The following is a 72,089-nucleotide window of genomic DNA, read 5'->3' as shown; positions in this document are numbered from 1 at the left end:
TTGGAAGCCAACAGAGGAAGCAATGCTTGCTGTGTACCTTGAAAGCACCATGAATGATGATATCATACTGTGGGGCTTCCTGACTGGAAATGGACAATTAGCAAGGCTGCCCACACGCTGGAAATTAATTATCCACTTGAGGGAAAATTGCGTGCAGCTGGCTGACCCATTTTTTTGTGGGTCAGAACCCCACATTCAGGGAATCTGACCATTTCCCACACAATCTACAAAATCGGGCCCTTGGTCTTTCCGTATGTTTCTCAGTTTCTCTCTCTGGAAAGATGGAAATTATTGGCTCTAAGACTAACTTCATTCAGAGTCAAATAATTAATCAAATTTATCTACAATTGAACAATTTACAGAGGCAAAAATAATTAGTAATAGTATATAGCAGACAATATTGTTAAGCATAATATAGTGTACTGAATACTGTACTACAACTGATTCTCCTTCAGTAGAAAACAGCCTTATGTGGTCTCCTGACAGAAACAGCCCAATAAGAGTTACACCGGCAATGTTCTTCAGTTCCATGGAGTTGTTCATCATGAGAATAATGTAAGCCATTTGGTAAGGACCTAATTCTGAATGAAGAAGAATATCACTGATCTGATTTCATTTTAAGGAGACTTTTCCCGTTGAGGGTAGGGTTACCTATCAAACCTGATTAGGTCAAATACCAAAGTAACAATGCAGTTTTTCCCTGTAACAAAACATAGAGGCCTAGAAATTGGGTCCTGTAGCATCCATTTTTCAAGTGCAATGCAGCCTCATGAGCCCTCAAAATGGTGGGCAGGGAGCACTCGCACATTCCGACTGGAAGTCTGCAGCCCGCCATAGAATCATAGAAAGTTACAACACGGAAGGAAGCCATTTTGGCTCATCGTGTCCACGCCGGCCAACAAAGAGCTATCCAGCCTAACCCCACTTCCCATCTCTTGGTCCATAGCCCTGCAGGTTACAGCATCCCAAGTGCACATCCAAATACTTTTTAAATGTGGTTAGGGTTCCTCCCTCTACCACCCTTTCAGGCAATGAGTTCCAGACCCCCACAACCCTCTGGGTGAAGAAATTTCCCCTCAAATCCCCTCTAAATCTTCCACTAATTACTTTAAATCTGTGCCCCCTGGTTTTTGACCCCTCTGCTAAGGGAAATAGGTCCTGTCTATCCACTTTATCTATGCCCCTCATAATTTTATACACCTCAATAAGGTCACCCCTCAGCCTCCTCTGTTCCAAGGAAAACAGACCCAGCCTATCCAGTCTTTCCTCATAGCTAAGATCCTCTACTCCCAGCAGCATCCTTGTAAATCTCCCCTGTACTCTCTCTAGTGCAATCACATCTTTCCTGTAATGTGGTGACCAGAACTGCACGCAGTACTCTAGCTTAGGCCTAACTAGTGTTTTATACAGTTGAAGCATAACCCCTCTGCTCTTGTATTCTATGGTGTGGAGATGCCAGTGTTGGACTGGGGTGGACAAATGTAAGAAATCACACAACACCAGGTTATAGTCCAACAGCTTTATTTGAAATCACAAGCTTTCGGAGCACTGCTCCTTCACCTGACGAAGGAGCAGCGCTCCGAAAGATGTGATTTCAAATAAAGCTGTTGGACTATAACCTGGTGTTGTGTGGTTTCTTACACTTGTATTCTATGCCACAGCTAATAAAGCCAAGCATTCCGTATGCCTTCTTAACCACCTTTTCTAACTGACCTGCTACCTTCAGGGATCTGTGGACATGCAGTCCAAGGTGCCTTTATTCCTCTACGCTACTCAGTGTCCTACAATTTAATGTGTATTCCCTTTCCTTGTTGGGTAAGGACAAACAAGAGGCAGCCTTTACCCATGCCTAAAGCAGGCATTAGTCCCTTTACATATGCAAATAAGTGGTCTAACACTTGCTCCCTATTACAACATTGGTTTGCCCTGAAACACTTAGCGCCAGTGAAGGATGCACTCGGGGAAATCAACCTTAAAGATTGCCTGCAAAAAAGGTAGGTTATTTACATGTCGAGCACCATCCCGATCGCCACCCCTCCCGGCCCCCCCAACCTAGAGATCCCCGATCACTCGCAACATCGCCCCCCCTTCCCCGCCCCTCCCCCCCCCCCGTCCCCGCAGGCCACCAATTTCACATCACCCCAGCCCTGACCTCCAGGGCCCCGATCCCCGATCACTCGCGCCCCACCCCGGCCATCGACTTCACCCCCACCCATCCCGTCCCTGACCTCCAGCGTCCCAATTTCACCCCCACTGATCCCATCCCTGACCTCCAGGCTCCCAATTTCACCCCACCCCAGCCCCGACCTCCAGGGTCCCAATTTCACACCACCCCAGACCCGACCTCCAGGGCCCCGATCCCCGATCACTCGCGCCCCCACCCCGGCCATCAACTTCACCCCCACCCATCCCGTCCCTGACCTCCAGGGCTCCAATTTCACCCCACCCCAGCCCCGACCTCCAGGAACCTCGAACCCTGATCACTCGCCCCCCCCACCTACCCTGGCCACCGATTTCACGGCCCCTCCCTCTCCCTGCCCCCCCCAGCCACCAATCGCTCCCCTCTCTGAGGCTCGCAATCCCATCCCTGTTCACCGATCACTTACCTGTTGGCTGTTGTAGCGGGAGCATCAGCCTGGACTTCCAGCGTTTGCCTACATGGCCTCCTCCCGCAGCTCCATCTCTATATCAATGAAGTCTGAGGCCTGGTTCAAAATGCCTTTATTTAATTGATTCCTGATTAAAAATAAACTACCTATTTCCAGTTCTGTTGCTACAATTTAAAGTCTGGAGAAGAATAGCCTCCATTTGAAAACTTGCTTTAACAGTTTACCAAGACAAAAGCAATATAATCCCTGCTTGGAAAGGTCCATTGCTTAGGCTCAGGATGTCGCAAGGCAGGTAATTTTACAAATCCATTAATGGTCAGAAAATCATAATTTCCAACGTTCAGTACCAAAAACCTCCCCGCAGGCAAGGCAGAATGATAAAATTACCCCCTAAGCTTGGGTGATCACTCTTCATTTTACTTCATTGTATTTGACCTGATTCATGCAAATATTCAGCTCCTGTTATTTTTAACATGTCCAAAATATTTACAGTGGAGTCGTATATTCAAAATGTGTCATTTAAATATTATTCTGTGAGGTGGTTTGAGGTCAAACTTGATGAATTGTTCACCATTTTAAATTTACATCTGAAAAGGGATGTTACCACCGTAGAGAGCTTCCCTATTCTGGCAGTTTTACTTCCCTCACAAAGCTCACTGAAAATAAAATCTCAGATGACAGTTTGGAGTGCGTACGGTTGTAGCGTCAAATCGCAGTAGATTTTATGTGTTCAAATCTTTGCAGTGCACTTTTATTTCCTTTTCATTAAAACGCCGAAGGGAAAAATAATTAGTGAATGATATAATTGCAACCAATCGTTACATTGCATATGCTATCAATTTAAACCTGGCTAAATACTTTACGAGAGAAAAACTGGGCTTGTCTTGTTTTTGTGTGTTTCTCCAAGGGATGGCAGGGCTAAGAAATGAAACATGCTTTCTAGCTTTGTCAACACGGTCAGCATCAAGTATTCCCAGGTCAGATGAAGGGCAAGATGTGGAGTAAAGCTTATTTTTCTTTACCGTAATAATGTGCTTTAACTGTATCTTTAGAAGAGCTTCAGTACTGCACCAAAGTGCACTTTCCACTTTCCACACCACTTAATGACATCTGAAGATATGTTTCCCTTGCCAATGATCTCCTCATTGACTCCTTGCTCTCCAAGCACTAGTGGCAATCTATAACCTACCAAGTGGATATTCTTCAGGGATGATCTTGATAGTGAGTATCAGTAGACTAATGAACCATGATGTGTGTGTGTGTGTGTGAGGGGATAAGGCATTGTAGGTAGGCCAATCCTGTGCTCACCTAACACCCACTCATTTGCACTGCTAAATGGGGACATTGGATGCCGAGCCGAAGCAGAAACTTTGGCTGATTTGACCATCCTTTTGTCAGGGCCACAAACTGTAGCACCCCTACCACCACCCCCTGCTGGGATCAGCTAACTCATCACAGGTCAGTGTTTGAACTTGAGATCTTCCTAGTCTCAGCCATTCACTTCCTAAACTTGTTGACCTTTAAGGGAGCCCTGTGAGTCTGAGGCTTGCCATTTCAGTGTGAAGTTGTCGGTAGTTTTGTACTTTACACTTAAACTCATTTCATGCAGGACAATTGCAGCCAATTGAGAGTGTAGGATTACATCAACCCTGTCTGGGTTCAATAAAGCCCGAAGGGAAAGCACAGTTCATAAAACCACGGAACTACCCAGTTTCTCAAGCTGAGACGAGGGCCTTGATTTTTAATCCTGGGCAGAAAGGCAGTAAAGCAAGCAGTGGGCCCATCTTGGAACCACAGCAGGCAGTGCCAGCCGATTTTAACCATAACAGCCGGGAAGTCATTCGGAAGCAGCTGCCCCACAATTAAAATCCCAGAGGGAATGGTCCCCAGTAATAAGGTAACTGGAAAGGTGAGGCAGGGGGTGGGGGGGGAAATCCAGTCGGGGGGGAATCCCGGAGCACGGGAGGCCCAAGGTTTCCTGTTGGGGCCCAGAGGAACACTCCATCTCCTCATGGCCCACAACAAAACTAAAAGAGAACTAACTTGCCTTACTGGGCCTCTTGAGGCTCTGGGGTCTGTTCCCGGCATGTTTGGCCCCACCAAGCACCCTCGCTCAGGCCTCAGGTTAAAGTTGCAGATCGAGCTGTGATGAAATATGCCATTCATCAGGCACTGTATTCCCTGTGTTTAGTTTAGTTTCAGTTTCATTTCCTTACCTGTATTGTATTGTGTGTAGGGCTCCACCCATACCTGGCCCCTACTTAAGCAAGCCCCAGCGTGTCTCACAGCAGTACAGCAGATCTCTGGATGAGAGACACTTCTCCAATGTGTATTACTTTCTGAGTTAATAAAAGCCTTGCTTTGCTCCGTTAACGTCGAGTTTCGGATTCATTGAGGCACATCAATTTTATTAACTCAATTTTCAACGCAATGGACCAACTCTTGAAACCCGAACGTTTGGATTTGGACCCGCATGCTTCGGACACATCGGCACGATTCGGACACTGGTTTAAGTGTATGGAATTCTTCCTGGACAATTCCGCAGCCATCACAGGCGCTATGGACGCTGAGAGTATGAAACTCGGAATCCTGCGGAATTGGGTAAGCCACCGGGTTTACCCCCTCATCCAAGACGCCGACACGTACCCGGCCGCCTGCGACATCCTAAAGGCGCATTACCAGCAGCCTACGAACAAGGTGTACGCTAGGCATCTGCTCGCTACTCGCACACAGCGACCTGGGGAATCGCTGGATGAGTTCCTAGTCACCCTGAAAACGCTTGGCAAAGACTGCAAGTGCCAAGATGTAAAAGCCGCAGTGTACACTGACGAGCTTGTTCGTGATGCCTTTATCGCAGGCCTCAGCTCCACTTACATCCGGCACAGACTACTGGAAAAAACGGGATTGGACCTAAAACAGGCTGTGGACACAGTGCGATCCCTGGATGTGGCCCAGAGAAACACGGATGCCTACTCTTCGGCCCGCGCCGCCCACGCCGCCACGTGTGCATCTTGGAAGGCATCTTCCCCGCCCGGCAGCCCGACTCCGTCGGGGCCCCGCTCTCCCCCCAGAAGCCCTACGACAGCCGCGATGCGTCGGGGCCCCAACTGCTACTTCTGCGGGCAGCCGAAGCACATCAGAAACCTGTGCCCGGCGAAAGGCACCACCTGCTTTAAGTGCGGTAAGAAGGGGCACTTCGGGAAGGTGTGCAGAGGGAACCCCGCTGGAAAACCCGCCACCGCCGCGTGTGCGCCGTGGGAGCGGCCATCTTGGACACCATCTTGCCCGACCTCGTGGGGTCCGCCATCTTGTGAGCAGACAGCGTGGACACCATCTTTTCTCGATCAGGGCCATACAGTGGCATCGGTCACAGTGGACCAGACCAGACCGCACCCGCTATCCAAATCAATGGTGGACATCGAGGTAAACGGGTGCGGGGTTAAATGTTTAATTGACAGTGGAAACACGGAGAGTTTTATCCACCCTGAACTAGCACAACAACTCTCTCTAACGGTGGTCCCTGCTCGGGGCACCATCTCTATGGCTGATAAAACCCAGACATCGACCATTATGGGTTACTGCGTGGTACAATTGTCCATTAACGGAACTGTATATGATAATTTTAAATTACTAATCATGAAGAATCTATGTGCGAGCATGATCTTGGGCCTGGATTTCCAGTGCCACCACCAAAGCATCACGCTCAATTACGGTGGATCCCAGCCGCCCCTCACAGTGTGCGGTCTGGCTACCCTGAAGGTAAAGCCGCCTTCGCTATTCGCGAACCTTACTCCCAACTGCCGGCCAATAGCGACCAAAAGCAGGAGGTACAGCTGGGAGGACAGGCGGTTTATCGCGACCGAGGTAGACAGGCTCCTGAAGGAGCGCATTATCGAACACAGCAACAGCCCGTGGCGCGCCCAAGTGGTGGTGGTGAGGGGTAGCGAGAAGAAGCGGATGGTGATAGATTATAGCCAGACGGTTAATCTATACACCCAGCTAGACGCCTACCCGCTACCCCGCATATCCGAGATGGTGAACCAAATCGCCCAATAACGGGTGTTCTCCACCATCAGCCTTAAGTCAGCGTGCCACCAGCTCCCTATCAGACCAGAGGACCGCCCGTACACCGCCTTCGAGGTGAACGGACGCCTCTGCCAATTCCTCAGAGTCCCCTTTGGGGTGACGAATGGGGTCTCGGTCTTCCAGAGGGAGATGGACCGCATGGTCGATGACCACCACTTGCAGGCAACCTTCCCCTACCTCGACAACGTCACCATCTGCGGTCACAACCAGCAGGATCACGACTCGAACCTCGAGAGGTTCCTGAAAACCGCATAAAAACTCAACCTCACTTACAACAAGGACAAGTGCGTTTTCAACACCACGCGCCTCTGCATACTAGGCAGCGTGGTGGAGAATGGGGAAATCGGACCAGACCCCGACCGACTGCGCCCCCTACGGGAGCTGCCCCTGCCCAACACTCCCAAAGCCCTGAAAAGGTGCCTGGGGTTATTTTCTTATTATGCCCAATGGGTCCCCAACTACTCCGACAAAGCCCGCCCCCTCTTGAAAGCATCCTCTTTTCCGCTCTCTGCTGAGGCCCACGCCGCCTTCAAAAGCATTAAGCGGGATATTGAGCGGGCCATGCTACAGGCAGTGGACGAGAACACTCCCTTTCAAGTGGAAAGTGATGCGTCTGACTTTGCCTTGGCGGCCACCCTCAACCAGGCGGGGCGGCCCATAGCTTTCTTCTCGAGGACCCTCCAAGGGCCCGAGATCAGACACTCCTCCGTGGAAAAGGAGGCCCAAGCCATCGTGGAGGCAGTGCGCCACTGGCGGCACTACCTAGCCGGCAAACGCTTCACCCTACTTACCGACCAGCGGTCGGTAGCATTTATGTTCAATAATAAACAGAGGGGGAAGATTAAAAATGATAAGATTCTTAGGTGGCGGATCGAGCTCTCCACCTTCGAGTGTGACATCATTTACCGGCCAGGGGCCCTTAACGAATCCCCCGACGCCCTCTCACGAGGGATGTGTGCCAGCGCCACCGGGGATCGGCTACAGACCCTCCACAATGACCTCTGCCACCCAGGGGTCACACGGCTGTTCCACTTCATAAAGTCCCGCAACTTACCCTACTCGATTGAGGAAGTTCGGTCTCTGACCAGGAACTGCCGCACTTGCGCTGAGTGCAAGCCTCGGTTCTACCGCCCAGATAGAGCCCACTTAATCAAAGCTACACGGCCCTTTGAGAGGCTCAGCTTAGATTTCAAGGGCCCCCTCCCGTCAGTCGACCGCAATGTTTACTTCCTGAACATTGTGGACGAATACTCCCTTTTCCCATTCGCCTTCCCCTGCCCAGACATGACCAGCACCACGGTCATTAAATGCCTCAACAGCCTGTTCTGCCTGTTCGGTATGCCGAGCTACATCCATACGGATAGGGGGGCGTCCTTCATGAGCGAAGAGCTACGCCAGTACATGCTGTCCAGGGGGATCGCCACGAGCCGTACCACCAGCTACAACCCCCAGGGTAACGGCCAGGTGGAGCGAGAGAACGGGACAGTATGGAAAGCAGTCACTCTAGCTCTAAGGACCAAGGGCCTCCCTATCTCCCGCTGGCAGGAAGTCCTCCCAGATGTGCTCCATTCGATACGGTCACTATTGTGTACTGCCACTAATGCCACGCCTCATGAACGAATGTTTGTCTTTCCCCGGAAATCCACCTCAGGCATATCCATGCCGTCATGGCTCTCCACCCCAGGTCCGGTATTTGTACGAAGGCATGTGAGGGGCCACAAGACGGACCCCCTCGTGGAGTCAGTGCACCTACTCCACGCCAACCCCCAATACGCGTATGTCCGGCACGCCGACGGAAGGGAGGACACCGTGTCCATAAAAGACGTCGCCCCAGCTGGAAACGACAACAACCACGACAACAACAGCAACAACGATCACAGCAATTCTTACCCACCCACTATCCTTTCACCACCCCCGGAAGAACATCGACCAACGGTGCCCCCACCAACTACCCCTTCAACAACCCTGGCGGCGCCCCCGGCAGAGACCCAGGAGGCCACCGGGGACACCCAGCCAACACCCGTGGCACCACAACAGCTACGTCAGTCACAGAGGACTATCAAACCCCCGAACAGACTAAATCTGTAGAAGGGGTGAATGTGATGAAATATGCCATTCATCAGGCACTGTATTCCCTGTGTTTAGTTTAGTTTCAGTTTCATTTCCTTACCTGTATTGTATTGTGTGTAGGGCTCCGCCCATACCTGGCCCCTATTAAGCAAGCCCCAGCGTGTCTCACAGCAGTACAGCAGATCTCTGGATGAGAGACACTTCTCCAATGTGTATTACTTTCTGAGTTAATAAAAGCCTTGCTTTGCTTCGTTAACGCCGAGTCTCGGATTCATTGAGGCACATCACGAGCCTCAATGACATCATCGGAGCCCAAGTTGCATATTTATAAAGGACCCCACCAGCTTCAGTCGGTTCAGTCAATTTAAAATTGCAGTTGGTCCGATCAGGTGGGAAAGGAGCAGATAAGTCCCCCCGCTCCATATTAACTGCACCCCCACCCACCAGCCCCCCAGCACCCCCAAACATTTCCAACTTGATTTTCGCCTTTTCCTTATTTTTCTCAACAAAAAAGATAGAGTTTGTATGGCTGTATCTACACCAAGCATCAAAGCAACGTATATGTGGAAATTTTGAAATTAAAGGCACTTCAGAACAGTTTTATAAAAGATTTGCTGCCAATGGTGAACAAGTTAAATTTGAAAGTATTTTACATGCAGAGTAAAACAAGTAGTATTGTGGTGCTACTTAGATGTGAAATATTTGCAGCAATAACTAATAGGATTCTCATATAACAACTGCAGACACTGAAATGGATAAGACTGAAATCATTTTGATCTTTTAGTAAGTAATGGAAATTGAATATTGGGACTTGAAAATAACTCTCATACATTGAAAAGATTGTGAACTTCAGAAAAGTGGATGATTTTCATAAATTTTTAACCTTAAAATCTCTGCAGGATGAGATAGCTTATCATAAGCTTAATAGTGCAAGAGTCATTTGTTATCAGGTCTCAAAGCCGTCACTGTTCGCATTTTCACATTACATTTATGCAAGGAAAGTTGTGATTGATATTTTTCAAACAGACAATTTAATGTGTTTTGCTTCAATACAGTGACTTCATAAAATATGTAGGATATAGAAATCATGACTTTGTTATCAACTGTTCCAATTTAGTGGTGAACCCTGCTAGGGGTTTAAATGTACTCAGGGCTAAAAATTTGGCTCCATAGCACCTGATTTTTTGGCGCTACGGGTGCCATTCTGTGACGAACATGGTGTCCATGCCATGCACGCACACTTCTAGTGCGTACCGTGCTGGACGCCATCTTGGTGAGGGCGGTAGGGGATGCGTTAGGAGCGTGCACCAGAAGTATGTCGCGTGGGCAGATCGTGACGTCATGCCAGCGATGCCATTTTTGTCCTCCACGCTGGAGCTAATACCCTGTCTTAACCTCGCAAAGCTGAACATATGTTCAGCAGCAGCAAGGACCCCTCACCAGTGATATTTAAAGGGTTAAGCAACCATTCTAAGGTTAGTTGCTGATTAGTTTCTACTGGCTCTATGTAAGTTTGTGGAAGTGTTTGGAGGTTTCTAGAGTTGTTTAAAGTTGGTGAGGTGACAAGGGAGTGGTGCTGCAAGTGGAGAAGACCTTGGTTCTGACTTCAAGGGTTCTGGTCAGACCACTTGCTCCCAGTCATGAGTGCTGTAGTAGTCATCCCCCTTGGCTTGTAGCATGACAGGGAGATGGAGCAGAGGCAGCAAAGAAAAGGACAAGCTGTTCGCAGAGGGAGGAGGAGGAGGGGGAGAAGGGCTCTCAGCAGGAGGCCTTACTCACCTAGGGTCTTCCGAGAGCAATTCTCTTACCTCAGCCTGAGACAGGAGCAGTGTGTGAGGCGTCTGTGCTTTACAGAGGAGGTGCTCACAGAACTCTGCCACCTCTTGCAACCAGACCTGCAGCCTCACACCAGGGCAAGGGCAGTGCTGCCAGTGGCTGTGAAGGTGACTGTGACCCTGCAATTCCTCGGGTCAGGATCTTTCCAAGCTGGAGCAGGCGACATCTGTAACATCTCCCAGTTCGCCGTCCACTGCTGAATAAGAGAGGTGACAGATGCTCTTTATGCCAGGAGAGGGGACTTCATTGTCTTCTCTCTGACCAGAGACAAGCAAGCGGAGCAGGCACGTGGCTTTGCCAGGATAGCGGGCTTTCACATGGTTCAGGGTGCCATCGACTGCATGCACGTGGCTTTGCAGATGCTGCATCTAAATGCTGAGATGTACCATGTAGGGGGTGGTGTGGTTGGCGTGTGCGCCCAGTCAGTTATGCCCCTGACTGTTGGTGAGCGGTTCGAATCACTCCCACGCCCGTGGGTTCTAGACACCGGACTTAGGTACAGGCGGCGATACAGAAAAGACTCGAATAGACAGGTGGTTTGGATGTAAGAAAGCCAAGATTTTACTGAAATAGAAATTAACACAGTCTTACGAGAAGTTACTAGTATAAAATTACATGCAAATACAAATAACTATAATACTTATACAGGGAATGGGGAACACACGGCACATCGAGGGAAAACAAACTATCTTAACAACCCCCTTATCCTTATCCCACCCTGTAGTGTCCGTGTGTAGATAAAGACACTGAAGACAGGAGTTGGTTCATAGGTATTTACTAAGCAAGTCTGGGGGGGGGGTTTCTAAAGGATATACACAATACACAGGCTTATATAGCCCAAGTGGCAATTACCGGCATTACGCACACCTGGGGCTCTTAAAGGCACATACACCACAATTCCTCCCCTTCTAGCTAACTAGTACATCATATTTTAAGTAATTATTAATTACATGTTATATGCAAAATAATATACATTGCTGTATTAATTAATTATAAGTTAGTCTCTCAGGAGGCTTCCTGACTCGGTCCGGATAACGCCTCGGGGGTGTAGTAGTTTCTGGTGGTGTAGTAGGTTCTTCTGGCAAGGCTGATTCGGCTTGAAGGCCAGTGTCGGGTTCATCGGGCTCCAGTATCACCGGACCGGAGGTAGATATGGGTATCTCTACTTCATCGTTAGATGTATAGAGTGGTGGTGTAGGTTGTCCCTTTTCGGATGACTTGATGATTTGGTCAGCATGGCGCCTTATTATGCTGTCTCCGATGTCCACGGTATATATCAGTGGTCCTAATCATGTGCAGATAGTTCCAGGCTGCCATTTCTCGGTACGGTAGTCCCGGGCCAAAACCGGTTGGCCTATCTGGAAGGCCCTAGTTGGCCTTTCATTCATGCCCTGAAACTGCTGGTTCTCCACGTCCCTTCGGATGTTGGGCTTGACCAAATCCAGCCAGCATCTTAGGTTTCTATTGTAGAACATCATGGCGGGAGTTTGGTTAGTAACCATATGCGTTGCATTCCTATATGCAAATAAGAAGTTATCCACCTTGTGCTGAAGTTTTATGTCTTCATTACCCATGGCCTTGATGGCCTTCTTGAAGGTCTGGACAAACCTTTCAGCCAATCCATTGGTGGCGGGATGGTATGGGGCGGACGTGTAGTGCTTTACCCCATTGTTCTTTAAGAACTTTCTGAATTCTTCGGACATAAATTGCGGTCCATTATCAGAACATATCTGCTCCGGCAGCCCAATCCTGGCAAATATGGTCCTTAATACTGTGATGGTTTTTTCCGTGGTGGTGGAGGACATCTTTATTACCTCCGGCCACTTGGAGTGTGCATCAACTGCGATTAAGAACATTGAGTCCATAAATGGACCAGCAAAGTCGATGTGCACCCTTTGCCAGGCAGATGAGGGCCAGTCCCATGGATGTAGAGGGGCCTGTGGCGGAGCATTTTGGACCTTCTGGCATCCTAGGCAGCTCTTGGTCATGTCTTCGATGTCTCCATCGATACCTGGCCACCATACAAACGCCCTAGCTAGGTTCTTCATTTTCACTCCACCCAGATGCCCCTCGTGAAGCTCCTTTAGCACTTTATCCTGGAGTTTGGTTGGAATCACCACTCTGGATCCACACATCAAGGTTCCTCGGCACACTGACAGCTGTTCTCTTCTTTGAGAGAATGCTGGCAACAGTGGTTCGCCATGTGCTGGCCATCCCTTCACTGTTAAATCGTAGACCCGTGAGAGAGTAGGGTCATTTCTTGTCTCCCTTTCAATGGCAGAATTTGTCACCGGTAGACATTCCACTATGGTAGAGTGGAATATCTCTACTGGGTCTACTGTAGGTGCCTCTTCTATCGTTGGCAACGGTAGGCATGATAAACCGTCAGCATTCCCATGCTGTTTTGACCCTTTGTATTCAATGTTGTATTGGTGTGCCCCTAAAAAAAGGGACCACCTCTGTAGTCTTTGTGCCGTCATAATGGGGACACCTTTTTTAGGGTTGAATATGGAGATGAGGGGTTGATGGTCAGTCAGCAAGGTAAATTTTTGTCCGTGTAGGTAATGGTTGAATTTCTTCACTCCCCATACCAGGCTGAGTGCTTCCCTGTCTACCTGGGCATAGTTACGCTCAGCTGAGTTCAATGAGCGTGACGCAAAAGCTATCGGCCGTTCCGAGCCATCAGGGAATCTATGGGACAATACCGCTCCTATGCCGTAAGGGGATGCATCGCACGCCAGTCTGATTGGTAGTAATGGGTTGTAATGAGCCAAAATTTTCTCGGATGTGATTAAGTCTTTACATTTATGGAAGGCACGTTTACAGTCTTCGTTCCATTTCCAAATCACTCCTGTCTGTAGAAGATCATTAAGAGGGTGTAGAATAGTTGATAAGTTCGGTAAAAATTTATGATAGTAATTTATTAATCCTAGGAATGACCTTAATTGTGAAACATTTTCAGGTGCTGGGGCTTTTATAACTGCTTCAATTTTTTCAGGTGACTTATGCAACCCTTCCTTATTAATTATGTGGCCACAATATGATGTCTGATTTTGGAAAAATTCGCACTTGGGGCGATTTGCTCGTAGGCCCCGTTCTTTCAGCCTAGTGAGCACCTGCTCCAAATTGGCAAGGTGCTCGTTGTCGTTTTCTCCTGTTATAAGGATGTCGTCTAGGTAGCATTGAGTCCCCGGAATCCCTTGCAGGACTTGCTCCATAGCTCTTTGCCAGATAGCTGGAGCTGATGCTATTCCAAAAACCAGTCGATTGTACTGGTACAGGCCTTTGTGTGTGTTTATTGTGAGATACTTTTTAGAGGTCTCCTCAACCTCCATCTGTAGATATGCCTGTGCCAAGTCAATTTTTGTGAAACGTTTCCCTCCGGACAGTGAGGCGAAAATATCTTCTATCCTCAGAAGAGGATACTGTACCGTGTGAAGGACCGGGTTTCCAGTCACCTTAAAGTCCCCACAGATGCAAATTTTTTTCTGTTCCTCAGAGTTATTTTTCAATGTTTTTTTCATGACTGGAACGATGGGTGTTGCCCATTCGCTCCAATCTATTTTGGATAATACGCCTGCCTTTTCCAAATTCTTCAGCTCTGCCTCGACTGCCGGACGTATTGCGTATGGCACCGGTCTTGCCTTAAAAAATTTTGGAATTGCTGTATGTTCCACTTTTATTGAGGCGGTGATGCCTTTCAAGGTTCCTAGTTTCTCTTGAAACACTTCTTTAGCGTTGGCCAAGATGTCTTTTAATCGTTCAGGTATGATGTCATCATTGTTTTTTTCCTTACTGGTCACCGTCAATGCCTGAATGGAGTGCCAGTCTAAACGTATCTTCCTTATCCATTCACGTCCCAACAACGGTGGACCACCATCTTGTAGAATGTATAAATACAACTTTTGTATTTCTTTGCCGTTGTATACCACAGGCACCCTTATTTTTCCTTTGGGGTAGACTTTCTGCCCCGTATATGTTTTTAAGATAATGGATGTGTCTTTTAGAGGTATATGCGAAAATAGCCTCTCGTAATCTCGTCGATTTATTACGGTTAGAGCTGATCCTGTATCTAGCTCCATTTTAACTGGGGACCCTGCTATTGTGAGGGTAACCCAAATGGTTTGGTAATCATCTTTGGCAAGTACATTATGTAATTTGAGACAGCTTAGTCTCTTGTTTCCGGAGTCGCTATCGCTATTCTGGTCTTCGGAGCTACTGTCCGCCATCATTTTTACCTTCCTGTACTTTTCTTTATTGATTCTTTGTTTTCTGTCAGTGGATTTATTTTGTCCAGATTGGCATACCCGTGCAATGTGTCCAATCTTACCACATTGCCTGCATGCTTTGCCCTTGAACCAGCAGTCCCTCTGGTGATGGGTGGATCTGCCACAGCGATAACATCTTCCGAACTCCTGTGTCATTTTATGGGTGCCGAAGTCCTGTGTCTCTTGTTGTATCTCTGCAGCTCCTTTTGCTGCTGCTTCATATGATACAGCCATACTGAAAGCTTTGTCCAATGTTAAATCTTTTTCAGAAAGCAGTCTTTTTTGTGTTCCTTCACTTAAGAGACCGCAAAGAAATTTGTCTCGAAGATAATCCGATAGTCCTGCTCCGAATTGGCAGTACTTTGATAGCTTTCTTAATTCGGTTAGGTAATCAGCGTTACTTTCATTCTTGTGTTGATTTCTCTTGAAGAACTTGAATCGTTCCGCTATCAGCAGCGGTGTTGGGTTTAAATGCTCCTGCAGGGTATCAACAATTTCTTTAAAAGTCTTGTCCTTTGGTTTAGCTGGGGTGATTAAATCCCGTAACAGCCGTATGTCTTCGCGCCCATTAAGTTCAGAAGTACTGAAGCTTTTTTTTCATCTGTTATTCCATTTGCAGTGCAATAAACCTCTACTCTTTCCACGTATGTGGTCCAATCTTCTATTTCGCCATCAAAAGCCTCAATATTACCAGATTTAGGCATTTCAGAAAAGATATGGCACTTCCCGCGCTTTTTTTTTCTCTCTGTAGCAACGATATGGCGCTTCCCGCGCTTTCCCGCCGCTGCTACCGATAACAACGCTGTTTATTCACTGTTGGAGACTCGTTCCCGACGGAGGTCTAAACGCTGACCTGCTTGCCGCGCTGGCCGTCTCTCGAGTGCACCCTCCCAGTCCATTATTGCTTGCCTCCGATTTCGCTGCCTGTCTCAACTGTAGAGCCCGCTGCTGGAGCTCCAGCCTGACGCCCAGGAAGGATTAGCGCAGTACCTGTCACCAGCTTGGCCAGCTGGTGAAACCACAGTTTCTCTTACTTCCTTGAGTCTTCTGGACGCTGGAGGAATCGATGTCCTTGAGGTGCTGCTGAATTGCAGGTAAGTCCGTTTCCACTTCGTCGCCACTGTAGTGTCCGTGTGTAGATAAAGACACTGAAGACAGGAGTTGGTTCATAGGTATTTACTAAGCAAGTCTGGGGGGTTTTCTAAAGGATATACACAATACACAGGCTTATATAGCCCAAGTGGCAATTACCGGCATTACGCACACCTGGGTCTCTTAAAGGCACATACACCATAATTGCTCTTAAAGGCACATACACCACACACCCCTTATACCTAACTAGAGTAAGCTAAGAGGGGCCAGAATTCATGCTCACCAATCCAAAGAAAAAGCCAACTGTTTAACGAGTGCGAGTTTTGAAGTCTGGTGTCTGATCCTTCTGGGTACCCCGTCGCCACATGGTCTTCAGGGGCACGGTGCTGGGTCTGCTACTGCAACACACCTTCTCCCCTCCGCTGCCATCATCGTCTCGCTGGGTGCTCCTCTTCTTCTCCCTCGGGCGGTTGTCGGCGGCAATGTTGTACCTACAGGGTAGTTGGCAGTTTTAACTGCCTAGATTTTCCTACCCAAGCTTAAGAACGCCAGTCTATTGGTCGTGGCATGTCCACCTGCGTTTTCTCAGTGTTCAACAAGATGCTAGTCTTCCCAAGCGCCAGCTTATAACTAGGCACTTGGTCATTATCGATACGCTTTTCGCTGCCCTGCTCTGCCCTTATCGAGTTGTTATCGTCTTCTTCGTCTCTACTCATCTCGTCTTGCCGGACTACTATACAAGTCCTGGACTACCTGCTCAACTTCGTCTCACCCCTTTTCTGCGGCCTGGGCATCCTGGATAGCTATGGACTTGGGTCTCCTTCCACTCCCCTGCTGTTGGTATGGTGTAATTGGTTACTGAAAATCTGCTACGGGGAGAGAGCCCGCCACAAGGCCAGGGCACGAGTATGAGTGGCAGCCCAAGAGGCTGAAGCCACGAGAGCAGAGCAAGAGCCAGGAGCAAGAGCAAGAGTCAAGCAAGAGATTGCTCCCCGGGGCTTTCAGTTATACTCCTCACGAAAACCCTTATCTGCACGCCAAATCAGGTTAGTTCATTGTCCCAATCTTGGCGGGCTAGTTTAAATAATTGTAGGAATCTAAACTAACTGTTTTTAGATGGCCATTGATCGCAACTAATGGCCTGATGTCTGAGCTGCATTGTTATTAATGCATCTTAATCAGCCTGTCCAGCCTCGATGTCTTCCTTAAGCTGTTTCTGACTATAGATGCAGACAACTTGATGGCCTCAAGTATAGGCCTAACTGGTTTTGGTCTGTCTACGATTTGGCTTAATACATATTCAAAGTACTGTCTGCTTTCCAAAATACAAAGGCCTAGAAATTCACTTGCTTGCGCCACCAGTTAGCGCCCAAAGAGGCCACTCAGAGGCTTTAGTGCCTCTGGACACAACCACCGCGATATTTAGCGGGGCGCTAATGGCAGCGTTAGCCTGTAGCGCTGCGCCGCCACCGATGACATCATCGGTGTGCGCAGCGCCCCACTATCGCCCCGCTGGCCATCTTTGGTCGCGCCCGCCTCCTCCGCGCCGGCCGCAAATAGCGACCGGTACACAGGGGCCTACCTGTTGCGGTAGTGGGGCGAGTTAAGGTGGAGGTGCGGCCGGCCGCTTTTTCGGCGGCCGCCTGCCCGCACCTCCGTCCCCAGCCTCCTACACCCACCCACCCCCCGCGGCATTGCCGGCTGTTTCCCGAGAGCCCGGCACTTCTCCTTGGTGCCGGGCTGATTTGCCGGCACTCGCGAGCGGGGATCGCGCTGTTGTAGGCACCTCCCCCTTAACAGTGGGAGGAAGGCCTGCAGTACCGCAGCGTGCCGTGCTGCAGCGGGTGGCGCTGCGGCACTTTGCGCACCGATATTCAGTTTCAGCGCCCCAAGTGGGGCGCCGAAACCCTTGTTTAGCGGCCGGCTTCCACTTGGGGCACTGAAACTGAATATCCCGATGGCGCAAGTGGCTCCGCGCGCAGCGGAAATTCCGGCGCCCAGGCGAGCTGGGCGCCCCAAACTGAATTTTTAACCCAAAGTCCTTCTTCACAGAAACTGCACTTTAGGTTTCGATTTCCCCAATAGCTGCTTGTGCCACAGAGTCCAAGCTTTTAAAATCTTGCAGGCTTTTGGTCACGAGGTGCAGACGCCATCTTTGGGTACCCTTTTTAAAATGTCCATGCAGGGTCCCTTTTATTAATAATAACCTTTGGGGAAATGTGAAAATTTTGCGAATCCTACAACTGCAACTACAAACGTTACCACTCGCTGAATGTGCAGTTGGTGCGACCATGCTCAGCACATCATGATGCCCGGTATCCTAGCAGCAGTCATGATGCTTTTATTCTGTGACAGTTCACTGTTCCCTCAGATTTTGAGGCACTATGACAAACTAGAAGGTGGGTACTGGGCAATAAGGGATAACCACTGACCACCTGGCTCATGACTCCACTGTGCAACACACGTATATGTGGGCAGTATGCATATAATGAAAGCTATGCTGCCACACGGAACCTGATAGAATAGACCACTGGCATCCAATATCAATGCTTCCGCTGCCTGGACTGCTCTGGAGGAGCCCTGCTGTACTCACCAGAGTGCATCTGAAGATTCATCATAGTCTGCTGTATGCTCCACAACCTCACCATCATGATGGCGCAGCCCTTGCCACCAAACATACGGTGAAGATGAGGAAGAGGAAGCGGAAGAGTTGAAAATGGAAGGGAAGAGGCAACTCAGACAGCCCCTTTCAGCCCGGGCTGTCCGTGACTGAACCATCTGACTGCGGTACTGTTACGTCCGTGTATAATAAGACACAGACTGCGGAGAACGGTACAACAGATGTTTACTCAACGTGGCTCACACTGCAACTGATCTGTACAGATTACTACTCAGTGTTATATACAGGTGTGGTCACTGCCGGTACTGCAGTATACATGAGCTGTAAAAGATAGTTCCCCTCTTAAAGGTATATACATTACAATTCCTCCCCTTTTAGATTAACAGCACCATAACACTCATTTAACAATTAAATATCAAACTAATTACAATTAACACTTTTAACATGCAACATTAGCTGAAAATAATCTATTTATATATTCAGTCTTTGGGGAGGCTTCCTGATCCTTTCTGGATAGCGCCTTTCCCGAGTGCCTTGCTCTTGGTGCGGAGGTGATTCTGGCACCCTGTCGTCGGTTGGTTCATCAGCTTCCGATAATACTGTTTCTGGGGTAGATGTGACCTGTACATCGGGTTCATCACCAGGTACGTATGGGCGAGGCATGGGGTTGACTTGTTCCTGTGACTCTAGGATCTGGTCAGCATGGCGTCTCACGATGCTCTCCCCAACGTCCACTGTGTACATTAGTGGGCCCTGCCGTGTGCATATCGTTCCTGGCTGCCATTTTTCTGTTCGGTAGTCGTGGGCCAAGACTGGTTGCCCTACATTGAAGCTCCTTGTTGGCTTCTCATGGATGTGCTGGAATTGCTTACTCTCAACATCTCTTCGTACGTTTGGTCTGAGCAAATCCAGGCGAGATCTTAACCTTCGGTTAAAGAACATCATGGCTGGGGCCTGGTTGGTGACTGCATGTGTCGCATTCCGGTAGGCGAACAGGAAATTATCCACCTTGTGCTGCAGTGGAATGTTGTCCATGTACTTAGCCTTTATTGCCTTCTTAAAGGTTTGTACGAACCTCTCAGCCAATACATTTGTGGCTGGATGATACGGGGCGGATGTGTAATGCCTTACCCCATTCTTTTTCAAGAAACTCCGGAACTCTTCGGACACAAACTGTGGTCCGTTGTCAGAGCAAATCTGTTCTGGCAAGCCATTCCTGGCAAAAATGGTCCGTAGGACTGCAATAGTTTTCTCCGTGGTTGTGGAGGACATTTTGATGACCTCAGGCCATTTCGAGTGCGCACCCACGGCTATTAAAAACATTGAGTCCATGAATGGACCAGCAAAATCAATATGCACCCGTTGCCATGGAGATGAGGGCCACTCCCATGGGTGTAGAGGGGCCTGTGGTGGTGCATTTTGGACTTTCTGGCATCCTGAGCAGCTCTTGGTCAGGTCCTCGATTTGTTTATCAATTCCCAGCCACCACACATAAGCCCTGGCTAGGCTTTTCATTTTTACCCCTCCCAGACGACCCTCATGAAGCTCATTGAGCACTCTATCCCTTAACTTGGGTGGAATTACCATCGGGATCCACACATCAAGGTCCCCCGGCACACTGACAGCTGTTCTCTCCTTGTCGAGAATGCTGGCAACAGTGAGTCGCCATGTGCTGGCCATCCCTTCACCGTCAAATCATATACCCGAGACAGTGTCGGGTCATTTCGGGTTTCCTTTTCGATACAAGCGTTAGTTACCGGTAGGTATTCAACTATAGTCGATGGAATATTTTGACAGGATCCACTGCTGGTGCTTCCTCCGCAGTAGGCAGTGGCAGGCGTGATAGCACACCAGCATTTCCATGCTGTTCCATGCCCTTATATTCAACTCATAGTGGTGCACCCCTAGAAAAAGTGACCATCTTTGTAGTCGTTGCGCAGTCATCACCGGAACGCCCTTCTTCGGATTTAAAATGGAGACAAGAGGCTGGTGATCAGTCAGCAAGGTGAATTTCTGCCCGTGCAGATAGTGATTGAACTTTTTCACTCCCCACACTAGGCTGAGGGCCTCCCTGTCAATCTGGGCATAGTTATGCTCGGCTGAGGTTAGTGATCGTGACGCAAAGGCTATTGGCCTCTCTGAGCTGTCCGAGAATTTGTGCGACAGCACCGCTCCAATGCCGTAGGGTGACACATCACATGCCAACCGAATTGGTAATGCCGGGTTGTAATGGGCCAATACCTCTTTCGATGCGATTAGTGTTTTGCTCTTCTGGAAAGCTCGTCTACATTCGTCACTCCACTTCCATGGCACCCCAATTTGCAGTAGGGTGTTCAGTGGGTGTAGTATTGTAGACAAATTTGGCAAGAACTTATGGTAGTAGTTTACCAGCCCGAGGAACGACCTCAGTTGTGACACATTTTCCGGTGCTGGAGCCTTGACTACTGCCTCAATCTTCTCTGGGGACTTATGTAACCCCTCTTTATCGATAACGTGGCCACAATACGAGATCTGTTTTCTAAAAAACTCGCAGTTGGGGTGGTTAGCTCGCATCCCATATTCCTGCAATCTAGTGAGCACCTGCTCCAGGTTGGCAAGGTGATCACTGTCATTTTCGCCCGTGACCAGGATGTCATCCAAATAACACTGGGTCCCTGGGATCCCTTGCAGGACTTGTTCCATTGCCCTCTGCCAAATAGCCGGAGCTGATGCTACCACGAATACCAGCCAGTTGTATTGGTAGAGACCTTTATGGGTGTTGATTGTGAGGTATTATTTTGATGCTTCTTCTACCTCCATTTGCAGATATGCCTGGGCCAGATCAATCTTAGTGAAGCGTTTCCCTCCAGATAGCGAGGCGAAAATATCTTCAATCCGCGGAAGTGGATATTGTACGGTGTGAAGGACCGGGTTCACTGTTACCTTAAAGTCCCCACAGATGCAAACCTTCCTTGGTTCCCCAGGCGTGCTGCTCAACGACTTTTTCATCACAGGGACGATGGGTGTAGCCCACTTGCTCCAGTCTACCTTGGACAGTACACCTGAACGTTCCAGACTCTCCAGCTCTGCTTCGACGGCTGGGCGGATCGCATAAGGTACCGGTCTGGCCTTAAAAAAAATTTGGGCTTGCATTTTCTTCAATTTTAATCGTCGCTGTCATGCCTTTTAATGTCCCGAGTCCTTGCTGGAACTCTTCTTTCACGTCAGTTAGGATCTTTGACAGTTGCCCAGGTGTGACGTCATCATCCTTTTTGTCAGCCACAGTCAGTGCCTGTATGGAATGCCAATCCAGTTGTATTTTCTGGAGCCATTCACGTCCCAGTAATGGTGGTCCTCCATCTTGCAATACATACAGGTCTAGTTTTGGTGTTTCCTTACCGTTATATATAATGGTCACCCTTATTTTTCCTTTGGGGTAGACTTTTTGTCCCGTGTACGTCTTCAAAATAATTTTTGTGTCTCTCAAGCGTATGTGTGAGAATAGCCGCTCGTAGTCCCGTCGGTTTATGACTGTTAGGGCTGATCCTGTGTCCAATTCCATCTTTACCTGGACTCCTGTTAACTTGAGAGTGACCCAAATGGTTCGGTGATCCTCCGTTGTGATCACATTATGTAATTTCAGACAACTCAGTTCCCTGCTTTCGGAGTCGTTATCACTCTTTTGTTCGTCTGAACAATTCTCCATCATCTTATGTACCTTCTTGTACTTTCCTTTGGTAGGTTTCTTATTGCTGGTTTTCTTTCCCGACCTGCAGACTCGTGCTATGTGTTCTACTTTTCCACACTGTCTGCACACTTTGTCTTTGAACCAGCGATCATTATGGTCGTGTGTTGTTCTGCCGCAGCGATAGCACTTCTCTGTTCCATTTGACATTTCGTTTGTGCCATATTCTTGCGGCCTCTGTTGTATCTCTGCAGCGCCCTGTGCTGCTGCTTCATATGATACCACAATGCTGAAAGCCTTTTCCAGCGTAAGGTCCTTTTCAGATAAAAGCCGTTTCTGGGTTCCTTCACTTTGAAGCCCACACACAAACTTGTCCCTTAAGGTATCTGCCAGTCCCGCTCCAAACTGGCAGTGTTTCGATAGTTTGCGCAGTTCTGTTAAGATTCAGCATTGCTTTCATCCTTATGCTGGTTCCGTTTGTGAAACTTGAATCTTTCTGCTATCAGCAGCGGTGTGGGGTTTAAATGTTCCTTTAGTATCGTTACTATGTCTTCAAAACTCTTTTCCATTGGCTTCGTTGGGGTTACTAGATTTCGTAATAACCCATACATCTTTGCACCCATTAAATTTAACAATACCAACGCTTTCTTGTCATCTGACACCTCATTTGCCTTGCAGTACACCTCTATTCATTCGACATATGTAGTCCAATCTTCGACTTCAATGTCAAATGCGGTGAAACTGCCATTCTTCGGCATTTTGGGTGTGGTTTAAAATGGCGTCTCCCAATGGCTTAAAATGCCGTCTCCCGCGCTTTCCTTCCTCCCCCGCTGCTGCCAACGCCGCTCTCGGCGGTCCTCGTGGCAATGGCAGTGCCTCGCGGGTTTCTGCGCGTCTCTCTCTCCCTCTCTCCGACGCTGCTCGGCCCCTGAACACCGGCTGCGCCCTGTGCGCTCTGCCCTCTCTCTCTCTCCCCTGTCGACGCTGCTTGGCCCTTTGCTGTGCCGCTCGGTCGGGCTCCAGCCCGCCGCTGTCCGGGATGGGTCTGCGCACTACCTGTTGCCAGCCCGTTTCGCTGGACCACCTCGACTGGAAAGCCAAGCCTGGCTCTCAACAGCCTCCCCCGCAATTCTCGAGTCTCTGCTGGATGACTGGGCGGTTGCCCGTGGTCGACGCCCGAGTCTCTGGCCTTGACCTCCAATCCACTGATCTCCAGGAACAAATCCCCGGGAGGTGATGCAGAGTTGCAGGTAGGTTCGAACCTGCCTCGTCGCCAATGTTACGGCCGTGTATAATAAGACACAGGCTGCGGAGAACGGTTCAACAGATGTTTACTCAACGTGGCTCACACTGCAACTGATCTGCACAGATTACTACTCAGTGTTAGATACAGGTGTGGTCACTGCCGGTACTGCAGTATACATGAGCTGTAAAAGATAGTTCCCCTCTTAAAGGTATATACATTACAGGTACCAATGAATGCAACCGCAAATCCCCACTCAACAATATTCCAACATCTTACCTTCCCTCTGTTATTGACCATCACAACGTCCTCTTGGCCACAATGCTGAAATAAATGCCATCACGAAAGAAACATTCCAATCCAACTTCATACATCAATCCATCCAATAATACATAACAAAGTCAACTAATCACTCTTGTGCATTCCCTCAGTGCCTGTCTTCTGTGCACCTTTAATTGTCCTAGTGCTCCTACGAAGTGCTACCCCAGTGGCTGCAGCATGGCTGGTGAAATGCTGCTGACTTTCAGCGGGGAAGACTGCAGATGTCCTTGCCAGACAACCTCGAGCAACTCTGGGCCTAGAAGGCCCACCTCAGCATGGGCAGCAGGCTGGCTGATTGGCAACAGCAAGGGCACTGACGGAGTGGCAGTGGTGGCAGGATGAATGCTACCATCCTGAGAGAGGACAGCAGGTTTGTGCTTCTCGAAGCCACTGCCACTCCCCCGGGGCGGCTCCTCAGCATTCCAATCATCTGTTGGAGGAAAGATTGCTGGACTGATGTGAATCCCTGCAAGCCCATTTCCACACCGGTAAATGCAGCCACGACGGCAGCAGTCTGAGCTTGCGCGGCAGAAAGCTGAGCCTGCATGAGAGCAGTTGGCCAAATATCATAATAGTAAGGTTAAATTCTTGGTCCCCTTCCAGAGTAATTACTTTAATTATACTGGAAATGGTACAGGTCTATGTAAATGACTCCTACCTTGGAATTTGGGATTGAATGAGGGCCACAGTAGACTTTTTGCCAGAAGTCTGGATCGCTACACTTCCAGCAGGGGAGCTGGGCTCCACGAATGTTGGGTGTCATATATTTACCCAAACTAGATTGAATCATATTCAATAAAGTAAGTACCTTGTGAATCTTGTGAAGTTTCCATCATTTCCTTGATGGCCCCAGTATGGTCTCAGTCACAAAGCAGTCCAGTGGGGCCCATGGCCCTGCTGACCCTCCATTCAGTACCAGCCAGGCTTTCTTCAGGTCCTACCTCTGCCCTCACCTATGAGACAGGACCCATTTTATGCTCCTTCCTCCAACTCATTAAAGTCGCTCTGAAACACTTGTGATTGAACTTTAGTCTAATACAAGTGATGTAGGTACTGCAGAACGCTGAGGTGAGTGCTGCAATCCCATGGGACCAACTTCCTTCGCCTGAGTTTATGACTTAACTGTTAAAAAACCACACAGGGTAACCACATGAATACTGTTTCATATATTGTTTTGATGACAGTACACAAACATTGCTTTGAACCTGACAAAAGGAAATTATGATGGTATGAGGCGCAAGTTGGGTAGAATTGATTGGGGAATGTTACTCAGAGGGTTGACGGTGGATAGGCAATGGCAAACATTCAAAGATTGCATGGATGAACTACAGAATTTGGTCATCCCTGTATGGCATAAAAATAAAACAAAAAAGGTGACTAAACCGTGGCTAACAAGGGAAATTAGGGATAGCATAAGATCCAAGGAGAGGACATATAAATTGGCGAGAATAAGCAGTAAATCTGAGAATTGGGAGCAGTTTAGGATTCAGCAAAGGAGGACAAAGGGATTAATTAAGAGGGGGAAAATAGAGTATGAGAGTAAGCTTGCAGGGAACATAAAAACTGACTGTAAAAGCTTTTATAGATATGTGAAGAGAAAAAGATTGGTGAAGCCAAGCTTAGGTCCCTTGCAGTCAGAATCAGGGGAATTTATAATGGGGAACAAAGAAATGGCAGACCAATTAAATACATACTTTGGTTCTGTCTTCACAAAGGAGGACACAAATAACCTCCCAGAGATGTCGGGGAACATAGGGTCTAATGAGAGGGAGGAACTGAAAGAAATCAGTATTTGTAGGGAAATGGTGTTAGGGAAATTGATGGGATTGAAGGCCGATAAATCCCCAGGGCCTGATAATCTACATCCTAGGGTACTTAAGGAAGTGGCCCTAGAAATAATAGATGCATTGCTGGTCATCTTCCAAAATTCAATAGACTCTGGAACAGTTCCCATGGATTAGAGGGTAACTAATGTTACCCCACTATTCAAAAAAGGTGTTAGAGAGAAAACGAGGAATTATAGACGGGTAAGCCTGACATCGGTAGTGGGGAAAATGCTAGAGTCCATTATAAAAGATGTAATAGCAGAGCACTTGAAAAACAGTGACAGGATCGGACAAAGTCAACATGGATTTACAAAAGGTAAATCGTGCTTGACTAATCTACTGGAATTTTTTGAAGATGTAACTGGTAGAATAGAAAAGGGAGAACCAGTGGCTGTGGTGTATTTGGACTTTCAGAAGGCTTTCGATAAGGTCCCGCATAAGAGATTAGCATGTAAATTTAAGGCACATGGGATTGGAGGCAAGGTACTGACTTGGATAGAGAACTGATTGGCAGACAGGAAGCAAAGAGTTGGAATAAACGGGTCTTTTTCCGAGTGGCAAGCAGTGACTAGGGGATACCGCAGGGATCGGTCCTGTAAGGGGTTTTCGATCACAGAGGTTTCTCTCTCTAGAGGCCTCTCTCTCTTGCACAGTAAAACCTTGAGTGGTTCGACCCACTCGCCCCTTAGATTCTAGGCACTGGACTTGGATGCAGGAACTACAATGTAGAGAATACTCGATAGGCCAGGTTTAATGGAAACAAAATGAAATTTTATTGCATAGAGAAAAACAAATCAAATGCAAGTCAATAAAAGGGTACATGGGAGGGAAAAACAAATTCATAATACATTACTAACTGAGATAGATACAGGCATATTATACTTTACAGAAGTCATCATGAAATGGGGAAACACACGGAACATCGAGGGACAACAACTCATTACCCTTTAAATGCCCACCCCCTAAGCCTAGCTAGATCAGATTGTGAGGGGCCAGAAACATGCTCACCAATCCAGTTGGAAAGTATAGAGTTTTGAAACAGGTCTGCGTTTTGATCCTTTCAGGCATCCTGTCTCCACGTGGTCAGCGCTGCGGGCTGCGACACTCTCTCTTCTTCCTCGAGGTGAAGGTCACGGACAGGCTGGACACTGGCAGGCCTGGACATCAGTGGGGACGGCGACCACCTGTTTGACCATGGTTGAAGAGGTCTCTTCGCGGAGTCTAGCTGATTACCATTTTCAGCTAGATTTCTTCTATAGGGCTGCTGTCCTTTGTCTCGTCAAAGGCCCGGGGTTTGTCGATGATCTCCCGATGGTTACCCCGGGGCGGGACGCAGACTCGAATCACCTTCTTGGTCTCTGGATCGACATTCCTCCACGGCTCTCAAAAGGACAAGCTCAAAAGCGCGTCTGGCTGCTCGCCCCGATGGCTACCCGGGACTCCAGTTATACTTCTCAAAGAAGCCTTTATCTCTCGCCAAATCAAGGTTAGTCTTTGTTTAACTTTTGGCGGGCTTGTATCACAACGGGGTATTTATTATATTTAAACTGCTTTCGGGATGGCCGGTGATGTCCATCTCTGGTCTGGAATGACCTTGTATTGTTTTGAATGTCTTCTTGATGTCTTTAATGGGTCTTTGATGCTCCCCTTATATGAATATAAAACTGTTTCCCTTTGTCTGGGTAAACATCTAGATGGCCTTTATCTACAGGCCGATCTGACTGGATCTGCATCCAATCCATATGTATGTGGTTGTGTCTGGATTCGTTTTCTCTGAAACGGCCTTCCAGAACTTACTGTGGGCTTGTAGGATTCGCAAAATTGGACTTTATATTAATAGGGGTCAAATGGCAGAAGAGGCCATGATTTTAAAGACTGTTTTAAAAGAAGCCCAGAAAAAGCGGCATACAAAATGGCCGCCATACCATGTGACCAGCTTATTGGGACACTTTAAAATGGTTCCTGCGCAACCTCAGACAGATTTGTGGATTCAACCCACAGTAAGTTCTGGAAGCCGTTTCTGAGAGAACGAAACCAGACCCACACATAAGCATATGGATTAGATGCAGATCTAGTCAAGGTCGGCCTGGAGACAGAGGCCATCAAAATGTTGACCCAGACAAAAGGGGACAATTTCATATTCATGAGAACAGCACCCAGGACTAGATAACGAGATCAGCAGGACATTAAAAACAATGAAGGTAATTCCAGACCAGAGATGGGCCTCTTACCAGCCGTTTAAGACATTAAAAAATATATTGATTACCCCACTGTGCTCCCAGCCCGCCAAAAATAAAACAAAGACTAACCTGATTTTGGGCGGGAGACGCAGGCTTCTGGAAGAAAGTATATCTGGAAGACTTTTCGGCAGTTGGGGCAAGCGAGTTGGAACGCAGACAGTTGCAAGCTTGGAGACCGTGGCAGCTTGTGTCGAGTTTGGATCCGGACACCCAGAAGGAGAAGCAGGCACTCGCAGGAGGAAGAAGAAAGTCAAAATCAAGAAGGCCGTCTCGAAACCGGCGTTCCGCCCCGGGGAAGCACATCGGGAGATCATCGACCATCCCCGGGCCGTTGCTGGAACGAGAGGCCATCGACCCAACTTGGGAGAAGAGACAAAAAAAATAAAGGTCCCAAGAGGAGAAACCTTCCAGCCACCCCGGCTCGGGAGAAGAGAGAAAAGAAACCTGAAGAAGCGATGGGAGCCAGCCCAAGGCTCCTCTAACCAGGGTCGAGCCGACGATCCTTGACCCCGCCGACATCCAGGCCTGCTGGTGTCCAGCCGTCCCCGACCCCCACCTCAGGAGAGAGGTGTGGCGCAGCTCGCAGGGGTTCCACGATCCATGTGGAGACGAAACGCCTGAAAGGACCAAACACAGACTCGATTTCAAAACCGTGCACTTCCTAGTGGGATTGGTGAGCATGTTTCTGGCCCTTCACAATCAGATCTAGATAGGTTTAATAAGGGGGTGGATTTAAGGGTACAATTAACATGAGTTGTTGTCCCTCGATGTTCCGTGTGTTTCCTTATTTCATGATGATCTTTGTAGAGTATAAGATGCCTGTATTTGCCTTAGTTAGTACTGTGTCGTTATGATTTGTTTGTGTGTTTTTCCCTCCCATGTACTCCCTTATCTGCTTGCATTTGATTTGATATTTTTCCTTATGAAATAAAATTTCATTTTGTTTCATCAAACTTGGTCTGCAAGAGTTTTCTCTACATTGTAGTTCCTGCGCCTAAGTCCAGAGTATAGAATCTAAGGGGCGAGTGGGTCAAACCACTCAAGGTTTACTGTGCAAGAGAGAGAGGCCTCTAGAGAGAGAAACCTCAGGGAAATCTCTCAAGGAAAACCCCTTACAGGCTGAATCCACAAAGGCTGTCTGGGGACTGCAGGAACCATTTTAAAGTGTCCAGAAAGCTAGTCACGGGGTCTGGCGGACATTTTATGTGTCCCTTTTCTGGGCTTCTTTTAAAACAGTCTTTTAAAAGTAAAGGCCTCTTCTGCCAAAGGACCCTTATCTGACAATATTAATTTTGCGAATCTTACAGTCCTAGGACCCCAGCTATTCACAATATATATAAATGATCTAGACGAGGGAACTAGATGTAATATCTCCAAGTTTGCAGATGACACAAAGCTGGGTGGGTGTGTGTGCTGTGAGGAGGATGCTGAGAAACTCCAGTATGATTTGGACAGTTTGGGTGATTGGGCAGAAGCATGGCAGATGCAGTATAATGTGGATAAATGTGAGGTTATCCACTTTGGTGGCATAAACAGGAAGGCAGATTATTATCTGAATGGCAATAGATTGGGAGAAAGGGAAGTGCAATGAGACCTGGGTGTCCTTGTGCACCATTCGCTGAAAGTAAGCATGCAGGTGCAGCAGGCGGTTAAGAAGGCAAATGGTATGTTGGCCTTCATACAGTACGAGTACAGGAACAAGGATATCCTGCTGCAGTTGTAAAGGGCCTTGGTGAGACCACACCTTGAGTATTGTGTGCAGTTGTGGTCGCCTTATCTGAGGAAGGATGTTCTTGCCATGGAGGGAGTGCACCGAAGATTCACCAGAGTGATACCTGGGATGGTGGGAATGACGTATGAGGAGAGATTGGGTCGATTGACCTTATACTCGCTGGAATTTAGAAGAATGAGAGGGGATCTCATTGAAACTTATAAAATTCTAACAGGACTAGACAGACTAGATGCAGGAACGATGTTTCCGATGGCCGAGGATTCCAGAACCAGGGATCCCAGTCTAAGGATAAGGGGTAAGCCATTTAGGACAGAGATGAGGAGGAATTACTTCACCCAGAGAGTGGTGAACCTGTGGAATTCTCTACCACAGAAGGCAGTGGAGGCCAATTCATTAAATATATTCAAGAAGGAGTTGGATATATTTCTTAAGGCTAAATGGATCAAGGGATATGGGGAGAAGGCAGGGACAGGGTACTGAATTTGGATGATCAGCCATGATCGCATTGAATGGCGGAGCAGGCTCGCAGGGCCGAATGGCCTACTCCTGCTCCTATCTTCTATGTTTCGATGTTTCTATGTTAAAAGGGAAAATCATCGCCACAATGACCATGTGCGATTAAAACCAGGAGTGTTGTAGTCTCCACAAAATTGAATGCCCCCGAGCCCTATATAATCTCCTAGAAATGATGTTCACCATATCTTGCTTGTAGCAGATAAAGAACACCAGCAAACGACAACATGCCTTGCCTGATATGATATTTTGCAGGGAGAAGGGAGGGCTGCACAATCGTGTATATACTGCTTAATGGAGTCAAATACTGTTCAGGCTGAAGTGAGAAATGCACTGTGGGTAGTTTTATATTAATCAGTTCCATCTGTACATAAGGATTGTAAGTTGTTAATCAATCTCAGCTGCAACTCTATGTGAGCATCTTATAGCCTGTTATAATCATCTAAAATATCCTCATTACCTCTCTTTTGTGCTCCAGTTCCAGCATGCTGCTGAATAAATGTGATTTGACAATGCCCTTCTATGACACGGTTCAAGTAAACATAGCAGCCACCTGCAAGCTCTATGCATAACAAAGTAATTGGCAGCCGTGCTCAAATGCAGCTATGGAAGATAATTGACAGTCATCTTGATGGTCTATCATGGCGCTTTTCTTCAAATCATACATCCTTCCAAGTGCGGCAGGTAGTAAACACCCAGTTTGCCTTCGGTGCAATCTACTTCCACATTTTCAGGATACTCTAACCGTGTACTATCCTTCAGAATCAAAATTTGTGGTTCCCTCATGCCATCCACATTAATCTGCAGGATCTTTTCTATGAGGCACGCTTTTCGAGATCTCCTTGCTTTCTCCATTAGCAACCAATGCACTGAGCATTATTTACAGTGGCTGTGCATCTATTAGGATGGCTGACAGTGATTCAGCAACATTATTATAAGTATTGTCTGGTTGGTTGCTCAGTTGTGCATCATTTAATGCACCTAGCCTCCAAGAAAGCTAACTGAGTAAATTTGTGCTTTCCTGCAATGTGCTCAAATAAATGGTCTCTCATTTAATGCACAGTGTGTTAAGAGCAGCGTAATCTCACCCCATGCCCCCATCAAAGAGATAGATGGCCTTTTTAGTTCACTTTGCTCCCTCAAGTTTAATCTTTATGATGTTGGAGAAAACTGGCCTCCATTTCATTACACCCCTTTAATACACATCGGGTGTTAAATTGGATAAACCCTGATAAACAGGCACTACACAGCCCAATTTAACTCCCATCAAGCTCTAACACCACTAAATTCCAATGAACCCTTGGTCCTGATGGTATCTCTCCTATTAACCCCAAATGTGTGCCTCTGAACATACTCTTCTCCAGCACCAATGGTCCGTCACACTCACAGTCCACCTTTCCCTCTCCTTGGAAATGTATTTGTTTCAATCATACAGCTACAAAAAGTGATCCCGCTGCTTCCAACTGCTGCCCTATTGCCCCACTGCTTCCAACTGCTGCCCTATTGCCCCACTGCTTCCAACTGCTGCCCTATTGCCCCACTGCTTCCAACTGCTGCCCTATTGCCCCACTGCTTCCAACTGCTGTCCTATTGCCCCACGGCTTCCGACTGCTGCCCTATTGCCCCACTGCTTCCAACTGCTGCCCTTTTGCCCCACTGCTTCCAACTGCTGCCCTATTGCCGCACTGCTTCCAACTGCTGCCCTATTGCCCCACTGCTTCCAACTGCTGCCCTATTGCCCCACTGCTTCCAACTGCTGCCCTATTGCCCCACTGCTTCCAACTGCTGCCCTATTGCCCCACTGCTTCCGACTGCTGCCCTATTGCCCCACTGCTTCCAACTGCTGCCCTATTGCCCCACTGCTCCCAACTGCTGCCCTATTGCCCCACTGCTTCCGACTGCTGCCCTATTGCCCTTGCATTTGTGCTTTCAAATGTTGCGGTAAGTGCGGTTAAATTTTAAGCTGAATATCAACTTGGAAATTTCTGGCCTAATTCATGATGGTCGCCAGTTTGGATTTCAGCATCGTTGTTTTCTCTGGTGTTATGTTACGCATCAGTTGAATTCTGCTATTTTATACTTTGGTGGCTCTTTGGTTATGGTCTTGAACAACTCCAAAGCCTTTAACAGTGTCTGACACTGCACTTCCAAACAAATTACTGGTATATGATCTTGCATCAAAGCTATGCTCATTGCTTTCTAGTTTTTTCCCAAATCACTCAATCTGTGCTGTATCATCAGGCACTTCTTCCCAGAGCTGTTTTCTCTCCTCCACTGTGTTCTTTCTCCATATCTATGGAACTCCTCCATGCTTAATCCTTTCTTCTGCTGATAATTCCAATCAATACTTATCAGCTTCCATCAGATTGCATGTGCCCAGTGCACACAGCTGCCTTTCTCATGTAGTTTCAGTGGCTGAATTATTACAATAAAATCGTAATTTCAATAAAAACTCATCACCTCATAGTCAATCCTTCTTTCATTTTCAATTTCTGTCTGGGGTAGATTTTAACTATTTGGCACCTCGTGGCAGAGTGCTTTGACTGGTTGTCCATTCTAGAGGCTGGTTCTCATTAACGTGCTGCTGGTGGGTTGTGGGCACCAAACGGGCAGTCCGCTGCAGCTCACCGGCTTTTGGCTGGCGCCATATCAGGTAGCAAGGGGGCCAACCCAACCGGCCAGGATAGGGTGATCACGTAGGCTAGAGCAGGTAGTGGGGCTGTTGAATCTGTGTGTTAAAGGAGACACGGAATGCAGGAGTTGAGTTAACAAGTGTTTACTGAACAAAGTCTGGAGGTGAACTGCTATACAAGACGCTATACAGGCTTATATACCCGAGTGGTCACTACCGGTACTACAGTACACAGTGGCTTCAAAAAAACATAGTTCCTCTTAAAGGGACATACACTACAATTCCTCCCCTTTTAGATAAATAGTACATAACATTTTAAGTAATCATTAATAAACATGTTTACAAGAACAATAATCTACACATTTGCTGAAGTTAATCAATTACAAATTCAGTCTCTCTGGAGGCTTCCTGACTCGGTCCGGATAACGCCTCGGTGGTGTAGTAGGTTTTGGTGGTGTAGTAGGTTCTTTTGGCAAAGTCGATTCGGCTTGAATGCCAGTGTCGGGTTCATCTGGTTCCAGTATCACCGGATCGGAGGTAGATACTATGGGTATCTCTGCTTCATCATTAGGCGTATAGAGTTGTGGTGTAGGTTGTCCCTTTTCGGATGACTCTATGATCTGGTCAGCATGGCGCCTTATTATGCTTTCTCCAATATCCACGGTATACATCAACGGTCCTAGTCGTGTGCAAATAGTTCCAGGCTGCCATTTCTCGGTACGGAAGTCCCGGGCCAAAACTTGTTGACCTATCTCGAAGGTTCTAGTTGGCCTTTCATTCATGCCTTGAAATTGCCGGTTCTCTACGTCCCTTCTGATGTTTGGCTTGATCAAATCCAGCCGGCATCTTAGTCTTCTATTGAAAAACATCATGGCGGGGGTTTGGTTTGTAACCACATGTGTTGCATTCCTGTACGCAAACAAGAAGTTATCTACCTTATGTTGTAGAGTTATGTCTTCATTACCCATGGCCTTTATGGCCTTCTTGAAGGTCTGGACAAACCTTTCAGCTAATCCATTGGTGGCGGGATGGTATGGGGCGGACGTGTAGTGCTTAACTCCATTGTTTTTTAAGAACTTCCTGAATTCTTCGGATACAAATTGCGGTCCATTATCAGAACAGATCTGTTCAGGCAGCCCATTCCTGGCGAATATGGTCCTTAATACTGTGATGGTTTTTTCCGTGGTGGTGGAGGACATCTTTATTACCTCCGGCCACTTGGAGTGTACATCAACCGCGATTAAGAACATTGAGTCCATAAATGGACCAGCAAAGTCGATATGTACCCTTTGCCATGGAGATGAGGGCCACTCCCATGGATGTAGAGGGGCTTGTGGTGGGGCGTTTTGGACCTTCTGGCATCCTGGACAGCTCTTGGTAATTTCTTCGATGTCTCCATCGATACCTGGCCACCACACGAACGCTCTGGCTAAGCTCTTCATTTTTACTCCACCCAGATGCCCCTCGTGAAGTTCCTTTAGCACTTTATCCTGGAGTTTGGGTGGAATCACCACTCTGGATCCACACATCAAGGTTCCTCGGCACACTGATAGCTGTTCTCTTCTTTGCGAGAATGCTGGCAACAGTGGTTCGCCATGTGCTGGCTATCCCTTCACCGTTAAATCGTAGACTCGTGAGAGAGTCGGTTCATTTCTCGTTTCCTTTTCAATTGTAGAATTTGTCACTGGTAGACATTCTACTATGGTCGAGTGGAACATCTCCACTGGGTCCACTGTAGGTGCCTCTTCTACCGTTGGCAACGGTAGTCGCGATAAACCGTCAGCATTCCCATGCTGCTTTGTTCCTTTGTATTCTATGTCATATTGGTGTGCCCCTAGGAAAAGGGACCACCTCTGTAGCCTTTGCGCTGTCATAATGGGAACGCCCTTTTTAGGGTTGAATATGGAGACGAGGGTTGATGGTCAGTCAACAAGGTTAATTTTTGTCCGTGTAGGTAATGGTTGAATTTCTTCACCCCCCCATACCAGGCTGAGTGCCTCCCTGTCGATCTGGGCATAGTTACGCTCAGCTGAGTTCAATGAGCGTGACGCAAAAGCTATCGGCCGCTCCGAGCCATCAGGGAATCTATGCGATAATACCGCTCCCACGCCGTAAGGGGATGCATCGCACGCCAGTCTGATTGGCAGTGATGGGTTGTAATGAGCCAACACTTCCTTGGACGTGATCAAGCCTTTGCATTTATGGAAGGCACGTTTACAGTCTTCGCTCCATTTCCAAATTACTCCCATTTGTAGCAGTGCGTTAAGAGGGTGCAGAACCATTGACAAGTTCGGTAAAAATTTATGATAGTAATTTATTAATCCCAGGAACTACCTTAATTGTGAGACATTTTCAGGCGCTGGGGCTTTTACGACCGCTTCAATTTTTTTTTCAGGTGGCTTATGCAACCCTTCTTTGTTAATGACATGGCCACAATACGATATTTGTTTCTGGAAAAATTCGCACTTGGGGCGATTTGCTCGTAGGCCCCATTCTCTCAGCCTCGTGAGCACCTGCTCCAAATTGGCAAGGTGCTTGTTGTCATTTTCTCCTGTTACAAGGATGTCGTCTAGGTAGCTTTGAGTCCCTGGAATCCCTTGCAGTACTTGCTCCATAGCTCTTTGCCAGATAGCTGGAGCTGATGCTACTCCAAAAACCAGTCGATTGTACTGGTACAGGCCTTTGTGTGTGTTTATCGTGAGATACTTTTTAGAGGCCTCCTCAACCTCCATCTGTAGATATGCCTGTGCCAAGTCAATTTTGGTGAAACGTTTCCCTCCGGATAGTGAGGCGAAAATATCTTCTATCCTCGGAAGAGGATACTGTACCGTGTGAAGAACCGGGTTTACAGTCACCTTGCAGATGCAAATTTTTCTCTGTTCTTCAGAGTTATCATTATTCAACGTTTTCTTCATGACCGGGACGATGGGTGTTGCCCACTCGCTCCAATCTACCTTGGATAACACGCCTGTTTTTTCCAAATTCTCCAGCTCTGCCTCGACTGCTGGACGAATTGTGTATGGCACCGGCCTTGCCTTAAAAAACTTGGGAATTACCGCATCTTCCACTTTTATTGAGGCGGTGGCGCCTTTCAGGGTTCCTAGTTCCTGTTGAAACACTTCTTTGGCGTTAGCCAAGATGTCTTTTAATCGTCCAGGTATGACGTCATCATCATTTTTTTTCTTACTGGTCACCGTCAGTGCCTGAATGGAGTGCCAGTCTAAACGTATCTTTCTGATCCATTCACGTCCCAACAACGGTGAATCATTCCGCTATCAGCAGCGGTGTTGGGTTTAAGTTCTCCTGTAGGGTATCAACAATCTCCTTAAAATTCTTGTCCATCGGTTTGGCTGGAGTGATCAAGTTTCATAACAGCCCGTATGTCCTTGCGCCCATCAGATTTAGAAGTACCGATGCCTTTTTATCATCCGCTACTTCATTCACCTTGCAATATACCTCCACTCTTTCCACATATGCAGTAATATTGCCAGTCTTAGGCATCCTGAAAATCAAAAATGGCGCCTCCTGCGCTTTTCCTTCTTCCCTGCCGAGTCAAGATGGCGCCTCCCGCGCTTTCCCGCCGCTGCCGCTGCTGCCAACGCTGTTCTCCGCGGTTTCCGTTGCGACCTGCAGCTTTTCGCGGTATTTCTATTTAAAGAAAATTATTTTATTTACACATATATTTTAAACAGTTTCTCCGTCACTTGGAGAATCGTTCCCGTCGGACCCTCCGGGACCCTCCCCTCCCTCCGCCCGGCCCGAACGCCGACCCGCTCCGCAGCGCCGGCCGTCTCCCAAGTGCTCCACCCCCCCGCCCCTGCCTGCCCCTGCTCTCCGACTCACCGACCAGCCCCGCCGCTGAGCCACCCGATCGAGCCCCAGCCCGCCGCCCAGGAAGGACCAGCGCACCACCCGCCACCAGCCCATTTAGCTGGTGAAACCACAGTTTTTTTTTCTTTTCCTTTTTTCTTCGACCTTCGTCTGAGGAATCGATCTCCTTGAGGTGCTGCCGAATTGCAGGTAAGTTCGTTTCTAACTCGTCGCCACTGTTGAATCCGTGTGTTAAAGGAGACATGGAATGCAGGAGTTGAGTTAACAAGTGTTTACTGAACAAAGTCTGGAGGTGAACTGCTATACAAGACGCTATACAGGCTTATATACCCGAGTGGTCACTACCGGTACTACAGTACACAGGGGCTTCAAAAAAACATAGTTCCTCTTAAAGGTACATACACTACAGGGGCGGGGGGAGGGTGGGGGGGATTTGTTAGGGAGCCAGGGGCGGAAATGGCCCACATTATTCTTGTGGAGCCCTCCTGCTCCTCCTGGCCCCATAAAAATAATGTTAAACTTTACTGTTGCGGTCCTTTTTAGCTGTACTGCCAGGTAATATTGGGCGGAGCATGAATGCCGCCGCTCCACCCAATTGTCTCCCAAAATGGCAATCTATGGCCTATGTACATCATAGGAGATTTGATTTCCATATTAAAAGGGCCTACCACCTGAAAGAGATAGATGCTCCATCAGCTCAGCAGTAGGCTCCTTTCAGAATGACGTTGGCTAGATTGGGAGCAGGAACTGGCCAGTAGGTTTTTCCCCTTGATTTTCGGGTGCTACCGCCCCATTTCTACTCGGCAAAGCAAGAGAAAATCTCCCCCTCTGTCTCTTTCTCTATTTTATCAATTTTACCTTTGTCAGTGCTTCTCTGCACTTTCCTCTCTTGTTCCTAAGCTACAATTATGCCAGCCTACATGCTCTTCCTCCTCTTCGTCTCCTCAAAATAAAGAGTAATTACGATGGTTCCTACTCCACCTCTTTATTTACCAGACCTAAAAACTATGGTTTAGTGTATCTCCCTTCCTACAATCTGCAGGCCTTTAATACTCAATCTTGGTGTCGCTTAAACATTACTTTCGGATTTACATTGTCTTCACCAGTACTCCTTCGCATCCTTGGTAGTGTCCTGCAGTAAGAGCTTTGGCCCTTCACCTAGGCTAGTCAATCAAAGTATTAGGGTCCTTATCAATATACTGATTTATTTAGCCTTGATCAGATTCTTTTGACATATGATTCCCAATTTTCCACAAGCTTTCTGCGCATTTTGGGATTTTCTGTTTCCGCTTAAGTGACAACTGCTGTTGAATACGCCCACCCAAATATGGGCAGTTGTATTTAAAATGGACGGTAATGACAGAGTGATGTCAGGTGTCACATTTTCAACATTACCACCATAGCAATGCTAGATACAAGGGACATCAGCATGCAAGCATACTGGTTGGAGGTCATTTAAATTATAGGGCGGGGAGGTGGGTGACAGTTGAATTTTAAAAGCCCTCTAAATAAGTGGTGCAATTGATTGCACTCCCCCTGCAAAAGTTGAAATTCTTTCCCGAAGAATGGACTGCCTCCCCAGCTGCCTGGTAGATAGTCAGCCTCATTTAAGACCTGCAGCCACATCCCCCCGCCCCCCACTCAACTGAGGAGAGCTGCTCATGCAGTTAGGAATCCTGCCTAACTTATTTAACTTTGCCGGTGCTGGCGGCAGCCAAGTTAATTGGACAGAGAAACTGCCTTGCTGACTTTACTGGGCTGCCTTGCTGGGTTTCTGCCAAAACGGAAACTCTTGGCTAGGGTGTTTATTGAACCATTTTGTGATGTCACTTGATCATCAGCACCTTCTCCAGTGCATCGAACTTTTAAGAAGCTTGCAACTAGCAATTCTGTTAAAGACCTCTCTTCTTTTATAAGACTTTTTTTCTTTCCGGCCAAGATTTGACAAATATATTTTGCTAAACATTTGAAATGAAAGTCAAAAAAGAAAAGTACTCCCATTTATAAAACTTTCTGAAAGGTTTCCTTATTTTATCCAAATTTCCATTAAAAATGAAATGTGCCTTTATCTAAAATACTAAAATTGTTGAAAATATGAGATGGATATCTTTTTTCTGCTAATTAAAATAAAACTAGTATTCATAGTGATAAACAGAGGCACAGTATAAAGAAACAAGGTATTATTTTGGCTCATTGGTCTTGGACACTAATGTTCAACTCTTTTATTGCATAGGGTTATACTTTTATATCTGGTGGCTATTCCTTGAGGGTCCAGGCCTCCAGTGCTATGCTGGATCCTAAAATATGCCAGGGATGTGGGAATTCCTGATGTAAGAAGACCCTGCAACCCGCCCCCCACAGATGATATTTGCTAAGTAAAGGGTGGTTAATGCTTTCACCCCTAAAATCCTGGGACACCAGTGCAGCCAGGTCCTTGCTGTTTTCTGGTGATACAACAGGAGTGCAGTGAAACTCCTGAGGAAATTTGTTGTGGAATGAAAAGTCAGTACAATAAAAGATATAGGCCTAGAAATTCAGTGGCCTGCGCCACCAGTTTGCGCCCAAAGAGGGCTTTTGCGCCACTGGCCACACCTACCGCGATATTTAGCGGGGCGCTAATGGCGGCGTTAGCCTGTAGCGCTGCGCCGCCACCGATGACGTCATCGGTGTGCGCAGTGCCCCGCTATCGCCCCGCTGGCCATATTTGGTCGCTGCCGCCTCCTCCGCGCCGGCCGCAAACAGCGACCGGTAAACAGGGGCCTACCTGTGGCGGTAGTGGGGCGAGTTAAGGTGGAGGTGCGACCAGCCGCTTTTTCGGCGGCCGCCTGCCCGCACCTCCGTCCCCGGCCTCCTACACCCACCCCCCGCGGCATTGCCGGCTGTATCCCGAGAGCCCGGCACTTCTCCTTGGTGCCGGGCTCATTTGCCGGCACTCGCGAGCGGGTATCGCGCTGTTGCAGGCACCTCCCCCTTAAGAGTGAGAAGAAGGCCTGCAGTACCGCAGGCTGCCGTGCCGCAGCGGGTGGCGCTGCCGTGCCGCAGCGGGTGGCGCTGCGGCACTTTGCGCGCCGATATTCAGTTTCAGCGCCCCAAGCGGGGTGCTGAAACCCTTGTTTAGCGGCCGGCTTCCACTTGGGGTGCTGAAACTGAATATCCCGCTGGCGCAAGTGGCTCCGCGCGCAGCGGTAATTCCGGCGCCCAGGCGAGCTGGGCACCCCAAACTGAATTTTCAGCCCATAGAATCATAGAATCTTACAGCACAGAAGGAGGCCTTTCAGCCTGTCATGCCTGTGCCAGCTCTTTGAAAGAGGTCCACTCCCCTGCTCTTTCCCCATATCTCTGCAATTTGTCCCCTTCAAATATTTATCGAATTCTCTTTTGCAGGTTAATATTGAATCAACTTCCACCACCCTTTCAAGCAGTGCATTCAAAATGATAATGTGCAGCATTAAAAAATCCTCCTCATCTCACCTCTGGCTCTTTTGCCAATTACCTTAAATCTGTGTTATCGACCTTTCTGGCACTGGAAACAGTTTCTACTTATTTACTTTATCAAACCCTTCATGATTTTGAACACTTCAATTGAACCTTGACTTAACCTTCTCTCCTCTTAGGAGAACAATCCCAGCTTCTCTGGTCTCTCCACGTAACTAAAGTTTCTCACCCCTGATACCATTCTAGTAAATCTCCTCTGCAACCTCTCCAAAGTCTTGACATCCTTCCTAAAGTGTGGTGCCCAGAATTGTACACAATATGCCAGCTGGGGCCTAACCAGTGATTTATAAAGCTTTAGCATAACTTCCTTGCTTTTGTATTCCATGGGGTAAAATTTGCCGGGGCACTAATTTTAGCGCCCCGAAAAAGTTAGCGCCCCCACGGCTGAATTTTCCCAGGTAGCACCCCGAGAGGGAGGAGGGGCACTACTGGAAGCGCCCTGCATCCCTCTTGGGGCGCTGCGAGCCAATATCGCAGCACGTATTAAAGGGGAGGGTCCTGGCGCAGCGCATCCTGGCACCCAGCCGGGCCACCAGGGATTGGGAGTGCCGGCACTCAAGTGGAGTGCCAGGCTCACGGAGAGCAGCCAGCACCCCGCGGGGGGTGGGAGGGCTTCACGGGGGCCAGGGACAGTAACGGGGGCAGGTGTTGGCAGGCGGCCAAAAGCAAAAATGGCCGCCCACCACCTCCCCTTTAACTAACATTGCCCCGGCCGCAGGTAGGCCCCCCTGACCTTGACGGACATAGCATCCGGCGGTAAGTCGGGGGTCACCACCCAATATTACAGCTGGGGCGCGAGTGGGGCGCTGCGCACCGCGATGTCATCATCGCTGGTGGCGCTAATGGTTAGCGCTGAACCTCCCACTGAATTTTGCAGGAGGCGTTAGCGGCGCTGTGCTCAGACGTTAGTTGATTTGCGCTCTGTTAGCGCCCTCTTAGGGTGCTAACGGGAGGTGCAAATCAACCGAATTTAGCGCTCCATGTCTCTCTTTAAAAAGCCAATGATCCCGTATGCTTTTTTAACAGCCTTACTAACTTGTCCTGCCAGCTTCAAAGATTTCTGTAAACAAACACCTGTCTCTCAGTTCCTCCACCTCCTTAAAAAAATTGTACCATTTAGTTTATATTGGCCTCCTCATTCTTCCTTCCAAAATGCATATTACCAAAAATGAATGCGATCAACTCCTTTGATTTGAACAAGTTAGGATAAATACACTTTTACATCAATGCCAAAATAATTAAATATTGATCCAGGATACTTGATTCATGTCATGCTCCTTCCTCACACAAATGTGCTACATGTCTAATTTGTTACAACCCTACAAGTTCTTCTTTCCCTGTTCCATGGCAAATAGCACAATAGCACCCTGACTTGTGGAGAGCTGAGGAGCTTTTGTTAATTGTATTACTCAACAAAAACAAAACTCTATTATGTCCTTGCAAACCAGGCTGTATCATAAATGTACACTTGGAAAATACCCTCTTGCTGAAGTTAGCATCCTCAAAACTAGTTCATACCAAGGCTAACAAATACTAAATTGGATCCACTGACCAAAGTTTTATTGTTACAACTGGCATTAGCCTTACCACTGACACTAATGCTTTTCCAAGTGGTGATAAGACACAAGTATTTTTTGTGTCATAGCATTGTCAATTGTTATAGTTCTGGTTTATTTTTCGTACTCCTGAGAGTCAATGGAGTCATTCCCTCCCTCCAGTCACTTGCAGTGATGTGTATAACATAATAGGAGTTACACAAAGGCAATTGTGAGACTTTGTCTATTGAGGTCAAGGGTGTGAAGTTTTCTTTCTTGTTATTAATAGGAAATGAGGATGTTGGTGTAATAGCTGTGCTATGACAGCTCCAATGACATTTATCAGCATTTCTGGGCTATTTGTGTATATAATGAGAACGCTATTTTGAAAAACTGGACTAGAACCCACAATACAAGCATCATCTCACTCAGGATATATTAGACTTAACAACAATGTCAAGGTAAAGAAAGAGATGTGGCTCCACTAATCAAAGTTGTATTTGAGGTGCCTGCTGCCTAACTATTATACAGAGTCTCCTGGTCCACATGTGGCATAAATTTGGGGTTTATGTAATTTAAACTCCTGTCTCCTATGTGCATATTAGGTGTTGCAGGTGAGTGGCAGACTTCTTTTGCATATGATTTTTGGAATAACTGAGCATGAAAAGCCAGATGTCTAATCTAAATTGCTACAGGAGAAAAGAGTGGCTTGGGGCAGTTGGAATTTATGTAGGAAGCACCAAAAAGCCCTTGCTTTCACCTTGTCTATGACAGTTCATTAAGGATGGCACCACAAAACAGATTCACTCCCTATCAGACAAGTTTAGACAAATTAAATATCATACGACTTGTGTATATGTGCACTATATATAGAACCCCCTGCAGCAGCACAGTTCATATGTATCCCAGATAGTTACAGCAGTTTCTTAAATGGCATATATCTCCATTGGAATTTATGCTCCATACCTGGGGTATGGTAGCATAGTAGTTATGTTACTGGACTAGTAATCCATAGGCCTGGACTAATGATCCAAGAGACATGAGTTCAAATTTCACCACGGCAGCTGGGGAATTAAAATTCAATTAATTAAATAAATCTGGAATAAAAACAATATGAAACTACTGGTAAAAACCCATCTGGTTCCACTAATCTCCTTTAGGGAAGGAAATCTGCTGCCCTTACTCCTCTGGCCTATTTGTCACTTAGGTCAGTACCAATTATTACAGAATTAGTATGCCTTATAAAGTGCCAATTATTACATAATATGCCTTATAATGCTATGATGGTTTGGTAACTAAACTTTGGTCATGCGACATAATACCAGGCCAAACAGACCAGGAATGCTCCCTGTCCAATCCTCAGTTTTGTTGTGTATGTAACCTGTTCCACCTTAAGAGAGCTTAAGCCTGTTCCACCTTAAGAGATGTACTACTTTCTCAGGCTGCTGTAGACGTAATACCGGGGGTGAACACACCGGTATATAAGCACTGTGCAGTAATCTTGTATTCAGTATAGTCCCTACCTCCAACCAGTAAAGACCTGTTTTTATTGTTACTCATTAGTCTGTGTCTTAATTAACTAAATAATTCACAGACTTAACAAGTTTGTGCTGACTTAGAGCACTGTGGAGAGACTACATTTGGCCTTGGTGCTGCTGGTTAGAGACCACTGCTAGAAAGTGCATATGCAGTTGTTGGACAAAGAAAAGATTGGATTTGGCTGTGATACACCCAAAGTCGGAGGCTGTGGAGCTGTTCCCCAAATGAGTTAGCACTTTTGGATGGAGGGAGGGGAAGGGGGAAATCAAATGTACATTGTATCATTTGCTATTGTAACTTTAAGAGACTGTGTGACTGCTTGACAGCTACAGAAAAAATGCAATTATGAATCAGTTGTACAATCAATGTACATCCAACAGTAATGTGATTGTCGTGCTTCATCATTGTACAAGTAGTACTTGACTCTTACTGTTTCTCCCATAAAATACATTAAGGCAGCTATCACGTACAGCTCAGCTGCTGCAGAACAGTACAATACACTGGATTAAATGTTCTGTGGATGGTAGGGTTTTCTCGTTTTATAATCATGGTAAAAATTTGCAGAACAGAATTCTGTACAAGGCACTTGAAACATCAACCTGTCTCTGTTTTAGATGCTTACTGACATACTGGGGGTAAAATTGGTCTTGGGGCTATAGCACAAAATCGGTGATAGCGATTTGGCAGCTTGTTTTATACCCCACCCAATTATCTTTTCCAATAGCGTCAATGGAAAAATAAAATTGGGCAGGGTGCAGAATGGGCTGCCGATTTACTATCACCCATTTTGTACTGCCGTCTAAGGCCAAGTTCACTCCAATTGTCTCTTTTTACATGGAGAGTGGTGAGAACGTGGAACTTGCTGCCATGTGGAGTGGCTCAAGCAAATAGCATTGACATATTTAAAGAAAGGCTTGACACATACATGAGGGAGAAGGGAATCGAGGGATATGGGTACGAAGAGGTAATTAGAATAGGAGGCTCGTGTGGAGTTTAAACATCGGTATAGACCAGTTGAGTCAAATGGCCTATTTCTGTGCTGTAGATTCTGTGTAATTCAATGTACAGTGCATTTCCATTTTTTATTTTTTTTATTTCAAATCTCTAGAATTCACAGTTTTTCTTTTCATCTATAAATTAAAGTCATATGTGGGAATTATTAAATAGGGACCATGAACTACTTCCTTTATGTGGCCAGAAATTCAAACAGGTGCTCAACAACCAGTGATGTTAACCTGGTTAGAGAAGAATTGATGAGGCTTGTATTGGGAGTTACCCTGCTCCCATGTCCAGGACACCACCTGATTATTATACTAGAAGAAGCACTAACAGGCTACAAGTATGCTTTTTAGACACTCAGTGTAGCCAAGTAAGTTAATTGGCCCAGAAATTCGGGTCTCCACGGGTGAGTACGCACGGGGTACTCATCCGTAGGCCCGATGGAAGTGCCGGTTTCCTGCATGCACTGCGCATGCGCGGGAATCCGGCACTTCCGTTCCTCTGAATGAAGAGGTTCAGAGGTCGAACGCGTGCGCAGGGGAGGCTGCGCGTGTGCATCAAACTTACGTTTTTTTTACAGGTTTCTCTTTGAGGGTAAGTCTGCAGAATTTAGAAATGTAAAAAGCAGGCGTAAGGCCTGCTTTTTACAAGGTAAGTGGTGAATTAATGAAAATGAAAACATTTTTTCCACAGGTTTATTATTTTTAACTACTTTAAAGCAAGGTAAGTTTATTTTTAGCCCCGTTAGAATATAAAATTATTTTTTTCAAAAATTTAAATTATTGTTTAAAATAGTTATTTCGTGCAATTTATAGTTTATTTTAAAAATGTGATTGTTAAAAAAAATTATTTGAAGATTTAGTGCTATTTTGGGGCCGTAGTATTTATAAGTCTTGACAGCACTTCCTGTCAGATTTATGAATGGAGCATTCCCTGCTCCGATTGGCTGCCCATGGCCCACGTGATCCCAGGGGACACATCAAACTAACTGCGCCCCTGGGATATGCAAGCACTGTGCGCCGGCAGCTGGACCAGGCCCTGGATCGGAGTTCCACGGGGCCCTACAGCTCAACGGCCGGCGCGCTAGGTAAGTGCAGATCGGGGGCTTGCACCCGCGGGAAGCTCCCCTTCCGGGCCATTAGCTCTAACTTATGTCTGTCAATGTTAGTTGCTCTCAGTGTATGAGAGGTAAAGTAATTACAAATCCAGAGCTATAATTCCCAACTGTGCTATGCAGTTCAAATGAAGTGGTCCCCATCAATGCAATCAATCTAAATAACCATCACGTATTACTTTGATTACCTAATAAAAAGTGTGCAGCCAGCCCTGGAACAGTATTATGTGGTAGATTTTAACTTTCGGAAAACTTGGCATTGCAGATTGCCCACGTCATGCATCCCGTCCCATCTTTATTTCCATTGACCACAGTGCAGAAGAATCCAGCCGCCTGGTGTACACACTGTATGATTTTTCTTTCCATTGACTTCAACATAAAAGAAAATTGGGCGGGTTACATAACAGGTGGTCAATCTGCAGCAACAAATTGATCTCCCGTCGGTAACAGTTAATATCTAACCCTCTGTCTCTTAATGCTTAATCCACCCCTACAATGTCACTGGGTTATTAAAATGTTTAAAATGAAATGAATGGGGAAAAAATTGAAAAGTGGAAGCTACACTCCACTTCGTTGTAATGTCATTTTCCCGCTATATGCGCTCGATGGTTTATCCACTTCAAATGCGACACACATGATGTTCAGAAGAAAGTATTGAAATATCAATGAAATAGATTTAATGGTAAAATGTCAACAGTTGTGCAGAACAAAATAATAATTTCTCAAGATTCAGCTATTCCTTTGTAGAAGTACGTAATGATTTTGGATATGTTAGAAAATTTCTAAGGTAGGAGTATTCAGAAAGCTGAAAAATAAATGATGGTAAGTGAAGTCCAGTTGTAAGGATAGGCAGTGGCGGCCATACTACAGCTGAGATGAAAGATTATCTGCTGGCTACTTTGTACTTTGGACCTTAATGAGGTGCGATTTACTTTGTTATTGCAGTCAGTGCTTAGTATTGCAAGCTGTAATCCAGCAACAGTTAGAGGTGATTAAGTGCCATGTGGGAATCCTGTGCCATGTGTGAAGTCCAGGATGCTTCTCATGTCCTGGACAACCACATGTGCAGGAAGTGTCATCAGCAGGAGGAGCTCGAGCTCCGAGATTCGGAGCTTGAGCAGCGGCTGGTGCCGCAAGGCTGAGAGCTACGTGGATAGCACATTTCAGGAGGTGGTCACCCTGCAGCGTAAGAGTTTGCAGGCAGAGAGGGAATAGGTGACCACCAGACAGACAAGGAGGACCAGGCAGGTAGTGCAGGAGTCCACTGAGTGCATCTTGTTCTCTAACCTGTACTGGTGAGGGTGATGGTTCCTCTGGGGAGTACAGCCAGAGCCAAGTCCATGGCACCATGGGTGGCTCAGCTGCACAGGGTGGAAGGAGGAAGGTCAGAAAAGCAATAGTGATTGGGGATTCAATAGTTAGGGGAACAGACAGGTATTTCTGTGGCCATAGAAGTGACACCAGGATGGAACTAGCTTGGCAGAGGGATGGGAACCTGAGCGTAGATTCGGAAGGTAGAGAAGCAAAGCTGGAAATGGAAGGTAGTAAATTAGTAAGTGAGTTTGGAAGGCAGAGGAAACAAAGGCCAGAAAATAGACAACAAAGGGATTTGGCAATGCTTAATGGTATATACTTCAATGCAAAGTGTCTAGTGAATGAGGCAGATGAGCTCAGGGCACAGATAGACACGTGGAAATATGATACCATAGCTATTACTGAAACATGGCTGATAAAAGGGCAGGAATGGTAGCTCAATATTCCTGGTTACAGGGTTTTCAGATGAGATAGAGAGGGGGATAAAAAAAAGGAGGGGTGGTTGCAATATTGGTTAAAGAAACAATTACAGCTTTGAGGAGGGATGATATGTTAGAAGGATCATCAAATGAGGCCATATGGATGGAACTGAAGGAACCAAAAAGGGCCAATCACACTGCTGGGAGTGTACTAAAGACACCCAAATAGTCAGAGGGAGATAGAAGAGCAAACATGTAGGCACATTTCTGAGAAGTGCAAAAAAAATAGGGCAGTAACAGTAGGGGATTGAACTACCCTAATAGTAACCGGAATAGAATCAGTGTAAAAGGTATAGAGGGCGTAGAATTCTTAAAATGCATTCAGGAGAATTTTTTAGCCAGTACGTAGCAAGCCCTACAAGAAATGGGATGATTCTGGACTTCGTTTCAGGGAATGAAGCTGGGCAGGTGGAAGGGGTATCAATGGGAGAGCATTTTAGTGGTAGTGATCATAATTCAGTTAGATTTAGCATAGTTATGGAAAAGGACAAAGGTTGACCAGGAGTAAAAGTTCTCAATTGGGGAAAGGTCAGTTTTACTAAGCTGAGATGTGATTTAGCAAAAGTGGACTGGAAACAGCTACTTGAAAGTAAATCAGTGTCAGAGCAGTGGGAGGCATTCAAGGAGGAGGTAGTGAGGGTTCAGAGCATTATATTTCCACAAAAAAAAAGGGTGGGACTCCCAAATCTAGAGCCCCCTGGATGTCAAGGGGCATAAAGGGTAGGATAAGGCAAAAAAAGGAATGCTTATGTCAGATACCAAGAGCTAAATACTGCAGAAAGCCTAGAGGAGTATATAATGTGCAGGGTTGCAATTAAAAAGGAAATTAGGAAAGCAAAGAGAGGGCATGAAAAAATATTGGCAAGTAAAATCAAGGAAAACCCAAAGATGTTTTACAAATACATAAAGTGCAAGAGGATAACGAAGGAAACAGTAGAGCCTATTCGAGACCAAAAGGCAACCTGTGCGTGGAGGCAGAAGATGTGGGCATGATTCTTAATGAATACTTTGCATCTGTCTTCACAGAAGAGAGGGGATGATGCAGACATTGTAGTTAAGAAAGAGGATTGTGAAATATTAGGTGAGATAAACATAGTGAGAGAGGAAATATTAAGGGGTTTAGCATCTTTGAAAGTAGATAAATCACCAGGCCCGGATGGAACGTATCCCAGGCTGTTAAGAGAAGCAAGGGAGGAAATAGCAGAGACAATGACCATCATTTTTTAATTCTCTCTGGCTACAGGTGTGGTGCCAGTGGACTGCTAACGTTAAACTGTTGTTTAAAATGGGAGAAAGGGATAGACCGAATAATTACAGGCCTGTCAACCTAACCTCGGTGGTGGGCAAATTATTGGAACAAATTCTGAGGGACAGTATTAATCGTCATTTAGAAAGGCATGGATTAATCAAGGACAGTCAGCATGGATTTGTTAAGGGAAGGTTGTGTCTGACTAACTTGATTTAATTATTTGAGAATGTAACAAGGAGGGTCGATGAGGGTAGCATGTTTGATGTAGTCTACATGGAGTTTAGCAAGGTTTTGACAAGGTCCCACATGGCGGACTGGTCAGAAAAGTAAAAGCTCATAGGTTCCAAGGGAAAGTGGCAAGTTGGCTCCAAAATTGGCTCAGTGGCAGGAAGCAATGAGTAATGGTTGACGGGTGTTTCTGTGACTGAAAGGCTGTTTCCAAGAGGGTTCCACAGGACTCAATACTGGTTCCCTTGGTTTTTGTGGTATATATCAATGATTTAGACTTCAATGTAGGGGGAATGATTAAGAAGTTTGCAGAGGATACAAAAATTGGCCATGTGGTTGATAGTGAGGAAGAAAGCTGTAGACTGCAGGTCAATGGACTGATCAGGTGGGCAGAAAAGTGGCAAATGGAATTCAGTCCAGAGATGTGTGAGGTAATGCATTTGGGGAGGGCTAACAAGGCAATAAATGGTAGGAAACGGAGAAGTGTAGAGGAACAGAGAGATCTTGGAGTTCATGACCACAGATCCCTGAAGGTAGCAGGACAGTTAGATAAGGTGGTTAAGATGGCATACGGGATACTTTCCTTTATTAGCTGAGGAATACAATATAAGAGCAGGAGATTATGGTTGAACTGCATAAAACACTAGTTATGCCACAGCGAGAGTACTGCGTACAGTTCTGGTCAGCACATTACAGGAAAGATGTGATTGCACTAGAGAGGGTACAGAGGAGATTTACGAGGATGCTACCAGGACTGGAAATTTAGCTATGAGGAAAGATTGGATAGTTTGGGGTTGTTTTCTTTGGAGCAGAGGAGGCTGAGGGGAGACTTAATTGAGGTGTATAAAATTATGAGGGGCCTAGATAGAGTGGATAGGATTAACCTATTTCCCTTAGCAGAGATGTCAATAATGAGGGGGCATAGATTTAAAGTAAATGGTAGAAGGATTAGAAGGGAGTTGAGGAGAACTTTTTTCAACCAGAGAGTGGTGGAGGTCTGGAACTCACTGCCTAAAAGGGTGGTAGAGGCAGAAACCCTCATCATATTTAAAAAGTAAATGTGATATGCACTTGAAGTGCTGTAATCTACAAGACTATAGACCAAGAGTTGGAAAGTGGAATTTGGCTGGATCGCTCTTTTTCAGCCATCACAGGCATGATGGGCCGAATGGCCTCCTTCTATGCCGTAAATTTCTATGATTCTTAGTTTACTAGGGAATTGTACCTTAACAAGGTGTGAACTATTGAGTGAACCCCTGTTTCTGCCCGATATATTGGTGTACTTAACACGCTGTAAGCAACAACTTTGTAATTTACTATAATGGAAATGGAAAATGGGTGGTGCTTTAGATGATTGCCCAATTTAAATACAGGTGGTTTAACTGGAGGAGACTGTGTTTGGTATTTTAATATGTCCTTCAAAGCATTAGGAAGAATCTAGCAGTGGCGGACAAAATGTGCTATACACAATCACGATGGTTTTAATTGTCCAAAATTGGCATTAACAGGTTCGAAATGAAAGCGACTTACCACCCCATTAATTCCAACACTCCAGCCATTGTCATTTTGAAAGGGGCTTTCCCCTGGGTGGCCAGAGCGCCTGTAATAGGTCAGGTGGTAGGTCTCTTGATTATGCAAAATGGAGTTCTATTACATATTTAGGACCCCAATTGCAATTTAAAGTGTCTCATGGGGATGTGTGTGTTGGCCCACATATCCTGGCACTGAGCGGTCTAAGCTGTGGTCCAAGAATGGCTCCTCCTGGCTCCACAAAAATACTGCAGGCCTCTGCTTTCCTGGGCCTCCCGCCACCCCCGCTGCACTGAAATTCGGCAGGCATTGAAATGCCTGTTTCGTGCCCGCAGCTTGTCGGATCCAGCTAAATGAGGCCTGGGCCTTAAAATGGCTCTGGCCTCTTTGCCCTAGGAATGACCATGCAGCCGCCCAAAAGTTAAAATCTACCCGAATAAAATGTTACCAAGGAATCGCACTTGTCTATTTCTACCATTCTGAATTGAGCGCTTAGCAACAGTTCCTGCTATAAATTAAATGAATAGATGCCAATGTTCTGTACTTATATGTTTGGAGAAATGGAGTTGTTATAGCAACATTAGAATTGTACCTATTCAAACACTCCCTATCAATTTTAGGATGGCCAGTTAACACTGTTGGATATAATGCCTGTATTTTAACTACAAAAGGGAAAATTGATTCTGACTGTAAAAGAAATACAACTGATCAGCATATTTGACCTCATTGTCCTTTATGCTTTGATAGCTATCATTTTATTTCAGAATTTGATGCAACATAAGTTTGTGAGCAATTTCTGAATAAGAATATAATGCATTATGTATTAACTATACAATTACCTCATAAACTGCAGTTAAAAATATCTTTATTAGATCAATCTATAAATGTGAAGTCATTCTAGATTGCTGACATTAAAATCCAAGTGAGTCGCCTTCATAGCTATCACTTATAATGTTATTTTAAGTACAGCATCTTCATGAAAAAGTGCAAAGAATCTTTTTTAATTGGAATGAAGAGGAGTCTGAAGATCTATGTATCATTTTTTTGTCACAATGACACCGCATGTCAGTGACAAAATGATGTCTCAACATGGCTTGTTTCATCGTCAACTGTGCTTACCTACAAAAAGGTTTGCCCAATGTTTCTTCAGGAACATGGTGGCCTGATTCAATTTTTCTCACAACACTGGTTTCATAATAATATATGTGTCAATGATCCTCTTCTTTTTAATTTTGGAAATGTATAACTTACGTTAAAAAATAGCTATCATGGTAGGAGTTAAAGGTAGTACTTGAATCTTGAGGCTTTGTTTCATATTTCTAAACTAAATATATTATCAGCACCCCCATTTGATTGATAGCTCTGTTAATCCATCCACAACTGCAATCATTCGATATGAGTTACGAGACTCAGCCTATGATCATACTATAAAATTCAATGTCTGTTCATTTCTCATCACATATGACAGACAATACTATAATATTCCTCAGTGATGTCTTAAGATGTAAATCAATCATTTCAAAACATAATGGTAGCGCTTGATGGAATCAGGAGCAAGATAAACTCTATGGGCTAAATTTTGCCGGCGCTCAGAGTATGGGTTTGGAGGCGGGTTCACTGTTAAAATAGAAATGATTGACAGTGGGTTGGGAGGCATTTAAGGTAGTTAAATGCTTATTAAACGTTTGTTAACTACTATTTTACCACGTCAGGTAAGTAGGTCGGGTTCTCTAAGACTCTCCATTGCTATGAATAGGTGACAGCTGCAAAAGTGGTATGAAAACTACCATTTCACAGCTGGTCACTTTCCAATGTCAGAAGTTTGAGCCTTCAGGACTTGGAAGGGACTTTTGAGCTGTATGCAGTTTGGAATTGTTTGGAGTAAACTCTCTATCCTCTGTCACCTCCTTGGAGCAAGCTCTCTCACCATTGACAGATCGCTTCTGTCATCTCAACTTCAGCTGTCATCTATTCCAACAACACCGGTGCCCTTGAAAAAATCTCACCTTGGTCCTCTGAATCCCTCCACAATCAGCCCCAACACCAACATCACCAGACACACCAACATCACCAACAACAACACCAACCTTCTCTGCAATCACCTGATGCTGCACAGGACATCAGCACCCGACCACATTGCTGCCCGGGAGACCAGCGATGGCATCACCATGGCCAGATTTACTTCACTTGATGCTGTACACCCTGGCTGCCACATGATGCACCAGGTAAACACCAGCCTGCCGCACCAGCACCATAAAGCATCCCTACAATGACCAAGTCATTCCTTTCACACTCTTCACATTTGGAGGGGGGGGAAGGAAGTTATGTCTCACCATTCACTGGAACTCACTAAGACACTTTCAAAGGTGAGCACAGATCTGTCCAATAAGGCAAAGTGTTGAAAATAAAGATTTCAATGTTTGACAACACATTAGCAGAAAATTTACACGAAGATTGCATAAGACACCCAAGTGCCTACCCTTGCGTGTTGTTAGTTGGTATGATTGGGCTAGGATGAGGGTGAGCATGAGGGGTGGCTAATGAGATGGGGAAGTGATAATGTAGAGAGAGGGGGTTGGGTGAAGGTGCAAAGTAAGTTGGTGTGAGTAAAGATGTGCAGCAGCAGGGTAGGGAAGTCAGAGCTATGGGGATGTGATGAGTGGCACAGCAGAATGAGGTTGAGTGTGGCTTTGCAGCAACGTTTTGTAATCTACTGAGATCATTGAAAGGTTTGCGCCACTGCAGCCTGGTCCTCCTGACAACATTCCTGCTTGTGCCCTGCTCTGTAATGTGCAACCAGGCTGTGTTGATCTCCTGGGGAGGTCTCTTCCACCCTTGGAAGGGAAGAAGGTCTCCTTGCGTGCTGTGACTCCCTCAATACGCATATGGAGGGAGTCAGGGGAGAGCCTGGGTGCAACCGTATACCATTGTGCAGTGCTTGTCAGTGTTTGCAGCACTTCAGTGCTGCAGAACACTGACAGCACCACTGTCAAAATGATTGTGGACATGGCCCCTTTAAGGAAACCGGCTGATGACGCATCATCAAATCATGTCATTAGACCCGCTTCCTTTTAATGGGCTGGGAACCTTGCAGGGCGGGCTTAACAAGCCCAATCAACGAAAAATCACTCGGAGAGTGCGGGCTGCAGTAGGCAGTGGGCTGGGACCGCGACACTGACCCCGGCTGCCCCAGACCCACCTAGGTCGGCGAAATTGCGGCCTACAAATTTGAAATTTGTGAGCGCCCAACTATGGGGAGGGAGTAGGCGATGTGATGGAAGGGTTGCGGTGAAGAGGTCAGCCCGAGAATCTCTCGAAATCGATCTTCGGGCCTTCCCGTAATATTTGCAGCAAGCTGCCGGGGCCTGTAATGCCTCCAGAGACACTCCCCACTGGACCAATGTGGGCCGCCTGTGATGCTGCCAGTGGCCAGGAGGTAAACCGTGGGAGGGAGGGGAGGAGAGCGATTGTGGGTTGGCAGATGCCCGCAGTAGTGCTGTGGAGCTGGGAGAAGGGGTCCTGCTCCCCCCAGCACCACAAAAATGTAAGTGTAAAAAAAATTACTGACTTGTTTTACTGTGGCCTCCAGCAGTCTCTTTAAGGACTGCTGGTTAAACTGCTATTGAACTGGAAAAACTAGACTGAACATGCACAGGGCCTGCTCTGTCTAGTGTTTAACAAAGGATCCTGATACAGGCGCGGGAAAATTCTTTGCATATTTAAATGAGGTCAGCACTGCTTTCAAGTGGCAGCCAGGGAAGCCTAAAACCAACAAGAACCGATAAGTTGGCGGCCATGCCTGCAGCGCAGATTGGGTGCAGGATCTCGCACCCAGAAATTGGGATGTGTTGTGTCCATTTTAAGCCTAAAAGATGGGTGCAACATGCACCGATTTCTCCTCCATAACTTCCACTTCCCCAACTCCATCCCCCTTCCCCAGCTACTCGCTCAGGCTGAACTTGATGGAACATAATTTACCATGTCCTGTTAAACACTCAGTTGAGCTTCAAACTCCATATAGTAGCCATCATTTAAACTGTGCTTCCACATCTGCAACATTGCCTATCTCTGCTCTTACCTGACCCATAGTATCACTGAAATCCTGATACCTCCAATGCCTTCATCGCCAGCTTCTCGACCTCCACCTTATAAAGTATTCCAATTCACCCACTTATCAAATCTTTATCATTTGCATTCTGTTCTGCAGTTAGTCCTGCTTGCACATCACCCCACCTTTATTGACATCCACTGGCTCCCCATCTATCAACATAATAAATTCAAAATCCTCATCCTCATTTACAAATGCTCCAGGATCTTGTATTTCACTTCTGCAACTTCCTCTAGCCCGATCTCTCAGTGTGCACTGTCTAGTCTTTTAGAAAGAAAGAAAGACTTGCATTTATACAGCCCCTTTCACAACCTCAGGACGTCCCAAAGCACTTTACAGCCAATGAAGTACTTTTGAAGTATCATCACTGTTGTAATGTAGGATACACAGCAGCCAATTTGTGCTCAGCAAGGTCCCACAATCAGCAATGTGATAATGACCAGACATTTCTGTTTTAATGGTGTTGATTGAGGGATAAATATTGGCCAGGATTCTAGGGAGAACTCTCCTGCTCTTCTTTGAAATAGTGCTATGGGATCTGTTATGTTCACCTGTTATGTTCACCTTGGTTTAATGTCTCATCCACACAATGGCACCTCTGATAGTGCAGCAGTCCCTCAGTACTGCACTGGAGTGTCAGCCTAGATTTTTGTGATCGAGTCTTTGAAGTGGATCTCAAACCCACAACCTTCTGACTCAGAGGCGAGAGTGTGACCACTGAGCCATGGCTGACACTTGCTACCAAAGCTTCTAATGCAGGCTATGTGAATCTCTCCTCTCCCCCAAGCCACCCTTTCGCTAATGCTGCATTGGTGGAAGAGGCCTCCACTCTTGTCTCTAGTTTCTGAACTTCTCCCCTTGCCTTCATATCTTTCTCCCCACTTTTAAAAACTTCTTCAAAGTAGCCACTCTTCCACCATGCCATTTTTTGTCAATGTTTTTGTTGAGAAATCAAGTTGAAGACTCAAGTCCTCAGAGCAGGACAGCACCAATTTTGAAAATGAGCAGACCCTAAAGAGGAATTACTGATTAGGTGTTACCAAGCTTGGCGTGTAGATTGTACGAGAAAGGATGGACAAAGGAAGGCAAGATGTTCCAGCATTTTGAGTTGTTAAGAGCAGTTGGAGATGGTCCAGTAAGTATTTATTATTTTGATACATGGAATGTAAATAAAAGTTAGTATGACAAAAATGAGGTAATTTTGTCCAAGATTTAGCATAGTGTTGGCTTCTTTCTGCCATGATGCACAAGAGTTTAAAAGCTAGTTTCACTCTCGAATCACATCCCAGCTTAAATTAATACAATTGTCAAAGATTTAATTGGTTTTGCTCTGTTCCTGATGTCTGACAGAGAGGCCAAGACATTCAATTCAAACAATATCTTATGGGTCCTGTTGAAATATGTGTTGGATTGGCAGCTTTTTCTAAAATAACAATCAAAGAGAGATATTGAAATCAACTTGGTCCCACATTTTTGAAGGCACATATCGACCTGTCTTCTTCAAATCAGGGAGTCTGCCTGAAACTTTCAGACCAGGTAACTTCCATAGGCAGTGAGAAAAGGAAAATAATTATTATGTAAGAATATTACATACATCAGAGTTTAGTACAGCTGTTGAGAACAATTTGTTGGGACAGATGTTGCTGAAAAATAACGGCGTCTGACTGGCCCACGGCATTATTAATGTACAAATTGGCAGCAACTCTTCAGCGTGAATTGCGAATCGCCACAAGTTGCTGTCCGATTTGCACCACTCCGGACTTAACTTCCCTGTAAGTTTCATGAAGTCACTGCAATTGCGCATTAATTGCCCATTAAACATGTCACAGAAAGTAAAGTCTGGTAACTAACAGTATAAGTACCCATTTAATGACATGATGATTGTTAATGACTGCCAAACAGCCTGTCTTGCCCAGAAATTGAACAATTCTAAGTGTGGAGTCTCAGGCCATGAAATTCCCCTCTGTAGCGCTGGTACTTTTAGCCAGTTCCTTTTACAAAATGGTGTCCACCTCGCTTCTGTCCAACTCCGGTGCATCCCGTGCTGTTCGCCATCTTGGTGAGGGTGACAGCAAGGGCGGTACATGCGTGCGCTGGCAGTATGCAGATCGTGATGGTTATCAGCATGTAACGCTGATTTGACGCATGACCTGCCATTTTCGAAGTTGCCGCTCCATTCAACGCCCTCTCCTAAACACACACAGCTGAAGGTGCGTTCAGCTGCATGAGGGACCACCCCCCCACCCCACCAGCACTACTTAAAGGGACACATCCAACTTGCAAGTAAATTGCTTATTGCTTTTGTACTGGCTCTTGCAGTATTTGTAGGAGTACTGGGTTGCTGTAAGAGATTTCAAAAGTTGTTAACGTATGCAGGGTCTGCTGCTGGAGGTTGCGAAGGCATTGGCTGCTACTGGAAGGCCTCTGAGTACACCACTTGCTCCCAGTCATGGGGGCTCAAGTTGCAGTCCCGCTTGCGCTGCAGCATGACAGGGAAATGGAGCAGAGGGAGCAAAGAAGACAAGCTGCTTGCAGAGGGAGGAAGAGGAGGAGTGTTCTCAGCAGGAGGCTTTACTCAACTAGGGTCTTCAGGGAGCATTTCTCCTACCTGCATCTAAGCCAGGAGCAGTGTGTTCGGTGGCTCCACTTCACCAAAAAGGTGGTCACTGAACTCTGCCATCCCTTGGAACCTGACCTACAGCCTCAGAGCAGGGTGATGACGGCACTGCCAGTGGCCTGCAAGGTGACTATGGCCCTGAAATTTTCACCAGCGGAACCTTCCAGGCTGGAACAGGCGACATAACAAACATCTCGCAGTTCGTCATGCATCGCTGCATCTGAGAGGGCACAGAGGCTCTGTATGCTAGGAGAGCAGACTTCATTGTCTTCTCTCTAAACAGAGAGAAGCAGGAAGAGTGTGCACGTGGGATTTCCAGGATAGTTGGCTTTCCCATGGTGCAGGGTGCCATTGAATGCACACACGTGGCTTTGTGGGCGCCAATGGTGAGACATACCATAACCACAAGGGGTATTACTCACTTAACGTGCAGTTGGTGTGCGATCACGCTCAGCGCATCATGATGGTGAATGCCCGTTATCCCGGCAGCAGTCATGATGACTTCATCCTGCGCCAGTCCGCTGTGCCAGCAATCTTCCAACCACCACATCGAACCCGAGGGTGAATGTTTGGCGACAAGGGCTATTCGCTCTACACCTGGCTGATGACTCCCCTCCGCAACCCCCACCACTCATGGCCAGCATTCATAAGCTGCCACGAGGAACATCATTGAGCAGACCATCGGGGTGCTGAAGCAATGGTTCTGCTGCCTTAACCTCTTGGGAGCAGCCCTCCAGTACTCGCCGGAGCAGTGCCCTAATTTGAGGGCGCAGCCCTAACCACCATGGGTTCCTCACCCACCTAAGGGGGAGGAGGGGGAGGAGGAAGGGAGGAGGCAGTCTGCACATCCATGTACTGGACAGGCTGCCCATGAGTGCATCATTAAACTCTGGCTCCCTTAATGAAACCCCAGATCCTCATTGCTCAACATTTGCACACTTTACCATTCCTCTGTCACAGAACATCACAGCATCCTCTTGGCCACAATGCTGAAGTGAAAGCCACCACAAAATAAATATTCCAATTCAAATTTATAACTCAATCAGTCCAATATTACATAAGAAAGTCAACTAATCACCCTTGTGCATTCCTTTAGTGCCTGTCTTCTGTGTGCCATTGCCCGTTCTAGTGTTCCTACAAAGTTCTACTCCAGCGGCTGCAGCATGGCTGGCAGAAGGCTGCTGATTTTCAGTGGGCAATACTGCAGATGGCCTTGCAGGATGACCTCGAGCAGCTCTGCACCTAGAAGGCGCAGCTGTGTACTGCACCACCACAGCATGGGCGGCAGCAGTCTGGGTACTTGTCCTAGGTCCTCGGGGCAAGGCGGCTGGCTGTGACCACTTTGGCTATCTGCCCCCACTGCCTTCTCATTGTGTGCATAGAGGGCCTCCTGGCCCCCTGCAGTAAGAGGACCTGTCTCCTCCTTTTAACCCACTGCACTAAAGCTTCTGGTGCTGCGTCTGAAAACCTTGGTGCTCTTTCTCTGCCCTGAGCCATTATTCACTTGTAGTTGCCATCACAAGCAGTTGCATTAGGTGCTGAATGCAGAATGCACCTCAACTTTAAGAGGTGCAGACTGCCTTTAAGAAGTGGAGGCTTGCTTTAAATAGAGCTAGCCTTGCACAAACTTTTGTCCCCTGCTGAGCGCTCAGCCACGCAGCAGTGAGCTCGTCATTGGGCTGAATGCAGCAATCATGGTATTTAGCAGGCAGCATGAAGGTCAGGTGCCGTCTGCATTACTTGGAATGGGCGCGGGCCGATCACGCATAGTTATCCCCGTGCCCGTTTTCATGCTTAATCAAATTTTTAGCCTTCAGTTTCAGTTCGTGGAGATTTTGAAAATACCAAATTTTAATTTATACTTTTTTCTTTTTCATTCTGTCTCTTTTTTCTCTCTCTCTCTCTTAGTCCAATCTATTTTCCCTCCCTTTATTTCTCCTCCTTCACCTGATTTGACGTTGAAATCACCCACTCTAATTCACTCTCCTTCTCTGTTTAATTCTCAATCCTTTAATCTCATAGGTTAAGGAGATACCCTGTGTGTCCCATTGTTCACCAAGATCCCAGATGCCCTGTTGCCCTCGTTGCACCATTATCAGCTCGCACTTCCAGCAACTTTGTGGGCAATAACTTTTAAAACCTAAACATGTGCAAACAAGTCTAACTAAAATTAAATAAAACCCTCTACCAGGTCGAAAAAACCTCCAATAAAACCAGACCGAAATCCACAAGCTTCGAGATGCCCCGCACCAGCAAAATCTGGGCCAATATTATTACGACAGGAGGTGCTCGCTAAGGTTAACAATTACTGTAAAATGTATGTTGTGTTACTGCTATTATTTAATTGTTGGCAGTTAAAACCTTAGTCAAAGTTTAGTACAGTACTATTCTGCTGTCTTCCCAAGACAAGGAGGATCAAATGAGGGCAAGTGATTAAACTAATAGCTGAATTAAACTGAAACGTGTTTTGTTTTAATTTCATTTGGCATGCTATGAACTTAACTGGGTATCTGGGACATTGGGAGCTAGGGTCCACATACAATGAAGCAAGTAAGCCAAACATATTTCAAGTAAAAAATGAATAAAGAGAACCCAAAAGCATAACACTGAATAACCTTAAAAGATGGGTTTTCACATCAATTGATACCTAATAGTGCCAACATCATGGCAGTCTTTACAGTACAATTTTCTAATGTATCTTACAAGCTAGACATATTAGACTGCAGAGAAAAATAATGGCTTGGAAACTACTTACCTCTTCAGTAATGAGCTTTTAAATGTAACAGGAAACTTTTATAAATTATATTAATTAAAAAAGATGCGAGAAATGAAAAAAACAGACCATTTCTGTAGGTGAGGCCAAAATAAAGGTAATTAATAGCAAGCCCAGGGATTGAATAGAAAAGCCTTATCATTCTATTTAAGCTATTGTATCACTTAACCTCACTTGATCTTGCTGGTTGCAGATATAGTGGAATAAGCACTTCACCAGACTGTATTGCTCTAATAACTGACAAATTTATTATCCAGTAAATAGATAAGTGAAGAGGAACAATGACACCTATAGATTTACAGTAAGTACAGACTTAATGATCGTGAACCACACGCTGAGTGTAGAAATGGCATCAATTGGATACGTGGCGCAGTCAGTGGTCTCATGCCTCATGACTGGATTTGGTGTTCCCAACTGGCATCCTGCCCATTTACTGGGCCCAGAAAGTGCCCACCTTGTACCCCACTCTGTTATAGTTGAATCATCCAAGGTCACTGAGATTCTGTTCTGCTGTGCACCTCCTCACAGCTCTTGGGCACATACATGGCTGAGTGGGTCGCCCCGCAGCCAACCAGTGGAAAATAATCTGACCACCCATTTATGTGCTGGGACCAACCAATGCTTGTGTGGTCAGACAAAGTGATCAGTTCATTTGCCTAACTGCCTCAGGGTCTTATACTCCTGAATAATGGTTCAGTTTTTTCTGCCCTGTCTCTATCCCCAGTGGATAGAAGCAGCGCGCCTGAATTGCAGAGCAAAAAATTCCTGTTGGGGGTCAATTACATGGCTCGGGAGAATCCCCAGCACAGGTCAGATCTCTGGCAGGGCCTAGTTTTCACAGAAGGGGCAAGAACATGAAGCCTCTAGCTGCATATATGGCCTTGGAGAACGGCAGCCAGATGAGTCCAATTAGACTTAGACATCCTCAGTGTGGAGGGGGTTGCAAATTTAACAAAAGTCACTCACTTTGGAGTCAGTCCATCCCCGGGACTCTCAACAACCCACCAACCATGCAGCAGCTCGGGATAGCCACAGCACCATGTTTTCTGGGTGTCTCTGTGCGGGGGCTCAGAGCAAGCATTCACACTAGAAAATAAGGTGGGAAGCCAAAAATGCCCAATCGTAACATAGATCTGACCTGCACTTTCTGCAGGCACAAGTCAATCCCTGCCTCTCCAGGAAAGCCTGGAAAACCATAAGACAACATAATAGGGGTGAACACCCAGCGAAAAAGGTCTCTGCCCCATTTTTCCTAACTTTCCGTTGGGCGGGCGCTTGGGGTGGGGTGGAGAATGGACGTTCCTCATAGCAAGGGACAGGAACATTGGCCCTCATGTCCTTAGATCACCTGGAACTGCTTCCAGAACTTGATTTCTTAATATATTAATTTATAATGGGGAACAAAGAAATGGCTGACCAATTAAATACATACTTTGGTTCTGTCTTCACAAAGGAGGACACAAATAACCTCCCAGAGATGTCGGGGAACATAGGGTATAATGAGAGGGAGGAATTGAATGAAATCAGTATTTGTAGAGAAATGGTGTTAGGGAAATTGATGGGATTGAAGGCTGATAAATCCCCAGGGCCTGATAATCTACATCCTAGGGTACTTAAGGAAATGGCCCTAGAAATAGTAGATGCATTGCTGGTCATCTTCCAAAATTCTATAGACTCTGGAACAGTTCCCATGGATTGGAGGATAGCTAATGTAACCCCACTATTTAAAAAAGGTGGTAGAGAGAAAATGGGGAATTACAGACCGTAAGTCTGACATCAGTAGTGGGGAAAATGCCAGAGTCCATTATAAAAGATGTAATAGCAGAGCACTTGGAAAACAGTGACAGGATCAGACAAAGTCAACATGGATTTACAAAAGGTAAATCTTGCTTGACTAATCTACTGGAATGTTTTGAGGATGTAACTGGTAGAATAGATAAGGGAGAACCAGTGCATGTGGTGTATTTGGACTTTCAGAAGACTTTCGATAAGGTCCCGCATAAGAGATTAGAGTGCAAAGTTAAAGCACACGGGATTGGGGGTAAGGTATTTTCTTGGATAGAGAACTGGTTGGCAGACAGGAAGCAATGAGTTGGAATAAACAGATCTTTTTCCGAGTGGCAGGCAGTGACTAGTGGGGTACCGCAGGGATCGGTGCTAGGACTCCAGCTATTCACAATATATATTAATGATCTAGACGAGTGAACTAGATGTAATATCTCCAAGTTTGCAGATGACACAAAGCTGGGTGGGCATGTGTGCTGTGAGAAGGATGCAGAGAAATTCCAGTATGATTTGGACAGGCTGGGCAATTGGGCAGATGCAGTATAATGTGGATAAATGCGAGGTTATCCACTTTTGTGTCAAAAACAGGAAGGCAGATTATTATCTAAACGGCAATAGATTGGGAAAAGGGGAAGTGCAACGAGACCTGGGTGTCCTTGTGCACCAGTCGCTGAAGGTAAGCATGCAGGTGCAGCAGGCGGTTAAGAAGGCAAATGGTATGTTGGCCTTCATAGCAAGAGGATTCAAGTACAGGAGCAAGGATGTCTTGCTGCAGTTGTACAGGGCCTTGGTGAGACCACACCTTGAGTATTGTGTGCAGTTTTGCTCACCTTATCTGAGGAAGGATGTTCTTGCCATGGTGAGAGTGCAGCGAAGATTCACCAGACTGATACCTGGGATAGCAGGAATGACGTATGAGGCGAGATTGGGTCGATTAGGCTTATATTCGCTAGAGTTTAGAAGAATGAGTGGGGCTCTCATTGAAATTTATAAAACTCTATAGGACTGGACAGACTAGATGCAGGAAGGATGTTCCGGATGGCAGGGGAGCCCAGAACCAGGGGTCACAGTCTAAGGATAAGGGGTAAGCCATTTAGGACTGAGATGAGGAGGAATTTCTTCACCCAGAGAGTGGTGAACCTGTGGAATTCTCTACCACAGAAGGCAGTTGAGGCCAATGCATTAAATATATTCAAGAAGGAGTTAGATATATTTCTTAAGGCTAAAGGGATCAAGGGATATGGGGAGAAAGCAGGGACAGGGTACTGAATTTGGATGATCAGCCATGATTTCATTAAATGGCGGAACAGGCTCGAAGGGCCGAATGGCCTATTCCTGCTCCTATCTTCTATGTTTCTATGTTTCTATGTAATATTAATGGACAAGACTGTTTAATTGGTTATATTCTCCCTATCTAGGCAACATTTTAAAATATCCTCTCGTGCAATGACCAGTTCCTTGCAAGTACCATATGCAGATCTTTTCACAACCTCCTTGGCTACATGCTTCAGGTGTTGAGTAAGAACACATAAGTCAATGCGAACAATGACGCCTGTAGGTTTCTCATAGTTATAGACTTAACTATCCCATAGTCTGCACTCTCCTTTGGATCTAGAAAATAAAATGCAAAAGGATGAAGAATTAAAGAGAAGGAAGAGAGGAACAATTGCAGCAAATCCATAACAACATGCAGCTTAAATATGTTATGAAATGCAAATTTTGACTGCTTTAACGCTAAGTGATAGTATGGGCTGGATTTTGTCATGGGGCGGGCTGGGGTCGTGTCATCTGCTTTTCCTGTTATCCACCCGATTTCAAATCAATATGTGAGATTGATGCGATTTTCACATAATTGGGCAATTGATTTCCAGCATGTGGGAACCCATGGCCCAATTATTTTTTTCAGTCTGAAGCTCACCTCCGATGATGTCATCATTGCTGCTGCATTTAAGGTCTGCAAGAAGCCTTGCTTCTTCTGCAGACTGCCAACCTTTTGGCCTTTGCAGTGAGAGAGACCTGGAGGCAGAATGAGCAGCGGGAGACCTAAGTCTGCACCCAGATTTGATGATGTCGCCCTGCAAGCTTTGGTAGATGGAGCAAGGGCTAGTTAGGAGGTGCTCTTCCCTTCTTCAGGGATGAAGAAGCCTCCCCAGCAGATGAAGGCTGTGTGTATCCAGGTGGCCCAGGAGGTCACCTTGTTGTTGATGATCCGCAGAACCTGGTTTCAGCGCAGGAAGAGGTTTCATGACCTTCTGCACACTGGAAAAGTGAGTATGATTTTGCCATCACCATCAATCTGATCCCCATTGCCTCTCCTCACCAGCACTCAGCTTTAGCAACCTCTTCCTCCACATCCCACTTGACACTGACATCCCTGCACCTTTACCCATCCCTCTCTATGGTCACATTCACCTAACTATTCGACTATGCAGCCCTCACACTCCCTATCACTGTGATGCTATGAAAACAACTTACAAAACACAGGGAGGGCCCTTGGTCTTGCCAACTTACTCCATCTTTGTCTCCTTCTAACCGTCAATTATATGGATTCTCTACACTCACTCCTTCATTCTCACTCAAACTCCACTTGTCTCCCTCATTGCAGGAAAAGAGAGCTCACAATAAGAGGGAAAGAGTGTGGACAGGAGGAGGGCCACCCTCAGCCCACCTCACCCCTTGGGAGGAGGCGGTCCTGGAGACCGTGGGACTCAAGGATGATGAGCAAGTGGGGGAAGGACAGACGGATTCATCAGAGAAAGCTGGTGACAGAATAGTTTTTCATCTCTCTCATTGACATTGCATGAGTCACTGATAATGATTCTGAAGCTCTAACAGATGGACTTATGATCATCTGCAATATGCAATGTGCATGTAACCTTGGCCTCACATCTCTGACTATTTCCTTTACTCCCCCACAGGAACATTGCAAGCACCCGTCCCCAGTATCCAGGAGGAACAGCCTGAGCCTCCAGACTCCTCAAAGGAAGCTGCAACCTCTGAGGGCGCAGCGTCAGCAGAATTCAGCCAACCCAGCACCAGCGCAGACACTCACACCTCGGTGGGACCATCGCGAGATAGAGTAGTGTTGTCACCTGGTGTATCACAGCTCACATGTGAGCATCAGCAGATTGTGGAGACAGGGACAGCAGTGGAGAGTCCTAGTCAGAGGGCGCAGGACTCTCCCAGCTCGGCTCAGCTGCATGTCGACCCTCTGCCTCTGGGTCCATCCAGAAGATCAGCGATGCTGGAACTCCAGGAACAGGTGCAGGAGTCTCTGGCAGGTTTTGTCTCCAGGGATGCTGCGAGTGTGGAGTGAATGGAGGAGTCCATAGCGAACATGAGCAGAGCCTTTGTGGAGTCATTGGCGCATGAACGCAGCACCACGGAAAGGATGGCAACCTCCGTGGAAAGGATGGCTACAGTAGACAAGAGGATGGCTATGGCCATGGAGGAGCTAAGTCGCCAGAGTGTAGAAAACATGGTGAGTGTTCAGAATAGACTGACATCCCTGGAGGAGCGATGGTCAGCTATTGAACAGAGAAACCAGACCTTCATGGAAGTCCTTCTGAGTAGGACTGCCAGTGCAGATACGGGTCCCCATGGCCCCCCTGATGTGTAGCAAGGTGCTCTCAAGCCACTTGCAAGCGATGAGGTGGACCTGACTCATGAGAGGGATGTTGGTGGCAGAGAACAAGGAAGTGGGGTCTCCTCTCCAAGTGCTCACACTTCCATGCCACGTTGAGGGAGTGGAAGCCCTTGCGGTTGACAAAAATACCTGGCTTGCGATGGGGTGCCTTAAGGGCCACATGTGTGCAGTCAACGACACCCTGCACCCTTGCAAAGCCTGCCAGATTAGCTAATCCAACCGCACGCGCCATGACACTTGTTTGATCCTGGGAGAAATGGATGTGATTGTGCGCGATGTCAACGAGGGCATCGGTTACCTGCGTGATTCAAGTGTGCATGGCCTGCAAGGCAGTAGAATTAACATTTCATTAGATTATGACTCAGGCTACAACTGAGAAACAGATTTACTGACTAGTAAAGGGATAAGTGAAAAGAAATTATGACAGGCTGTAAATTTTCAGTAGTTACAGGCATAACTATTCCTCCTTAGAAGAAGAAAATAACAGCCCTTTCTGCTGCGCTAAATTGAAATATAAATTGAGCCAACCACAAAGACATGCAATTCTGACCTTTACATGATAGTTTGTTGTTAACTATCTATGGAGTCCCTCTGGCCTATTTATGTCTTCAGTAAGACTACTCAATTTGATACAAGACAGCTGAGAGATATTTATTTAAAAGAATGACTGGGACCAATAAAATTTTAATATGTGTATTTAACACAAAAGAGCTGCCAATCAAACATATGTACAAATAAAACCCACAAGTAGCTTGCATTTGAATTGAATGACTTGGCCTCTGCCTCTGACACCTAACAAGACTCAATGGGGTGAAATTGAGCTTGGGCAGTAGCACAAAATGGGTGATGCCAATCGGCAGCCTGTTTTACATGTACTCTGTGGCGGAGCCACCAAAGGACTCAGATCGTTTGTATATAATTCCTTTAACAACATGTTAGCTACAGCCTGAGTCTGTATCTTTATTTATGCTGTTAACTGTACAGGGCATGGTTACTTTAACAGCGCGGCTAAAATGTGATGACGCCACGCCGTTCATAACGTGATTCCCCACTGGTGGGAAAATGTGATGACGTCATGACATCAGCCACGGGACTGCAGGGGCAGTCCTCGTGGAGCCTCCAGAGAGAGCAGACCTACATTCGATGTTATCCTGCAGTTTCTTGTTAAAACCTGTTTGTTTCATTAAAGTTCATTTTGTTTGATCGCCTGAGAGGAACTCAGTCTTTTAGTTAGGAACCCGCGTTCCTACATTGGTGACCCCGACTTTCGTGAACGGTTTTCGCGGAAGATCTTCAGCATGGAAACGAACGCCGTGAGTCTGAAACTGCCACAGTTCTGGGAGCAACAACCAGCCGCGTGGCTTATCCAGGCTGAAGCCCAGTTCGCCATCAGGAACATCATCGTGGATCAGACCCGTAATTACTACGTGGTCTCCGCCCTCGATAGCGCCACTGCCTCACGGATCATCAGCCTCCTCAGTAGTCCTTCTACTGACCGCAAGTATGATACGTTAAAGGCGCGGTTGCTACAAGTCTTCGGGCTCTCGAAGTCAGAATGCGCTCGCCGGCTCCTTGCGATGCCCGGCCTCGGGGATTCCAAACCGTCCGAGCTCATGAGCCAAATGCTCACGCTCTTAGGTGCCGAACCGGAATGCTTCCTCTTCTGGGAGCTATTCCTCTGCCAACTGCCAGAGCAGGTGCAGGCTGCCCTAGCCAGGTCCGAGGTCACAGACTGCGCTGAGCTTGCTGCCGAAGCAGATAAGATTTTCACAGTAACCCAGCAGTGCTGCACGGCCACGAGGTGCCCATCCCCCACAGACGCGGCTCCAGCTCCTCCTGCAGCGGGCTGGTGCTCCTACCATGCCCGTCTTGGTGCGAAAGCATGATGCTGCCGCTCTCCCTGCAGCTTTTCGCCCAAAAAAGAAACAAAGCTCCTGCAGCGTTCCTGGTGAAGGAGGACCGGGTCTAACGGGCGCTCCGTGGCTGCGATGGCCATCGGATCTTCGGGGAAACTTCTTTACATCACCGATTCCCTATCGGGTCGACGTTTACTTTGTGACACCGGGGCGCAGTGTAGCATCCTACCTGCATCGAATCTCGAAATGCAAGCTGGGGACCATGGTTTTTCCCTCGTGGCGGCTAATGGCGCAGCCATTCGAACTTTCCGAAAGCGGCGGGTGCAAGTGTGTTTCGGCGGTCAACACTTCCATTGGGAATTCGTCATGGCCACAGTCTCGCAGGCCATTCTAGGGGCGGATTTTCTATGTGCCAACGGCCTCCTCGTCGACGTCCGGCACCGCCGGTTGATCAACGTGGCCACCTTTCACTCAATTCTGTGCCACCACAGTACCACCATGGCGTGCTCTATCGCCTGCATGGTCCCATCTCTGGATGATTCACTCGGCTCCTCGGAGAGTTCCCGGAGCTGACCAGGCCCACTTTCTCCTCCTCGGCCACAAAGCATGGTGTTGAACATCATATCACCACTACTGGTTCCCTGGTTTATGCACAGGCTAGAAGGCTTGAACTCGGCAAGCTCGCGGCTGCGAAAGCGGAGTTCGACATGATGCAGCGGCTGGGGATTATTCGCCGGTCGAATAGGCCCTGGTCTTCGCCTCTCCACATTGTCCCATAACCGGGCGGCGGCTGGCGGCCATGAGGTGACTACCGATGCCTGAACGACGCCACTACTCCTGATTTGTACCCGATCCCGCATATTCAGGATTTCTCAGCCCATTTGGCGGGAAATTCCATCTTTTCTAAAGTCGACCTCGTCCGGGGGTATCACCAGGTTCCCGTGCACCCGCAAGACATCCCGAAAACCGCAGTCATCACCCCTTTCGGCCTTTTTGAGTTCCTGTGGATGCCGTTTGGCTTGAAGAACGCGGCACAGGCTTTCCAGCACTTAATGGACTCGGTGCTCCGAGACCTAAACTTCATCTTCGTCTACCTCGACGACATTCTCATCGCCAGCGCTAGCAAGGAAGAGCACATCTGCCATTTGCATGCCCTCTTTACACGCCTCAGTCAGCACGGATTGATCATCAACCCGGCCAAGTGCCAGTTCGGCTTGCAGCGGATCGATTTCTTGGGACACCGCATAACATCAGATGGCGCCGTCCCCTTACTGACAAAGGTGGAAGCTGTTACCTCTTTCCCGCGCCCGCCAACCGTCAAGGCCCTGCAAGAGTTCCTGGGGATGGTCAATTTCTATCACCGATTCATCCCTAAGGCGGCTCAGCTTATGCAGCCTTTGTACGGGGTCCTCAAGGGCAAGTCCGGTAAGGATCCAATCAGCTGGATGGCCGAGATGGACCAGGCGTTTGTCAACACCAAGAGCGCCGTGGCCAACGCAACCATGCTAGCGTACCCACTTCCAGGTGCCACCATCGCCCTTACCACAGACGCGTCAGACTACGCCATCGGCGCAGTGCAGGAGCAGTGGGTGAACGGCACGTGGCAACCGCTGGCGTTTTTCAGCCGTCAACTACGGAAAAATGAAAGAAAATACAGCACCTTCGATCGGGAGTTGCTGGCCCTTTTTCTAGCCATTCGCCATTTCCGGTTCTTATTAGAAGGACGTCCCTTCACGGCTTTTGTCGACCACAAGCATCTAACGTTCGCCATGGCCAAGACCGCCGAACTGTGGTCAGCTCGTCAACAACGTCACCTGACGTTTATTTCTGAATTTACCACGAACATTCAACATGTGTCTGGTAAAGACAACCTGGTAGTGGATTGCCTCTCCCGCGCGACGGTCCATGCAGTTCACCTTGGGATTGACTACGCCCTCATGGCTGCGGATCAGGCCTCAGACCCAGAGGTCCAATCATACAGAACCGTCCCCTGTAGTTTTCAGGCGACCGACGTCAGTTTCCAGGCCGCAGGCACCACTCTTCTTTGCGACGTCTCCATGGGGGTTCCCCGACCTATCGTGCCAGTCGAATGGCGCCGGAAGGTGTTTGACGCCATACACGGGTTGCCGCACCTTGGTATGAAGGCTTCACAACGGCTAATATCGGCGAAGTTCATCTGGAAGGGTATGCACCGCGATGTCCGTGTTTGGGCCAACACCTGCGTGGTCTGCCAGAAGGCCAAGGTCCAGCGCCATGTAAAAGCTCCAGTGGCTACGTTCGCTGTTCCGGAGCATCGTTTCGACCACGTGCATGTGGACCTTGTGGGGCCACTTCCACCTTCCCATGGTTATACGCATCTTCTCACCATGGTGGACCGCACCACTAGGTGGCCAGAGGCAATTCCTTTGGTTTCCACCACTTCGGCAGACGTCGCTAGAGCTTTCATCTCCTGTTGGGTTGCTCGTTTCGGGGTGCCAGCGGACATCTCCTCCGATCGTGGGCCACAATTTTCCTCGGAGCTCTGGAACACTGTAGCTCAGGGGCTCGGCACCAAACTTCATCGCACCACTGCCTATCATCCACAGGCGAACGGCCTGTGCGAGCGATTCCACAGGTCGCTTAAAGCCGCCCTACGGGCCAGTCTTCAAGGTGCGGGATGGGTGGACAGACTCCCATGGGTCCTTTTGGGTCTTCGTACGGCGCCCAAAGAAGACCTGCAATCGTCCTCCGCAGAACTATTTTACTATTTTATGTAAACCACTGTTTGTATTCCTGTTTGTCCTGTTTGTATTCCACTGTGTACATGCCTGGACATGCCTCGGCTGACTCCTCCCACAGGTCCTAGTATAAAGGTGACTGCTCCCCAGCCCTTAGTATCATGGACCGGTCAACCACGCGAGGCAGACCTCCATTCTGTTGTTAATAAAAGCCTTTAGTTACTCTTCTAACTCTCAGTCTTTTATGAGTAATTGATAGCGCATCAATTTTATTAACAACATTTTTATAATGGAGAAGATCCTCACACCAGCATACCTGGACTTAGATCATCGGGAGGCGGACTCATCCACCAAGTTTACTCACTGGCTTAAGTGTTTCGAAAAATTCCTGACCGCCTCCGAAGCAATCAAATCGGACGAGGACAAACTGGATGTCCTGACCTCCAAAGTGAACCACCGAGTGTACTCGGTCATCCAAGACGCGACCTCATACGCGGACGCTATCAAGCTCCTCAAGGACCAGTACACGCGCCCAGTGAACGAAGTGTACGCCAGTCACCTCCTGGGGAGTCGTAAACAACAACCTGGGGAATCGACCGTGGAATACCTTCAGGCACTGTCTGTGCTTGGCCGGGCCTGTGGTTGTAAGGATGTAAAGGCTGCCGTGTACACAGAGGAACTTATCCGGGACGCTTTTGTAGCGGGCCACAGATCCAATTACACCCGACAGCGACTGTTGGAGCAGAGTAACCTCGACCTCAACAAGGCCTCTGAACTCGCACTATCGTTGGATGCAGCCTATCAGGACATGGATGCCTACTCCTCTGCACCGTGGACGCCGCGGGGAATGACAGCCTGGGACAAGGTAGGACCGCCTCATAGCGCCGTGCCACCCCAGCCACACCCCAACAACGGCCCAACTACCGCAGCAGTGTCCCAAGGCTAGACAGCAGTGCCCCAAGGCCAGAAATGCTACTTCTGTGGCCAGGCAAAACACCCCAGAGCGCGCTGCCCGGCGAAAAACGCGATCTGCTCGGGCTGCGGGAAGAAGGGACACTACGCTAGCGTCTGCAGGGCCAAAGCCACCCCGAACCCCAGCAGCGCCGCGTGTGGGCCATGCAGGCCGCCATCTCGGACCTCCCCGGCCATGTGCGAATCACCGGTACAGCAGCCATTTTGGACGCCTCCAGCCACATGGGGATCATGGACGCCGCCATCTTGGACGACAGCCGGGACGCAGCAGGCCCCCGACACCGCCTCATCTGATACCCGCAGCGACACACCGACCCCTACGCTGGCATCCGTTACACTGGACCAAGCGAGACCGCACCAACTGGCCAGTTCCACAATGGACATTAAGGTAAATGGTCACGATACAATCTGCCTTTTTGACTCTGGGAGCACGGAGAGCTTCATCCACCCCGACACGGTGCGGCGTTGCTCTCTCCCAGTCCTGCCTGCACAACAGCGGATTTCTATGGCCTCCGAGTCCCAGTCGGCGGACATCGGCGGCTACTGCGTGGTGACACTCGTAGTAGACGGGACCGTGTACGATCATTTTAAACTTCTGGTCCTGCCTGACCTCTGCGCTGCCGTCCTGCTGGGGTTAGATTTTCAGTGCCACCTTAAAAGTGTTACGATGGCGTACGGTGGACCCCTACCCCCACTCACAGTCCGCAGCCAGCAGCTTCCAAACTGCCCGCCGCGCACCAGGTGCAACCTCTCCACACTCAGAGTCACCCCCCCCCAACTGTTTGCTAACCTCACCCCCGACTGTAAGCCCATCGCCACAAAGAGCAGGCGATACAGTGCCGGGGACAGGGTGTTCATTAAAACCGAAGTGGAGCGGCTCCTGAAAGAAGGGATTATTGAGGGCAGCACCAGCCCCTGGCGAGCCCAGGTTGTGGTCGTTAAGACCAGCGAGAAGCAGCGCCTGGTCATCGACTACAGCCAGACAATAAATCGCTACACCCTGCTGGACGCCTACCCACTCCCCCGTATAGCTGATATGGTCAACCAGATCGCGCAGTACCGCGTCTTCTCGACCATTGACCTGAAATCAGCGTACCACCAGCTCCCCATCCGCCCTGAGGACCGCCAGTACACTGCCTTTGAGGCAAACGGCCGCCTCTATCACTTCCTTAGGGTTCCCTTTGGCGTCACCAACGGGGTCTCCGTCTTCCAAAGGGAGATGGACCGGATGGTAGATCAAAATGCGTTGCAGGCCACTTTCCCATATCTGGACAATGTGACCATCTGCGGCCGTGACTTGCAGGACCATGACGCAAACCTCGAAAAATTCCTCCGCACCGCCCAACTCCTAAACCTGACATATAACAAGGAGAAGTGCATATTCCGCACAAACCGCCTCGCCATCCTTGGCTGTGTTGTGGAACACGGAGTCATCGGCCCCGACCCCGACCGGATGCGTCCCCTTATGGAACTTCCACTGCCCCACTGCCTCAAGGCCCTGAAGAGGTGCCTAGGGTTTTTCTCCTATTACGCCCAGTGGGTCCCCTACT

This window comes from Somniosus microcephalus, chromosome 10, assembly GCF_052327205.1.
Source record: "Somniosus microcephalus isolate GS21.2 chromosome 10, FLI_Smic_1.0, whole genome shotgun sequence".
NCBI classification, from domain to species: Eukaryota; Metazoa; Chordata; class Chondrichthyes; order Squaliformes; family Somniosidae; genus Somniosus; species Somniosus microcephalus.
This window is presented reverse-complemented; position numbering follows the sequence as displayed.